Here is a 72,089-nt window from a genome sequence, read left to right on the forward strand (position 1 = left end):
GCACAGATACTGCATGTTTAAAATTCATAGCACTGAATTTACGCATCAGAGATGCATCTTTCAACTGATGAGTTGAATGGGAATCCCCTCAACCCACCCCCGCAGAGCTTTGAGGAAACATGAAAACAGATAAATCTTAAGTTTCATACAGCAGCATTTTCAGAGCACATTTTAGCGCAATTAGTCTCAGCCCCAAGTTCCCTACTGCCATTATGGCAACAGACAACAGACAGGTCACAAAACAATTTAGTTATGCCGTCATATTTTATTTTTTAAAATACACCATCATCAGTGCTTCTCACCCAACAATACAATAAAAAACACAACATCGTGACATTTTTAACAGCCTATGAACAAACCAGTAAAAAATAGTGTCAACTCTCCATGGCTTAACGGGGTCCTGCATTCCCCCCCCGTATATGTAAAATAAGGAGAAACAAAGAACAAAAAAACATTCCTCCCACAATCAATTGTGCTTAATTGTAACAGTATTTTCCAAACAACATGAGAATTTTCTCATCCAGGAAAAAAAATAAAGACTTCAGCTTTCATAGTCCCCCCTTTAGCATGTACTCCTTGATTAATAATTTAAAGAATGAAAAGCAGCCTGGTATGAAATAATGCAGGCAGATTTACTGGGAGGCAGTAAATCGTCAGGGTTTGACAGAGCCCTAGCCTTGCCACTCCCACCACCCCCCTTTTATTAGACTGTAAAGCCAATTGCTCTCCCTCTTGACAGCTGGCGTGCAGTGGATGTAGACAAGGCCATCCACATTCTGGTTGTGAGCTCTTAAAACCAGTGGTTCTGAACCTGTCCATGGCTGGATGACCCCCATCTCAGCCTATATTATTCCTCTCCAGGCTTGGACCACTGGTGGGGTCAACCATGGCAGGAGAGTGACAGGGGTGATGCTAGGTAAGAGGACACTGGCGTGCTAGGGTCGTGGGGTGGGGGCAGGGGTATTGGTTCCCTTCTTTGACAGGATTGGTACTACTGTGGTACACAACATCAAATCAAGTATACTGGCATCTGCAGATTGAGACAAGTGCCTGGACTAGAGTCTCGCCCTTTCAGTTTAAAGATCCCACACAAATTACACATTTAATTTAAATTCAGCATTCATAAAGCCACAAGAAAAAGATGCATATTTACACTTACAAAATGTATAAATGGAAAAATGTTTTCCTATTGACGTTGAGTATTTCTCAACAGGACTGCAGGACAACTGAGGGGGCGTGCTCCTGTCTTCATAGACAGCCCACTAAACAGTCTCACAATACAGTGTGTTGACGGTTAGCCAGTAGAATATGTATAATTATACGGAAGACAACACAGACTCTGACATCAGAGTGACAGCAAAACCACCTGCAAGAGCATTAGGTTGGTTTTGGTTCAGCAATTAAACCCAAACACCTCTGAGGCAATACTAGTTAGCCTCAGAGATGGGAACAGTATGGCCTCCGGTATGAAATCTTTAACTGTCATTTGCTGTGTTAGCAAGTTATTTATATCTGCCAACTATATTAGCTATTCTTCAAGTCATCCACCAAATTTCAAGTCAACAATGATAGTCGGATAGCTAGCTGGCTAGCAAGCTAATTCGATCTGATAGTGAAGACATATCATGTTATCGTTTTGAATCTTCATTTTATTTTGGTATAAATCCTGTACCGACACATCATAGTGTTAACGCCAGCTAACGTGATGAAATGTTAGCACATCTGAGCAAGTGTGCCACGCCAAACACAGCGTTATTATAATTACACTACTCTCACATTTTGAATTGACAGAAGCAAGGTCTTCAATGACCAATTCCAAATCAAAGCAGAGTAAGAATATTTTGCTTCAAAATCAACTGAATATCAAGGGCTTTATGTGAAAGTATGCATTTACTTTGGTTCTTTAGGACTAAAAAAAATTAGGATTACAAATGCAGTCTTTAATTACAAAAACTTGGAATCCTCACCAACAGATTGCATTTAATTAGGTTGGCACATGAAACACTAGTGGGCTGACACAAAAAACAAACAAAAAAAAACAAAAACAAAAAACACCCAAGCCTACCTTTTTTTATCTCTACTTTGGGGAAAATATTGTAGAAAATAAGAAAACTGGTTATTCAGGTTATTGCCTGACCACAGCTTTATTGTTTCTGTGGGATTTTATTAATCGTAGTGTTAAATGAAAAAAAAAAACAAAACCAAAAAAAAAACCACAGCTCTGATAATGAATAAGGAAAATTAAAAGCAGCTTTGATAAACGGCCCCTACCATGCTTCCTGACAGACAGCTAAAAATAAGTTACAGTAGAAAATTAAAATATGTATTTAACCTCTTATGTATCACCCCTTTTCTTAATACAAGTAAAAAAAAAAATTAAAAAAACATACCCAAAATAAAATGGCTATTACTCTTGAACCATTTTGACTATAGGCACAATATTGGTCTCTTCTGAAAGCTAACCCCTGGGGGTTGAATTACTCTAAATATTACAAAAACAAAGTTACAGATGCTCAAACATGGTGTAAGTGGAAGCTTTTTTTTCCCCTCACTGAAAAGATTTTTTGTATTTGAGTGGATACATATGATCATGGCTGTGTCTAGTGGGCTCAGAAACACAATGGAGCCACAGCAAAAAACCCTTTCAAACTTGATGACAATATCACCAAAAATGAGGATACTGCATTTCCAAAAATGACAGTTGGTTTGAATGGTTAACCCATAATCTTGTTTTTTTTGGAACAGTTAGTGGTTCTTACATTTTTTCCCCCCCCATTTTCCAAAAACAATGTATTGTATTATTAATAATAAAATTCTCAGATATTCTGCAGTTTTCTTTTGCAAATAAGATACATTTTTTGACGGTAATTGATCATTTTCAACATCCTGCATCCCCACGACTCCACATGCATCAATTATTTATTATGCCCGCTCCTTACTTATAAGCGTACAAAATAATAATTTTCAGAATGTATTTAGATGCTGACCGATGTAAAATGGAGTCATGTCACTGGAAATGCCCTCTAGTGGAATGGAGGCAAATGCGTTTTCACTGTCCTCTTCAATCAGACGAAAGATTTCTTTTGAGGCCTATGCACCTTCTCCACACTGCTTTAGACACACTCCCTAACCCAAACCCTCTTCCCCCGAGGGCAGCGCTTGCAATAGTGAAGTGTGAGTACTGACATTCCCAATGGCGTACCCCGAGGCCCCCCCCACCCCCCCCCCCCCCCACCTACACACACACACACACACACATCTCACTCCACACTAATCCCCTCCATGGCCATAAAAACTTGCCAAACAAGTCGTTCAGACTCAATTATGAAAACGGGCTCTGTGGTAACGTTTCTGCTCTGTGCTCATTAGACAAAACAAGATGGGTGTCCTGCCTATGGTCTTAAAGAAAAAGCCTGTCTGTATATATATATATTTCCCCCCCAAAGGAGGAAAAGAAATTCAGACAGGATAGATATTCAATTGGTAATAGCAAACATGAATTCCACTTATTGTACCAGTAAACAATTAACAGGCCTTTAACAGTGCCACCATTTACTGAATAGGGTCAGTATTTTGCGTAACAGTTTCAGTGTAACCGGCATCAAACACCTTCAGACAAGAGACAAGACATTGCATATCTTTTTTACGGTTCTTCTTGTCCAGTGACCTACAAATGACCTTAAACAATTATTGGTCACCAGCCAGAAAGGAGCAGTTTGCATTATACAAAAAACATAGGAACATATAATAAAAAAAGAACACGTTAAGGACTTGTGGTCATCGATGGCTGAGTGACAAGTAGCGACATCAATTTTGGCAACTATTTTTAAGCAGCTGATTGGCCAGCTAGTTGTACATACAGGTTTTTTTTTTTTTGAAGGAGATCACGAACAGAATCTGGTAAGAGTGACAGCATCTTGACCCATGCAGAGTTTAAGGGGCGAAGTGAGGGTGAGGGCTCTTCAGACGCATTCCTCTGCTGACATCAGGAGCGGGTTGATGTACTCAAAGCCTTCGAATTCTGACTGGTCAATCTTCTGGACGGCGTCCCTGAGGGGCAGGGTGACAAGGTGGTAAGAAGAAGTAGGAGACAGTATGTGTGCGTGTATCTGTCCATGTGTCTCTGTGTATGCCCTTGTCCGTGTTGCATGTCTACGTATATCTACGTTTGCCTCTGTGTATGTCTGTGTTCGCGTGTGCGTCCTATCATCAATTAAACGCCGGTGCAATCCAGAATTTCTATATCTCCCTGTGTTCAGCTCATCTATCCTCTCAGGGCTGTGTCACGGTGTGTGACATTTTGGTGCTGAAACCAGAATGTGGACACAGGGAGATGTAATTCTGTGCTGTAATTCTGGATTGCATTGGTATTTTATTGATAATATGGAACAGGGCAGGGAAAAAGAGTCAACCAAAAATAAACAAAAAGTATTTTCCTTTCACCCTCAGGGGATCGGGGTAAAAATAATAAACTAAAATAATAAAGGCAAAGAAAACTCTCTCTCGTAAAGATGGCATGTTCACTTCCCCTGTGAGTAGCTGCCATTGTATAACTATTTACCAGACCTGAATTTCCTCAGCATGTACCCAGCTGTATAAATGGTTAATGTATCAATGGATGTCAATAGGTGAAAAACAGAAGGGGGGCGAAGGGGGATTTAGGGGGCAGGGAGCACTCACTCATCATCGGGTGTGAGCTGGATGGGCTCGTTGGTGAATTGGGCATCAAAGTTGTCCAGACCAAATTCCCCGGAGATGTTGGGCTTGAAGGGGGGAACCACCTGCTTCTGCTCCATCTGTACATGAAATCAATAAGGGGGGGGGGGGGGGGGGGGGGTTCATTCGGAGCACTTTTAAAAACACAAAAGGCGGTGAATGGTGCGTGGTGAGCCATCGTACTAGCAGAATGGCATTTTTGTCATGGTGTGATTTTTTGTCATTTGAAGCACTTGAGTGAGTTTGGCAATTCGAGGACTTACTGTCCACTGAAATGGGAAGACAGGCAGGGATGGGTTGTGTATCAGTGAAGATCAAGCCGCGTTAGAATAGTCTGGATTCATGCCTGTGGTGCCCGCCAAGTCAGACCAGGTCTGATTTCGGGGCTCTCAATCAATGTGTGCATGATCTATTCAAAAGTTAAGCAACCATTTTTGCGGATCATATGCTGTCTAATTAGACTTTGATAAAATCCCACAAGAAGGAACGAGAGCAAATTACCCCACGGGGTTCAATAAATGGTATATTATTAAATAGAGCTTAATGTATTTTTATTATTTTTATATATTTCATTTCATTATGTGGTTGGCATTTATATAGCGCCTTTATCCAAAGCGCTGTACAATTGATGCTTCTCATTCACCCATTCATACACTCACTCACACACCGACGGCGATTGGCTGCCATGCAAGGCGCCAACCAGCTCGTCAGGAGCATTTGGGGGTTAGGTGTCTTGCTCAGAGACATTTCGACACAGCCCGGGCGGGGGATCGAACCGGCAACCCTCCGACTGCCATACGACTGCTCTTACTGCCTGAGCCATGTCACCCCCATGTGGCGTTTCTTTGCCATTTGAGTTACCTATAATATAAACAACATTAAATGTTTAATAAAATATTTATTTAAAGGCAGAGTAGTGGAATGATAAGCCAGAAAACAATATTAGGTTATTAAAATGTTTTTATAAAATTGCACCTTTAAACAACATTTAATTAATTTGAATTTATCATACTTTTTTTCTGTTAAACCAACAACAATTGAAGAATATTAAAACAAAAAGTGTTACATACTAACTGTAAAATATCAACTAATGATTACATCACCAATCACCAAACAAAATAACCCAGTTTTCTCCACTACAGTGGTAAGGTAAGAACTTTGTGGGGTCATAGCGACCTGACCTTTGACCACAAAATTTGAATCAGTTCATCCTTGAGTCCAAGTGGACATGTATGCCAAATTTGAAAGAATTCCCTCAAGGCATTCCTTAGATCGAGGCATACAAATGCATACATCTTTTTTTATAATGTTAATTCCAGAATTGTATTAATATCCAGTATTTTGGTTAAGAGATTATTATAATTTTTTTAATTGGCTTTTTGTTTACTGCACTGTGGTCCCAGTGATACTGTATTCAGTTCTGGAAACCCGTCTGTAATGAGAAGAATGACAATAAATGCAGATGACATGACTGTAGTAAAAATGCCATATGCAAGCTATATGCATTAACTGCATTAGTCATCTCCTCCCAAGCTAACTAGAAATGTTGTAGTAGCGCTCAATACCGATCAACAACAATCCATGTTATTGTTTGGAGGGTATGCCGTTTAGGTAGCCTAAAAGTAAAGTTAATGTGTGGGTCATGCATGCATGGAGGGGATGATAAAACTCCACCACACCTCAGGAGTGCCATTTGCAAATATGTTCTATGCCACAGGAGACAAAATAATTACAATGGAGAAAGTCACCTGCAATGCAAGCAAGTGGCAATGGCCCTCCAACCGCCAAAAAGTTTATACCTTTTTCCCCTATATATGAGATTGGTCAGTTCAGTCTAGTATAAGTCTTGCCACTGTTGTGAATTAATAAACATTTTTCTTTTGTTTGAGCAACGGTTGATACAGAATCATTTTATAACTGTGACCAGCATCATCGCATTTTTATGATCTTCCCTGGTTTTATTTTGTTGAATAAAACGTCAATAGCGTTGCAAGATACTATAGCCAGTGGTTGTGCTGGCCAATGGAATATTGCATTTTTGGATATTTCAAAACTGTTTTTACAGACGTGGACTAAAGATTTTTTAGACATACTATTTGTGCCATAATAAGCCCACAATAATAACACAATAAATGGATAGCATGCCCTCGCAAAGGCAGAAAATGATCGGCGATACAAATACAACTTTAAAAGGCCAACAATGACAAACATGAATAACCGGTAACCGTACATGACGGCACCTGATCACATTATGACTATAGTAACAATGCCACAGCGGGCATGAAAAATTTAGCTTTTTAATTCAAGCTTAGCCTACCAGTGACATCTTGTTGTAGAGGAGGTCTTTTGCAATGCACATTATACAGCTGTAATACAATAACTTTTTTTGATGTTTTAAAGTTTTAATACGAAGATAACAAACACAGAACACAATTGAAATGCATAATCTTTCAAAGCTACCGAGAGCGTTACATCTCTTTCTTTTATAGAAATTACGTGCTTTCTCTGAACCTCGCAATGCTATCACCGGCTACGTAAATATTAGGAGCGAGAAATAAAACATTAAGAAACAGGAGTAATTATTTGGCTGTGGTTCATTGTTTTGGTCATTTAAACCTTTAAACATTTCTTTTCCTGCATTTTGGCTTTCTCGGTGTGAAAAATGCAGAATTCTGACCACTGTATACCATAGTGTATTTAAGCCAGAAGGAAAAAATAAAGAATTGTAATTGAATTTAAAAAAATTCTCATATTTATGAGATTTGCTTGAGCTCTGCTTTTAGAAAAAGTGACAGCTTTATTCTGCACCTCCCACACAAGGGAGAAACTTCTTGGGAGAAACATATTTTGATGAGTATATCCCTGTCTCCATTGCAGTGGCAGACCACAGAAAATGTCAGTACGCAGATGTGCACAAGGTGCACAGATTTTAAAGGGAATAAGGGTAATTTGATCGACTATGCCTGAATTCAGCTGTAACAGACCCACAATATATTCACTTTGATGTGCACTGGTTAGGTTAGAATGCTGCAAGTCAGTCAGTTGCAGCTTGAATCTTTGGCCTCTACATCTAAAAGGGTTAATCCAGTGATATAATGTCAAGTGCAGGATGAGCACTAAGGATAGAAGAAAAGCTCACTTCAGATCTGTGCTGCACTTGATCTGAAGCCAGATTCAAATGAAAGTTGTGACATTGCTTCATAGCGATTGGATTAGGCAACTGAGCATGCATGTGAGAGAGATATGAAGGAGAGAGAAAGAGCATGGAAGAGACAAAGGAGAGAGAAAGCAGAGAAAAAAGGATATAGCTGGCCTACCAGGTCCCAGTCCACACTTCGGAAGAAGTGGTGACCCATGATGTCAGCGAAGCCTGTCTGCGGATGACAACCCAGCCGCTCCTTTGGATCCTAAAGAGAGAGGAGATGGGAGGTCACCTAAAAACGTTACCATCATCACAATCATCAACAATGTTACAGGCACCATGAGAATCCAGCACCTTGTTGAGGAAGCCCTTCAGGACACTGGCAGCTTTCACAGACAGGGACCTCGGGATTCGGATTTGCTTTTCCAAAATGACTGTGGGAAATGAGATAAATTTGAGTCACGTGACCGGGACCTATGTAACCACAACCAGAACTTGTGATTCGCTCGCTGCCGCACGCACCTTGGAAGAGGTAGTCTTCTGTGTTCTGGTCGGGGTTGTCGGAACTGCCCACGATGTCGAACGGCGAGCGGCCCGCCATCATCTCGAACATGAGCACGCCCAGCGCCCACCAGTCTACGCTGAAGCCTGAAACAAAACACACGCATTGGCACTGTTGCTGAAATGACTCTAGTGGATGCGCTTATGGTCTCTTTTGTCAAGTTGTTCTAGATTCCTGCTGAATTCAAGCTACAGACTAGAGCGCGTGAAGTAACACACAAATGTACCTACCAAGCTGGCCCCAACTGTGACTGATACGAGCTTGAACACAACTGTACACATCTGCACCACCACACACACACACAAAGCCTGCTTCTCTACATTACCTCACATCACACAAGGTAGGAAACAGATGGGAAACCACCTTACAGGCTGACTGGTAATGGGGGTGATTCAGCCTTCAGTCTCTTCTCAGAACCCACATCAATATGCATTCACTTAGGCACACCAGACAGACAGAGCCAGAGGGTTTGTGTGTGTCCAGTTCAGTTACCGTAATCCTCCCCTCTCAGGATCTCGGGGGCAATGTAATTGGGCGTCCCGCAGAAAGTGCTGGTCGTGTCTCCGGGCCGTAGGCCCTCCTGTAAAGCAAAGACCCCGCTGGTCATAAACTACACTACCCACAAGCCTCTTTAGCCAGTTCCATCCCTTGTGATTCACAGTTCAGCATTCAGCATGAAGCTGAAGTCTAAAAGCAGCGGAGCACAAGCACACCTTGCACATGCCATAGTCGGTAAGCTTTATGTGCCCCTCAGACTCCAGCAAGACATTGTCTAACTTCAGGTCTCTGTAGATGATTCCTCGCTCGTGAAGATAGTTGAGGGCCAGGCTGATTTCTGCTGAATAGAACCTGAAACAGAGGTGGGGACACATTGGACTACAGGCAATACAACACCCATACATCTCTGACTCATGCTGTGGGTGCGGTTAACAATCTTGCTGACTTACTAAACAGGGAGTTAATCAGAGTTACTTGGTTACTCACAGCACCTGCCTCACCTGGCATGCTCCTCTGGAAGTTTCCGCTGCCTCTGCATGTGGAACATCAGGTCTCCACCGTTCACATACTCAATCACAAAGAAGAGTCTGATAGAAGAGAGGAAAGCATATTCACACTTACTGACCTACGCTAACAAGGACTGGAACTAGGCTGTCCCAAATGCTGTGTGTGTGTGTGCGCGAGCGTGCGTGCGAGTGTGAGTGTGTGTGTGTGCAGCGAGTGCTGTACTATACGATGGCGCGCGAGTGCCTGTGAGGTGTACGTATGCGGATGGTGGGAGTGTTTCTGGATCGAGCCCTGTGAGAGACTCTGTGAGTTTTGATGGTGAAGGAAAGAAACCCTGTTGGTCTACTGTGAATGCGTCACAGCCTGGCTCGGCCCTCACCTGCTCTCTGTCTGGAAGCAGGAGTGCAGTCCCACCAGGAAGGGATGGTTGGACGCCTGCTCGAACACATGCTTCTCTGTCTGGACCCAGTCTATGTCCTGCACAGAGACACAGAATCAGAGAGAAGGAGGTCACTCAAGAAAAATAAACTTGGGGGGGGAGGGATTGAGAGGGAGGAGAAGAGTGAAAGAGAGCGATGAAGAAGAGAATTGGAAAGTGCAGGAGGGTTTGAGCGATGTCAGTGAGCTATGTGGTGTGTGTTTTAGTGAGGTCAGTGAGCAGTGTGGTGTGTGTTTTAGTGAGGTCAGTGAGCTGTATGGTGTGTGCTTTAGTGAGGTCAGTGAGCTGTATGGTGTGTGTTTTAGTGAGGTCAGTGAGTTGGGTGTTTTAGTGAGGTCAGTGAGTTGGGTGTTTTGGTGAGGTCAGTGAGCTGTGTGGCGTGTAATGGGGCGACATTGGCTCAGGGGGTAAGAGCTGTCATCTAGCAGTCGTAGGGTTGCCGGTGTCCCTGAGTGGCCCTGAGCAAGACACCCCTAAATGCTCCTGATGAGCTGGTCTGTGCCTTGCTGTGTGAGTGTGTGTATGTAGAGCGCTTTGGATAAAGGCACTATACAAATGCCAACCATTGACCATATTTGAGTGAGGTCAGGAATAGCCGTGTAGAACTTGGAGCCGGAGTGGCACGGAGGTGTTTTTGGGGGGTGTGCTCACCTCATCATCGTTGACCAGCTCCTTCTTCACCACCTTCATGGCGTAAATGCGCTCCGTCCGCTTCAGCCGCACTAGCAGGACTTTGGCGTAGCTGCCACGCCCAATCACCCGCAGCAGGTCGAAGTCAGGCAGACCCAGGCTACACGCAGCCTTCCCGCTCTCCCTGCTGTTCATGGCCTGCGTGCAGAGGAGGGGCACTCAGACGTCATCATTCTGACACTTTCTTACATTTATCTGATGCTCTGGTCAATGCTTCAGACACGGAGATTGAGAAGGGTTGGTTTTTTTGAAATGTGAAATGTGAGACCTTATGTTCACTCAGATATCATGCGATTACAAAATGACGGACAGAGCCGCAAATTAAACATGTTAATCGTTCATACATGTAATCGTTCAAGGTTTTCTAAATATGCGTGGGTATGGACCAAGAACTACTCCAATGAATAACTTTGGTTGTCGAGTCCCAAAATGCCATGGTCGTACATGTACAACTGAATCACGCTATAGCTCCTGCAGACTGGGCTGGTTTTGGAGTCATCAATGTGAGAGTTGTCATCTTGCATATAGTTTTCTATGATCAGCAAACTAGCTAATTCTAGTTGAGTGCCAGCGTGACTCAGTTTCGTGAGCTGTCCATCGAAATAGAAAAGGGTAAATAATTAAAATAGACTGGGTGTTCGAGGCCCGGATACACCATTGCCAGCTATGGCAGCATGTCCGTATTGGCCAGGCAACAATTGGGTCATAGTTGCCGGGGAATGATAATGGGGTAAGCCAGCTAGTTCTGTTGGCTCCAGGCTAGTTCTCATTGTTCTCAAGTGGCCAGTCCTGGTCAGACCAAGCATCTGCGGAAGCACAAACTGAGAATAAGGCAAAAACGTTATCCTCCGACAACATGGGTTGTACTCACTAGTGGTGTGTCTACAATGAAAATAGGGAGAATAGGCACCATGGGAATTGGTGTAAAAATCTTTTTCTTTTTTTTATTAAAAAGAAGACATTCGTGCTGATCCCAGATAATTTTCATGGAAAGATGTTGCTAACTGCATACTGATGATGATCAAAGAATTTCATTCTGAAAAGTCATGTTCCTTTTAAAAGCCCATCAGCGTTCTCTTCCTGGTTTTAGTACTGTATCTAAAGTGCCCCCAGAGCCCAATTCCCCCTCCCCCTCCAGTGGTCAGCTCTGAGTTAACATTTAGCAATGTCATCTGATAATCAGGCAAAAGCATACGTCATGTCATGTGGGAAATCGTTTCGCAAACAAAGTTGAAAGCGACAGCATGATATGAAAAGCTCAAAAACACGTTTAAAACTGTTAGTAATGCAGGACGTTTGCTGTTGTGGAAAGGGTGAACTTATTTGACCTGAGTCTGCTCCTAAAGAACCGCAAGCTCCTCGTCTTCCCCTTACTCTGTACTTCATTCAGATGCCGGCAGTCGGCTGCTTAATAGGCCAGTTGTGGTCAGCGTGTCGCAGAAGAAGGGTCACTCCAACAAAGGAAATCAATGTGATGGTTGCAGAAAGCCGTTTCTCTTCCCAGCTCTCGCTTTCTGTGCGAGACGGAGAGCAAGAGGGAGAAAGGGCCGACCAAACAAGTGGTTCTCAAACTCTGGCTGTGGAAGGTGTTGAGGTGGGTTGCGAGTTGACACATGGTAGAAAAATGTATTGTATATATTGTATATAAAACACTCATTTACTTAATAAATATTAAGTATGTTAAATTAAGTAATATTTATTTATTTTGGACCAAAAGTATTGAAATTGTGGGTAATCATTTTTGTAAGCGTTCTGATACTAAGAGAACATTTAATTTTTTCTGTTTAATTTTGTAAAGTCAGTTTTACTGACTCCTGAATGGTTGGTCATTCAGGTTAATCAAAGCACATTCTAGCAGTCTCTCATATAAGTTCACATATAAAAAAAAAATTCAAATCAAAATTTTGAATAAGTGATTGCTTTCTGACGGAACACCCCACATGGGAAAACAAGACAGGGAATTTCTTGTGCCTCTCCAAAGTCTCTTTCACAGTACAGCTAAATATAGCTGTTGCGCATCACTTTAGAGCTTAATAGAGTTATTACAGTTTGAGTCCAGCCCAAAACAGGAAGCGACAACCAAACTCTTGCTCCTGTGCAAATGAGCTTGGCTGAGCAAGGATAGGCAGTAACGAGAGAATAGTAAATGGTAAATGGTAAATGGCTGGCATTTATATAGCGCCTTTATCCAAAGCGCTGTACAATTGATGCTTCTCATTCACCCATTCATACACACACTCACACACCAACGGCGATTGGCTGCCATGCAAGGTGCCGACCAGCTCGTCAGGAGCATTTAGGGGTTAGGTGTCTTGCTCAGGGACACTTCGACACAGCCAGGGCGGGGGATCGAACCGCCGACCCTCCGACTGCCAGACAACTGCTCTTACTGCCTGAGCCATGTCGCCCCAAGTGTGATCCAAGAGTGATGCCATTTTAAACTTACTCATAGCGCTGTAAATATAGGAGCAAGTCCTGTTACTTGTTCATACATGCAAGTGTTCTCAGTCTTATACATATGCATGTGTATGGAATATCCATGTGAACATGAGCAGTTATGAACTTTGGTCATCGAGCCCCGAAATGCAAAATGTGACAAATGCACGGTGTGCCGAACCACTTTTTTATATGTGAAAGAAAGACCTCAATCCTAATCCTAGAAATAGTCAGTTTACAAATGCTGGTTGAGCATCAGGTCAGTACTCCTACTCTGGTGACACATTACGAGTACAAGCTCAGGCGACCTAACAAGACAGCAGCAATTGGGAAATGAAAATCAAATCACCTCTTTCTCCTCTCCAACGTGGTTCAGACTCTCACTCGATGATTTGTCCCCTGCAGAATGAGAAGGGAAATGCGTATAAATGACCATTCTCACACAGAGAACCACACAGAGCAGCTCCAGCCAGTTGGACCAAGCTTTCGAGTTTGTTTGACCAATTGATATGAAGTTGCCCCCTAATGATACCAATATTTTCTCATAAAAAAACTATTTTCCCGTTGATCTCCATTCATGTTTGACAGAAAATGTTAAATATTTCCACTCATATACTGACCTTCAATATCTGCCACATATTTATTTTCCCAAGGTCCAACTTTCCCCCTAGCACACAGACGGCGATATACAGTAGATGTTTTTATTTCCCAAATGCTCTGATGTAAAATCATTGCGCCCTTGTTTGACAACTACCCAAGCGTCTTTCATTAGTTCATTCTTTGAGGCACATTATTTACCTAGCATTTCTTGGTTGTACACGTAACTAGGCATGTGACCAAGTACACAAATGAGCATGAGTAGGGAGCAAAACTGCCCTGCATGGTAGAATTTTTCCCCATTGGTTTCAATTAGCGTGGCTGTCTATATACTGTATTACATAATCGGCACTTGTTTTCATCCTTGTTTTCAATGGTTCTCATGTTTCTGTTTGTTTTTAAGTCGGTAGTTTTCTGGGAGCTTTAGTTTGAAGCAGTAAAAATGCATGTGTATATTTTGTATTTACTGTGTATTGTTCTTAACTGTAATTTTGCACTTGTATTTTCTAATGTGTGTACATTCTGTTCACTGTATTTATTGCCCTTTATGCTGCGCTGTAGTCCCGTCCTAGATATTGTGGAATGACAATAACATATATAACATGAACTTGAAGCAGTACACACAGAACAACATTCCTGCTGCTTGAGACCAAACTCCCACTCCCATGGTCTTCAGGGCACACACGGCACTGCGTACCTGGGTCAAGGTGATCTGACTGAGTGCCTGCTGGAGCCATTGGACCCATCATTGGCTCCTACAGACAGAGAGAGAAGGGGGCATGAGCAAGAGAGCACGAGAGAGAAAGCGAGAGAAAGCTCATAAATAACAAGAGATGTGTATTTCCTAACGAAAATGTGGAGTGTGATTGTGGAAAGTTGGTGGACTATTGCTACTACCGCTAATACTATGGTGTTTAAATATTTGCATTAAAAGTGACTGAGTGTATTTGAACTCTGCTAGAGGGCAGAGGCTATTGTGCAATCACAGCAATTCAGTGGACAATTGCTACGACAGCTAATACTATGGTACTACTCAATAAATACTATATAAATACTATGTACTCAATAAAGTGGTCACTGAGTATATATGAACTCTGCTAGAAGGCAGAGGCTATTGTGACATCACCGGCTTCCTTGAGCACACAGCTCAATTGCATAGATTATGTGGAACTGCAGAACGTCAGTTACAGTGAGGCTAGAGTGTGAAGAATTTGCTGAAACAAATTGTCAGAATTCAAAAAGTATAAGTATAGAAACACTGAACATTTTGATGCACAATACATGTATGCACTCCCAAAACTGAGTGAGTAATGGCAGTTTAAAAAAAGCATGCCCAAAAATGTTTAATTCCAGCAGTCACCACTCTATAAACTGAATGCCATTCATTCCTATGGGACTTTTTTCAAAGGGAAACCTTCAATATCTCAGAAATTAATGGGAATATCGAAAAGCTGTTGTGATCAAACTGGACGTTTTCCATTTGGTTTGGTGTCGATAGCTGGAAAAATGTGGGAGGAGTATTCGGACAAAGAAATGGCAAAATAAATAAAACTTTCGGATAACAGCAGTGTGTTGCTTCGCAATCACACCAATTAAAGAAGAACACATTCACATATTAGTTAAAACACTTTTCGTGTCCTAGTAGATTTCAGTCCCACTCTTTCAAACCTTTCAACCAATCAAAATGGCTATACTATTGTTTTGAGCTCCTATTAAAACCCAACTATATTTTCTCAACCAAAGCCATTAACCCCTTGGTTTTTTTGGTCAGGAAGCACCATGTGAAATGTGGTAGCTATATCAAGTTCAGTTGGAAAAATGTACGTTTTTCGTAAAGGAAATGTGTGATTTAGAAAATGGCTGGTTTTTTTCTGTTGCTATACTTCACACGGTATAAAAACATCTAAACGAATTAAAAGCAGTTTAATTGGAGCTATCAAGCTCCAAAATTGACGTATCGAGCCAAAATCACCCTCTTCACCTTCCCGCTTAAATGCTGTTTCAGCAATATTTGCTAAAGCCCAAAGACAGCACAACGTGTCCTGCCCTACACTGGTACAGTCCACACAATCACCATCAATACCAGGGCGTGTGAAAAGTGCAAGTACGGCATTCTCACCTGGATTACGTGCCGGCCGCACTCCATTGACACCAGCTTGTGGCACTTCTTGTGCACCAGCAGCTTGCAGTTAATGCACTTGTAGCCCTGCCGTCCGAGGCCCCATATCCGGTCTGTGCAGATGGCGCAGTGCGCCCGCTAAGAAAGAAGCCAGGAGAGACAGCTCCACTGTCAGGCAAACCAAGATAACCCTGCGCTTTGGGCATGAGTGTCCCTAAATAAGCCCAACACACAGCTCTACTGCCATAGGCATCTACCCTGCACAGCCCTGCCATCATAAATAAGCACCTATCCTAGACAAACATTAGATCTAAGTTCACTCCCTTAAGCATGGTTTCTCACAAGAACAGGTTGCATAGTTGTACAGCTTTAAACACGAATCTACTCATTTCACAGGGGCACATCTTCGGTGGAGGTTTAGAAGTTCATGGATGCATCTTCTCACAATGCTGACTGGTTAATTCACTGTTGTGGTCAGGTTAATATTTAAGTAAAGTGAGTAGGAGTCACGAAGCATCACCCTGTTGAATCTCTTGGCCTGGAAGGTGTGTCCACTGGCACAGTACAGCTTCCTCCAGCGACGTGCTCCCCGCCGGTATATGGATTCTGAGGATGAAAGAGTTTTGTGGAAGGAGGTTGGGGCACATTCTACACCCTCGGCTCCATCTGGGGCCGGTTGCACCAGCTAGACGTAAAAGAAAATTGGTCTTAACTGAAGTTAACTTAAGTAGATCGTAGCTACGTACAATGTTGCGATCAATACGCCTGTTGCACCATCTTAAAATACTGTTTGGCGCAGCTACGTCCAGCCGAGACAATGTGTGTTCACGTTGATATACACTCACCGAACACGTAATTGGGTATTTATTAGACTTCTACTGCCATAGCCTATCCACTTAATGATGTGTTGTGTGTTCAGAGATGCTCTTCTGCATACCACTGCTGTAAGGTGTGGTTATTTGCGTTACCGTCACCTTCCTGTCAGCTTTGACCAGTCTGGCCATTCTCCACTGACGTCTCTCATGAACAAGGCATTTCTGTCTGCAGAATTGCTGCTCACTGGATTTATTTTTCTTTGCAAACTCTAGAGACTAATGTGCGTGAAAATCTCATAGCCCAAAAATGGAAGATGAAACGGCTGTACTGGATTTTACTCAGCAAGCTTCTACAGCTAACAAAATTTTCCTGCATTCTGATACACCCACCGGTCAGAGATCTGCTCACATTGAGATGAGGGCTTGTCGATTCATTTGAATAGCTCAGCCCAACGGGAATGAAGGCATTCAATTCCAAGCATTAGCTCACTATCCCCATACATACGGAGAGGATTTATGGAAAAGCGAGCTGGTTATGCAATCAATAAAAAAGTAGACGTGCCATACTCAGAGGTTGTTGTTGCTGTTGATTTTAATCATAATCTGAAAGAAGAATTGAAGAATAATGAGAAAGCTTCACTTACGTCTACCCCATAGTAGTCGTAGAATGTACACTACGCCCAGTTGGTGCAACAGATGTATTTTTTAAGTCGGAATTTGTGTACATTCTGCACCGGACGTAAGACCAGGCGTAGCCCCTGGTCTCCTGCCATCGAGCACCTCTCTACAACCTCTCTCCCCCTTCCCACTCATCCCACTCATACACGAGACACACGTGCCTAGAGACTCTACAGCTGCCAGGCCTTTAGGCCATTCCAAGGTCATCATCACGGCAGACAAAACAACCTGTACTCATGCACATACACTCATGTTTGTACAGAAAGACAGATAGAAACCCAATCAATAGAGGGAACACAAAGGAAGACACAAATGCAGCAGTTTCATACAAGAGAAACACCCTTGCACCAATAGATACAAAGATAAGCTCACACGGCAGACACTCAGAGCCTGAAATACACTTGCATATACATATACAGTCTGATGCCTTTCAACAACTGTTTCTCATCTCATCAGGAATTTCCTTTGACCATGCTCGTGTACCAAACCAATGAATTTGTCTGAATGAAAGCAGTTTTGTAAAGAAGAGTGGGCTAAAATTATTCACATTAAGTGTTCAATTGTAGTCATTGCTGCTAAACGTTGTGCACTAGTTACTAGAATTAAGGGGACAATTACTTTTTCACAGGGGTGATATTGGGGTTTGATTACTGTTATTTAAAAAATATTTTTTGTGTTTCTCTTTGTCTAATATTACATTTTGCCTGAAGATCTGAAACCATTCAATGTGACAAATATTCAATAATAGAGAAAATCAGGAAAGGGGCAAAATTACCCAGATAATGGCAGCTCTGAGAGGAATACCAGCAGTTACCACTCTAGAAACTGAACATACGTGGACAAAAAACTGGCGGAATAAATGAAACTTTCAGATAACAGTAGTGTGTTGTTTCACAATCACACTAATTTTAAAAAGCACACATTCACATATTAGTTAAAACCATTTTAGACATACTCACTGTCCTCTCCCTGACACGGCATGCCAGGCTTCTCGGGCACACAGGGGAATACTGAGGAGAGACAGAAGAAAACAGACAGGTTATTCAACAGAATAATAATAATGTATATCAGGCTTTATACGTCACTGTAGTTCTCAAGGGACAGTGGAAAAGCACGCACATGTGAGAGAGACCACCTTAAATCTACTTTACCAGAGAGAGAGAAAGACAGACCACCCAAGTTATAATTTTGTCACCTCGCAGAGAGATGTAGGTTATTCAACAGACCAACTGGACAAATCTATTGGACCATGGGAAAAATAAGTCACCTCAAATTGGCAAGAAAACCTTCCTAACAAAGTTGGCTGAAGGAGTATCCCTTAAAATAAAATAAAAAATAAAAGGGCATTCTATTATAGGATTGAAAATCTCGACACGTTTTGACAAACTTCCTCCCTGATGAAGGTTTAAGGTATATTAAGCCTAAACTTGTACGAGCGCTCAAACTCTACAGCGACCTCTCATCTGAGAGCACACAGCCAATATTCATCCATTTACTGACTAGCTGACAGCACACAGAGTATAGAGAAAGAAATCTTTGTACACGCATAGAAAATTGGCAAAAACATTGCACTTGTACTAAATGTGTTTTTTCATAATAAATAAATAATAACTATTCCACTACTACTTTCTCAGTACAAGATGGCAAGCACGCACATCCGGGGGAGGCTAGAAGGGGATTGCCTGACAGGCACAAAGAATAGAACAGAACAGAAGAGTCAGGCAGGATTGTGATATATATTTCTGTAGTCCTGTTTTGTTTACATTACACTCATATTTCTGTAAAGCACTTTGTGTTACAGACATGTCTCAAGAGTGCTTCATAAATAAATAAAAGTAGACCTTTTAAGTTTAACACTACAAAGGCCAAGGTTTTTTTTTTGCTACCTAGAACCGCCGGTGGGTGTCAGGCTCATCCACCATTATCGCATTGATTTCTGCCTGCACAGCGAGCTAATTTAATAAAGATTATGAGATATAGATTATAAACCTAAATTTACAGAACTATTTTTGGATACAACTGAATCAAATTTCAATGTTTTTACTTCTGAATTACAACAGTATTGTTACATAGGCTATATAAGGGAAAAATGTGTGAAGGCACAGGTGATTACAGGTGCACTGACAAAAGCACCAAAATGTGCGAAGCAGCGAAAAAATGGAAAAAGTAGCTAAAGAAATCCATCCATCCATTATATGAACCCGCTTATCCTGAACAGGGTTGCAGGGGGGCTGGAGCCTATCCCAGCATACATTGGGCGAAAGGCAGGAATACACCCTGGACGGGTTGCCAGTCCATCGCAGGGCACACACATCATTCACTCACACACTCATACCTACGGGCAATTTAGACTCTCCAATCAGCCTAACATGCATGTCTTTGGACTGTGGGAGGAAACCGGAGTACCCGGAGGAAACCCACGCAGACACGGGGAGAACATGCAGACTCCGCACAGAGAGGCCCCGGCCGATGGGGATTCGAACCCAGGACCTCCTTGCTGTGAGACGGCAGTGCTACCCACTGCACCATCCGTGCCGCCCCAGCTAAAGAAATACTTTTTAAAAATATTGCACTTTGTAACTTCTTCAGATATAATGAATGCAGCATGTTTCGCCCCTTCCATGGTCCCACTATTACTTTCTCCTCTTACTCTTACTCTGTGGAGCACAGAAAAAGCTTTTTTTTTTTTTTTTATGTTAGCAAGCGCTGTACACAGGTCTGTTGCATTTCGGGCAGCTTTCTTTATGTATCTCAATCATGTAGTTCAATGTTTCAGTGAAAAAACGAAATAACCAAAAAAATGCTGGAGGTGTTATCTCAGCGTTACGAGAGTTAAACAATTGCAATTAATTGGTACGGTTTGTTTATATGTGCAAAATTTGTTTTTATAGCTCAAGATTAAGCCATTCACATCAAAGCGTTGGTTATTCAGTTCCTAAACAGCATGCTGGAGGATGCTGACACACTCACACCTGGATACCAGTACTTGATCTGCCTGTATTTCCTTACTGAATTGATTTCACAGAATTTCAAAAAAGTTATGTTAAGGCAAAATATTTAGGAAAAGTATTGCATTTACAGCCTTGGAATAATTTACATTTTGAAGACCGATGGCATCGACTCTGGCCTTTCAAGTGTTTAATGTTCAGGCACTGCACACTTACGGGCTGCAGGGGAGCTGGTGCTGAAGAGTATTCCCTGGTAACATTTCAGCACTACACCGTTGGGCAGTAGCGAAACCAACAGGGCCCTACATGGAGCGTAAAGCATTAGCTTACCGTGTATGATGAGCTCAGAGTCTTTGTTCAACTCGTAGAGACGGAGTGCCTCCTCCAACTCCAGCTGGGATGATATGGTGCAGGGATCTCCTACGGGGATAGGGTAATACAAAGGGGTGAGGGCGACAACATGAAAGATTTCAAACTGTCACAACAGAATGCAATTGCGTTTACATTATATTTGTATATCGGACACTTTTACAGAGAAAACTTACAGGAAAAGTACATTGAAATAGATTGTTATGAGAATAGTCACCGAATAGTCACATATCCATACACACACTTTATTAGGCATTTAATACTTACTTTTTAGACTTCTACTGCTGTAGCCTATCCACTTAAGAGTTATGATGCATTGTATGTGCAGTGTGTTCTGCATACGACTGTTGTAATGTGTGGTTATTTGCGTTACTGTCCTTCCGGTCAGCTTTGACCAGTCTGGCCATTCTCCTCTGACGTCTCTCATTAACAAGGCATTTCTGTCTGCAGAACTGCTGCTCACTTTTTTCTTTCCTTTTTTTTTGCACCATTCTATGCAAACTCTAGACTAGTTTGCAGAAAAATCCCAGAAGATCAGCAGTTTCTGAGATACTCAAACCACCCTGTCTGCCACCAACAATCATTCCATGGTCACTTAGATCACATTTTTCCCCCCATTTAGATAGTTGATGTGAACACACATGAAATCATGTAGATACATGACCTGTATCTACATGATTGTATGCATTTCACTGCTGCCACACAATTGGCTGATTAGATAATCGCATGAATAAGTAGATGTAATAAAGTAAAAATGTTCCTAATAAAGTGCTCGGTGAGTGTACATACACACACAAACACTGGACTGCCCAAACACAAGTATGGACATGCACAGTTATAAAAACATGCATACACGTGCGCGCACACACAAACACAGTCCTACCTTCCTCATCAATCCACTTCATGGTGAACTGCTGGTCATTGTCCATGCCGCACATTTCTCGCACTTTAACCTGCAGACCTTCGAAGGAGATGGAAGGCTCGAAGTGGTTTATCATGATGTCCCTGCAAGACACATTGTCCTGATTCTTTACACAGAAAAGGAACTGGATACAATCAAGCTCTAAGGCTTCAGTCATTGAATCCTTCACGACATTTCTATTTAACCATGCAAGTAAGTAAATAGACATAATAGACATGCATTTCTCAAAAACCACATTTCAGACAATCAAGATACAAAATGTCACTACTTACTTTTTAGACTATGGCACGAGAGACTGCATTTTAATACTCTGATCTGTTCCAGCCCTTTCTATGACCATCAGTGCATGCCTGTTTCTTTCCCTCAGCACTCTCCAAAGCCACGGCCAGACCCTTACATGTACACAAAGTCTACACAAGGTGTTGTGGCATCTCCTCTCCCGCAATATTTTGAAGAAACACCAGAACACATTAGACATTATTCAAGACGCCAGGACAGCGTGGCCATGCCATACCAGCATTATTACTTTCTGACTTAGTTTATAAACTAGAGCGAAATAACTGCCTAGTGGTTGTATGCCTCCACCAACCAGTCAAGTTGCAGTTTACATCCCTGTCTGTCCAGCAATAACTAACTTCTAAACTTGATGAATCCACAAGTATAGCTTAATTGTTTAATAAAAGAGTTAATGTGCCATTACCTATAATGTAAACAACATTAAATGTTGAAAACCTTTTCTTTTTAAAAATTACAACCGGAATATATAGTTAAAGGCAGAGTAATGGACGTTTAAACAACAATGTATGAATTTATTTGATTTGTACCATCATTCTTCTCTGTCAAACCAATAACAATTGAAGAACATTCAAACAAAAAGTGTTTGATACTAACTCTAAAATATCAACTAATGATTACATCACCAATCTACAAACAAAATAACAAGGTCGTTTTCTCAGCTATAGTGGTAAGCAAAACATTTTGATGTCACAGCGACCTTGACCGTAAACCACCTAATTCTAATCAGTTTATCCTTGAGTCCAAGCAGTTGTTTGGACTTTAAAATGCTATGCTACGTGCTGACAGTTTGTAGACAAGCTAGGTTAAAAGAGTGATAAAATATATGTGGTCCCAAATAGGACACATAGGCAGGTTGGAAATAAAGCATGCTTCAGAAAAGTGCAAAATAAGTACATTGCCCCTAACTTTAAAATTGCCAATACACTTCACAGTACACTACTCGAAGATTATGAACTCTTTGAGAGGTTTGAATCTTAAAAAATCTGCCCAGTGGTGAACACGTTAGATGTACTGTAGGCATTATACATGGCTGTAACAGTTGTCAGAGAAATTAGCAAATACCTTGGAGAGCAGGCTGATGTTAGCATTAGGGCTGATAAATGTAATTTCCTGAATTTTGAGGTTTTCAGCAAATGCAAACATTTAACTTAAAACATTAATTTTTGTGATGAATAAATAGTGGTTTAAATAATTTACTGATCAAATTAAAGACCGAGGTGAATCAATAGTTCCCTAATTGGTGACAGTGTGGACACCTGGCCACTAAAATGATCAATTTGGCAGAAAAAGAACTGAAAGACAAAGCAAAGATAATGAGCCAAACCTAAATTCTGTTAAGGAAATAGAGGAAAGATTATGAAAGAATTTAAACCAATGTGTTCAGCAACCGTAAAACCAAAAACCAGCATACACGGGTGTCCCCCAGGACCGAGTTTGAGAACCAATGCCTTAACTGACATCAAACACAGGCTCCTCACAAAGAAAAACAGCTAGAGGGGTTATAAAAGTACATGGAACACACTTTCCATTGATGAAATATAAAGGCAAGGGTATTTTTGATATTGAGTGCCTTTTCCACTTTTATCATCAAAGTGACAACCGGAAAAGCCCAATATAAGGTTCTAACTGACATTTTTACAAAGATTAGTGTGTGTCATAAATAGGGCACTAAATATACTTGTGCGAAGTTTTACCAAAAATACTGTTTAAAAGCATCAAAAAATGCAAAGTTTAAAAGGTTTCTGCTTGGAGCTCATGGGATACTGTTATCTTGAAGCTCAATATCTTAGAACACAGATAGAACCTTATAATTCCAAGGTCACAATATGCAAACAGACTCATTTCATTTCAGCAATTTCCTCAGTTGCCACATGGGAGATTGGACAGAAACACCACTGTTATCCCAGCATCTTTTCCCCAGGTACCTTCTCTCCTCTGTCCTCTGTACCCAATGAGAACAGGTCACACGCAGAGAAAAGGATCTTGGGATATTTTAGCATTAGTAATGTTTGTTGCCAAACTCTGTATGTCTGCACCGGTGTAATACAAAGCAATGAACGTCTGATAAATTAATGTAAATGCAATATCACTGCTCCAGACTGCAGAGTAGCAAGCTAGTCTAAAGTGGGTATTCAAGGGCTTAACAACCTCTAATTTTAGGCTTATATTCTCTCTAGTTTCAGTAACATGAGGATGTTGGGTGTGAACACGCAAATCTAACCAGTACCGGTTTGGGGATGCTAAAAATCACTCCCTTGAGGCTAGAAGTATCGGTGGTTTTCTCTTGAACTGATAGTGATTGGATCGATTTGTGCCACTGACTGGCCAGAGATTTAACTAACCTGGTGCCACAAGTTTAAATCAGTCGTAATTAGAGGGTAGGAATGAAAACCAGCTCTAGTACTGTCCCTGAGGGCTAGATTTGAGTATCCCTGGTCTAGCGGGAGGGTTTAGGGGCTGGTCGGTAACTCGGTGTATGACATGCCCGTTTATAGGCTAGTCAAACGGTTGTTGCTCAAGGACACAATGGCGGTACTGCAGAGGGAATATGAAACCACAGCAGCATAGACCCAGTTCCTCCATTAAACCGTCCCCCACTCAACCACCTGCACTCATACGCCATCTGGGGTCACTGCTTCAGTGGATCCTACAGCTGGGAGGGGGGGGGCAATGCGCTCAATGCACACAGACCGCAAAACCCGTTTTTAATCACACCGCGTCCGTTTGGTGAGTCGGTTAGCAAGGGCGCACAGCAGCACAGGGATCTAACAGCGCAGCTGTTTGTGAATCGAAGAACACAAGCGAATTATTTCACACAGAATCTCAGGACCCTGGTTATGGAAGCCACGGCTATAGACGCACACAGGCGTTAGCAGCGTGGTAAACCCAGGTGATGGGGGTGCGTGGAGGCTGGAGGGCGGGCCGGGATGAGGAACGAGTCTCCCACTCCCCTGCTTGCTCTTTACGAGGGCCTGCTTTTACAGGGGGCCAGTGCATTCCAATAAATCCCTCCATCTATCAATCAGGGTTTATTCGCTAAAGTGCATTTTAACAACGGTGCCATCGCAAAGCAGCTGACGGGGTACCTTTTCCAGATGGGGTAAACAAGCCTCGGGTAAACCAGAGTCAATGGGGACAAAAATTACTCCAACTAAAAACTATTCCGTGGGAATATCAAGCTGAAAGACGCTGTCGGGGATAACTGAGCAGTGGGCATGGATGGTAGGAAAGAGCTTGAACATGAATATATCTTTCACTCTGATGGCTGACAAAAACGAAAGCGGAAACCATCCGAACTGCAGAGGAGGGAGGAGGCTCCGAGCAGGACCCAGGAGGTCATAAAAAACACAAGAGCCAATATTCCCCGGGCAGAGCTCCACAAACTCTTTATATCGCCTTCATTAAGGAAAACCCTCACTTCCACACAACAGACTTCATTAAAGAATGGCTATAAAAGTGAGAGGGGTGGGGGAAAACAACAGTAAAATAATCACAGGGGTAAAAGCATTCATCTACCCAATGACACCAACAGGGGGGCTTATAGCAGGAAATGCTGATGGGGCTTCTGCTGCCTTCATGCACATTTCCAAAGCATTTCCTCAGAAAGAATGGCTAATGTGGATCTTAAAGAAAGGTTAATCCATATTCTTTTTCCATGTTTCCCTTTATCCTTGTATTAGCAACTGCAACAGTATGAACACATTTCATATTATCTTTTTATTTATTTTTTACCTTTTTAATATATTTTCATATGTGATCTAAGAAAATGCATTTATTTATCTTTTTCCCCACAACAAAACAACTGCCCACTGCGGGCAAGTTGGGAAAAGAAAAGGATGGAGCATCCTCCATTTTGTGTGAAACGCACTGAAACGTAGTCACATAAGATATCCAGATGGCTGTGCCCAGGGTCTCTGGGTGGTATGGCTCTGACCAGAGGCTCTACCCTGAACCAAGCCTGGACCTTCAAGGACGTTTTCTATAGTTTTCAGTCATTTGTAAATGACTGATCATATTAGTAAAGAGAAAATTAAGTAAACAAGCAGTTGGGTCTGCTGCTTGATGAGCTCGTAAAAGCCAGGGAGGCCTCAGGCCCACAGTGCTTAATTCCCCCTCTGGAGCACTGCCGTCCCATCTGCCCAGCTTAGGGTAGCCATGCCAGGGAAGTCGCTACGACAGCAGCAGCTGCAGTGCTCCACAAAAGCCACCAGGGGCTCCATTGCACTGTTTGTAAAGTCTGCCCATCTACCGTGCTGTGCTTGAAGTGTCAAGAAGAGGTAGACGCACACAGGCACTCACACACACTGCTGATCTAAGTACAGGCTACATGGAACATGCAAACATATGTTCACGCACGCTCGCACAAAGACACAAGCAACTCAAACAAAATCACACACAGCGCTACTGCCAGTATAAATGCAAGTATACATCCAGTTCACACAAACCCACATTCACACACATCAATACATATGCACCCTCTTACACTGACAATGCAGTGTCACTCAGCTGCACATCGTCTCCATGTTCCCTCTTTAGAGCTCCAGGCACCGACTCCCAGATAAAGGCCTGGCTGAGGACAGGAGACCGCCTCCCTTAAGCTTCATCACAGCTAAAACATCACCCTTTTGTGTCCACTCCTATAAAGAGCTGCTATTAAGACCAGACAGCATTGCTGATGGGCAGAGAGAAACCTTTCCATCGACAGCCAAACAGTGTGGGACCATGACCTTGTGAATGCAAGAAAACAGACCTTCAAACACCCATCCAGGGAGAGCTGAGAAAGCAGGGGTGCAACAAAGTGCCCTTGAACAGGTTGGAAAAGATAATGGCCATTTTCCACCAGAAGAACCTTTATCGAAACTCAGGATTTTGGTTTTCCAACTCCAGGAACCCGGGCCAATTTCGCTCCCTGGGGCATGGTTCCTATCCCCCTTCTTAGTCCCTGCTCGCGGGGTAGCACTATTTGATGGTCGGCTGTTAGGGTGGAGCTTGCAGAACTAAACATCGCTGATTGGTCAAAAGCAGTAATACAAGAATTGTCAAGCAGACCAAGTGCCACTTTTAAACACTGGCAACAGAAAAATGTTGCAGTAGCAAATGACTGAAAAATGGAGATGGAAAAATAAAATCAAGGACCAAAGACAAGCTTTAATCTGCATTTGGCTGGAGGATGGCAATCAGAGGGAATTTGATTTGGCGACCCATAGCAAAAAGGTCTGCCAAAAGATTTTTCTGCTTTTAGCGTAGGGCGTAGACCACTGGGAAAATATGAATATAAGCCGAAGTGGGAATACAAAAAGAATTGACATCTTTAATCTAAGGTTGCTTTTCTTCCTGTCACTTCCTCCTACTAATCATCCCGGATCTCTAGATGCGCCTGGAAAGCAAACCGTTTAGTCCCCGTTGTGGACAGTTCCTGTCCTCTTTAGTTCTAACAGGGCCATAACAGGGGGGTCTTTGTGTTGGAAAGAGCGCTTCACAGAAGCTGCTTGAGCTACACACTGGGCAGGCTCTTCTCTCTCTCCAGTGTAAAGGGCGAAAGCAGCAGCTGCCTCTTCTCAGAAACCTTCGGAGGCTCATCACTGCCGACAGCCCCTCTGCGGGTTTTGGGCTGTCCCCGCTCTTCCATGTCTGCCAGCACTCTGACGTCACCTCCATCACCTCAATCTCGCTGTATCCGCAGCTGGCACACTCAGGGCCAGACATGGGTGAAATACATACACGTTTTGGATTCAAATACTTTTATGAGCTTGACTGATCTTGTCTAGTGCACCTGAGCCAACCAAGAGGACCAGAAGGCAGGGTTTGCATATTTCGAGAGTATTTCATAGGTTTCAATACACCAGACAAGCTCAGTAAAGCGTAGAAAAGTATTTGAATCCACAACAATAACATATTAGACCCATATCTGCTTAGGACAAGAGCATCTTCTAAGCAAATAAGAGCATAACCGTGAGAATGTAAGCGTTTGAGAGTGAAGCTGGCACATGCCTGGCACAAGCCAGATTTGAAGAAAGATTGCAAAAAAAAATCAAGCATTGCGGCTTTTTCTTTCTACATTTATTAGTCTGTTTTTTTTTTATGTAGGTGGCTAAAAATGGCAAAATTGATTTTTTTTAAGGATTAAATCTGGGCAGCAACAGCAGGGCACTTGCAATTTTAACCTGCAGCTTCCTGGAACCCCTGCTACCACACCGCAGTCAGATGATGTCTCCTAACTTCACTGACAAAGTTTTCTGAGTGCTGGGGCTGAGTCTTCTGTTCCGAATGGGTCTGGACCCGTTTTTGCACTTACCAACCAGCAGGTACCCGGGCTTAACCAATAGTCCACCACTGAGGAAAATACTTGTGATAATGTGGATGCACGTCGCCATAAGCGTCGAATACACACTGAAAGTATGGCCCTGGGGAAATATGCCAAATCTCTGGGGGGAGAACAGAGAAATGGAGGGGAAGTAAACTTCACGTAAATGCTGATAATCACTCCCCACTGATTTATATCCTCTGTGGAAAGCCATAAGGTGTGGCCCGTGGCATCATTTAAATCCAACTTCTTTCTTCTGACCACTCAAAAAGTGGAAAATTTGATGACAATGAAAAATGATTTTTCAGTGTTGTATCTGAAAACTGTACTCAACAAAAGTTACATAAATCACATAATGTCTAAAAGCCAATAGTAGGCTCGGCTATATAACAAATGGGAAATTATACCACAAAACAGTTGACTTTTTTCATGAAATTAATTTGTAGCTATCGAACACCCATATCAGGCAAGTGGAAATAAACAACCAATTAACCAATTCATCTGATTGAACACAGGCTTGATTGGAGCTTGCCCTACTGAATCGAAATCTCACACATATTTCACCCTCCTATTAAATCAACATGGCATTGAACCTCCCCAAGAGATTAGTCTCCAGTGAAGCACCCACATTGAAAAATAGTTCAAACATACATAGCCTCATGATTCAAACAGCAGAAAAGACATTGATAACAAATTAGGGATCTGTGGCACAAATGAAGTCGGTGATTAACAGTGCATTTCAGGCATTGATTAAATTTTTTTCAGCTACTGTGTCAGCAAGAGTTAGATGATTCCATTCAGAAAACCACATACAAGTGAGTAAGAGAGTGAGTGAGGGTGTATGTCAGGACCATCAGAGAGCACTGGCATAACTGGTTGGTCCAGTTCTGGCAAAACACAAACGCAATCTTTACACACAGATGACAGTCAATAGCAAGACTTCATGTACGGACTACTTGCATTTCAGAATACAATTACTTGTCAAATAATTAAAATCCTTCTTTACACATGTCCCCACACAATTTCATGATGTTACACCCTAGCAAGTAAGCAGTGAGATGGCTAAGAGAGAGAAACTACTATGAATAAGATTTTCTGATCATTAGTTCCAAAAGACCTTTAGCCTTGTTCAATAATAATAATCAGCAAGCTAGCGGTCATTATGAGACATAGGACTAGTTAGTGAAACCAAAGACTCCCTGGTTCGGATCTGTCAGCTCAGAATACAAATCCCCAATGGATTGCATTGAATATTACTTTCTTTATTGAATATTATTCCTTAATTCTTAAGGAGATTAATAAGACCCTGACGACCATAACACAGACGGTAGTGACGCCTGGCAATGGTGTATTCTGGACCAGTTAACTCACAGACCACTATCATCCCTGTAATTGAGAGTATGACGCCACTGGCGATTGTCAGTAACGTTAGCATGAAGTCGCATAGCTGGCCGACCTGTCGTGTCTAAATTCAAGCCATGGTATGTTTCATACGTGATTTTGCACACATAGCATTCGGGAGGTGAAAATGTCTGAAATGTGATGTCACTAACCAGCAGCAAACAAGGAGAATGACGTGAGAGCCCAGGTCAACATAGTCTAGGTCAGGATAAGGAGCCAATGGATCATTCGTTTCATTGATAACGATACTGCGCTGTACAGAATTATCTCTAACGTTAAGAGAACACCATACCAGGATATCAGTGAAATACAGTGTACACCCAAGTTCTTGGAAAACGTTGGCAAGATATTGATGCAATTTAACCACAGCAGTACGTCTCCATGCACAAAACAAGTTCTGGTTAGCAATGCCGTACAGAAGAATGCTCATAGTAAATTGACTTAGTAGACTACCGAGTCGTAACCTAACTTTGTCAACGTTAAAATCCTAACACGGTATATACTATCGCTATATATACCTAGCAAGCTTGTATGATCCAACATGTTATTTGAACAGATAACACCCTGGCTAGTAATGCATCAATTCATATGAGACTTGTATCTCAGACGTAGTAGCTAGCAACTGTTCCCCACTCGCAATCAGGGCTAGTTAGTGCTAGTTAAGTCTGTAATGGCTAGCTCTATGTAACACAGCAGTTTTTCATTAGCTAACGTTACCTAGCGATTTACTACGCCAAGCCTACTAGTAGCTGGCTCATTAACGTGACAGTACGGTGGTGACTAGGTGAGGCATAGCAGCACTGACGTTACCAAACTAGCTAGCTAAATAACAAGGGGTCAATTGCGTTACCAGGTTCAATAGCCCGCTTGACTACCTTGTTAGCTAATTAGCTAAGTTTACTGGTTAACTGGCTCGTTAAAATCACACAATTCTGGCTAGGTAACGTTAGCCAATGAGGGGAGGTAAGTGGTTGTTTCACCTAGCAGGTAGCTAGCCGGCAGGTCAACTAACGTTAGTGTCCACCCACAGACGTAGCCACCGTTAAGTGCGGTTTCCACTTACCCCTTATAGTAAGCTTTCACTCGGACCTGATGAGGATTATCGCCGGGGTGGGACATAGTGCTGTCCCGTAACGTAGGCATCTTTATGCTCCACTAGTAGCTAACAATAGCTAGCTAACGCTAACTAAATTGAGGAAGTTCTTCCCACAGAAAGCACCTCACTACTCGCGCCGTTCAAAGAGCTGTGAAAGCAGTTTAGTTTAGCTAAAGAACAGATTACAAAAAGTTAGCAAAGCGCCCCTAACTGATGTTAGTGTGCTATCTATCTAATTAGCTAGCTATTTTCTGCCAGCCCAGGTTGCTTCCTAAATTTCGGGTTGGCAGCTAGCAAGCTAAAAGACACTCCCAACTCAAGAGGCCTCTCAAGTAATGTTAGCCAATCCAACACTGGAATGCGACAGAGAAGGGCTGTACCTTAAACTAATAATGGATGGCTACCCAACTACCTAACTGTTAATTACGGTAAAACAATTAAAGATAAAAAAATAAAAACAACAACACAACGAATACACATGGTCTGTCGGATCACTCTGCAAATAGTAACTAGCTATTTAACTAGTAAGTTCACTACATCAAACTAAATATACGGAACGTATTGTAGATCCGACAAATGTAAGAAACATTGTTACGTGTATAAGAAAACAAACGGCAAACGTGATTGATATCTAGCTAAAATAATATTTGGGGAACTGTATTCTTTAGTCAATGAAAAATTGAAGCAAAACATTCCGCTGCAGTGTCGTTCTGGCTTCTGGGTATTGTCGTTTTTAAATACTATAAATACAATGGTACACATACTAGCTAATATTTGTTCTGATTTTGACATTTCATAATAAGTTAGTTTTAGGTCGTTGTGCCAATTACAAATGATACCTTACTGCACAATTACTTTTCTGTTCAACACTTTTTGCTGGTTTAAACGGTTAATTAATGTGAAACCAAGGAGGTCACAGTCCTATAAACCTCTCAACCTAAAAGGTTGAAATATAGGAGAACCAAGTGTTGTTTTCGTCCCACTCAAAAAGTAGAAACATTTTGGTTGAACTATATAACTTTTTTACATTTGTAAATGTAAACCTCCAAATAGACAAGCTAATTGGTATTTGTCCTATTTGTAGCTGTACATAGACCGATAGATTAATGTTTATAACAGCACAAAACAGAACAGTTTTTGACACATTTTAAAAGATTAAATTAGTCTACTGGCCCATATGAATCCCTTATTGATGGTTTATAATTTACTTCTGCAAAATTGCAAGTGCAACTAAGCAGCAAAATTAACCATTACAAAACAATATGATACAACAATTTAAGATAACCACTGTACCACAATATAGTCTGTACTTCTTCAGTACATATAGTTGTAATTTTATTAATTATAATATTGTCATAGGTACAAATTAAGTAATACAGCACTTTACTTTCTTGTAAGCAAACTGGTAATTTTGACGAAACAAATGACAGAATGTTACATTCACTTGTAAATATCAGTGTCTCTCATACTTGTAGAGAGACCCCTGTATATCCTGTTTTTGTTCTGCCTTAGTGCTCAATTGAATAGTTTTGACTGAACTGGTAATGGAATCCCAATTAGGATTTAAGACCATCAATTAAAAAAGCCATTAGTTCTTTGTTACAATGGTGGGTACCAGGAATAATTTGTTCTCACAGAAGGAAACAAAGGTTCAGTAATTAGTGACATTTCAACCTTTTAGTAAACAATTAATAAGGTCAGCTAGTGAGCTTCACCGATTCCGATCATTTTTTCAATGCGACAATAACCAAATCTCTGGGCTGCTAAATAATGTATGTACCTCCTGAAATTTAACAAAAATGTTGAAAAATAATAACACAAACAGAACAGAGCATTTCTGAGCAAAACATTTACATACTGATTAAATTGTGGATACATATCATAAAAATCTTTCAGTTAAAGCTTTAGTACAAATAATTTGACCAAGTTTGAGAACTACTGGTATAAACCATTATCCACCCTGATGTACACCCTCTTTTTCCTTTTCCCGAGTGAGTACATTACAGTTAAACTTGCTATTAAAATCTCATTTATAATTTATGTAGGACAGAAGGTTTTGTCACATATCCTTTCACCTGCAAAAAAAAGATCACAAATCAAAGTTGATTCTGTTAATGACATAGATTGCCAAAGACTTTAGCAAAATAAAACAGGCAAATATTATTTAATCAATTGCTTCATTAATGTTTCAGTATGATATCTCTATACATTGGTTCATTTTAAGACTGTTGTGTGCTGCAGACTGTGATCTGATAAATAATAATGCAAATACATTAACCAAATATGATAAGCATGCAAGAGGCATGTACATAATTTGTCATAATGATACCTGTTTTTGCTTTTGACTCATTTGAATGTCTTGTTGTTGTTTATTCCTAACCTCTTCCAAAGTTAAGCATCCTCCTGAAATAGCAAAACAATTCAAAACTAATAATCAGGCCAAGAGTAACTCAGAAGACCCACAGTAACACCACACTCATTATTTGCATATAAACTACAGATTTAAATTACATTTTGTTACTGACATTTGGCATACTGTATGAAAATAGAAGACAATTTAAATCAAGGGACACTTTGCCTTTCATTTTAATAAGAGCAAAGTTAAAGAAAGCTTGCATTACTGCACCCTGCTGTGGGGATTTTCAGTATTACAAGTCTGAATTTTAATTTCGCCTGTCCTCCGTTTATGACGAAAGTAGTTAGTAGTTGGCCTAAAGTTGGAAAATACAACACATTGGGGCAGATCCAGAAGAAGCCTGATAGCTGACAGGATAGCAATGGAAAAATTATATATATATATATATATATATATATATATATATATATATATATATATATATATATATATATATATATATATATATATATATACAGTACCAGTCTGGGCATACCTTGCCTTTTTCTCCTTTTTCCTATTAATGTTTTATTTCCTCTGTTTGTAATCAAACAATTCATACATGGTCAAAGTGCAGATTCTCATATTGGTTTCACCATGTAGTATCTACAGTACTTTTTATACATAGCCCCGCATTCCAATGTTTGAGACAAATGAACATAATGTCAAATAAAATAGTCATGTTTTGTATTTGGTTGCATATTGTTTGCATGCCATGACTCCTTGAAATCTGTATATGTCACAGTATATATACAGTGGTGTGAAAAAGTGTTTGCCCCCTTCCTGATTTCTTATTTTTTGCATGTTTGTCACACTTAAATGTTTCAGATCATCAAACAAATTTAAATATTAGTCAAGGACAACACAAGTAAACACAAAATGCAGTTTTTAAATGAAGGTTTTTATTATTAAGGGAGAAAAAAAATCCAAACCTACATGGCCCTGTGTGAAAAAGTGATTGCCCCCCCTGTTAAAACATAACTTAACTGTGGTTTATCAAACCTGAGTTCAATTTCTCTAGCCACACCCAGGCCTGATTACTGCCACACCTGTTCTCAATCAAGAAATCACTTAAATAGGACCTGCCTGACAAATTGAAGTAGACCAAATGATCCTCAAAAGCTAGACATCATGCGGAGATCCAAAGAAATTCAGGAACAAATGAGAAAGAAAGTAATTGAGATCTATCAGTCTGGAAAAGGTTATAAAGCCATTTCTAAAGCTTTGGGACTCCAGCAAACCACAGTAAGAGCCATTATCCACAAATGGCGAAAACATGGAACAGTGGTGAACCTTCCCAGGAGTGGCCGGCCGACCAAAATTACCCCAAGAGCGCAGCGACGACTCATCCAAGAGGTCACAAAAGACCCCACAACAACATCCAAAGTTAACTTGCCTCAGTTAAGGTCAGTGTTCATGACTCCACCATAAGACGGAGACTGGGCAAAAATGGCCTGCATGGCAGAGTTCCAAGACGAAAACCACTGCTGAGCAAAAAGAACATTAAGGCTCATCTCAATTTTGCCAGAAAACATCTTGATGTTCCCCATGACCTTTGGGAAAATACTCTGTGGTCTGACGAGACAAAAGTTGAACTTTTTGGAAGGTGTGTGTCCCATTACATCTGGTGTAAAAGTAACACCGCATTTCAGAAAAAGAACATCATACCAACGGTAAAATATGGTGGTGGTAGTGTGATGGTCTGGGGCTGTTTTGCTGCTTCAGGACCTGGAAGACTTGCCGTGATAAATGGAACCATGAATTCTGCTATCTACCAAAAAATCCTGAAGGAGAATGTCCGGCCATCTGTTCGTGATCTCAAGCTGAAACGAACTTGGGTTCTGCAGCAGGACAATGATCCAAAACACACCAGCAAGTCCACCTCTGAATGGCTGAAGAAAAACAAAATGAAGACTTTGGAGTGGCCTAGTCAAAGTCCTGACCTGAATCCTGAGATGCTGTGGCATGACCTTAAAAAGGCGGTTCATGCTCTCAAATCCTCCAATGTGGCTGAATTACAACAATTCTGCAAAGATGAGTGGGCCAAAAATACTCCACAGTGCTGTAAGAGACTCATTGCAAGTTATCGCAAATGCTTGATTGCAGTTGTTGCTGCTAAGGGTGGCCCAACCAGTTATTAGGTTTAGGGGGCAATCACTTTTTGACACAGGGCCATGTAGGCTTGGATTTTTTTCTCCCTTAATAATAAAAACCTTCATTTAAAAACTGCATTTTGTGTTGTCTGACTAATATTTACATTTGTTTGATGTGAAACATTTAAGTGTGACAAACATGCAAAAAATGTATATATATATAGATATACGATAATAAACCTTGGAATGAATTGCACATGTTCTTACCTACTCTGCTGGGGGCGATAGACACGTAGCCCATCGCGCGTCTCAGTTTGAAATCCTCCAGAGCTGACAGCTCAGCCTTGGCCTCTGAAAAAGCGAATATGAACAGGCCTAATGTTTCAGTATAAGAAACCTGCTATGTGATGTTGTTGATTGTTATGGCGATGATGATAATGATAACTTCCACTACATTGCAGCCAAACAAACACCCGTAGCTATAGCGTATTAATAATCGTGTGAAGTCCTAAAACGTGGACACAATTTCACTGAGTGGTGACCCATTACTGCATACACATAATAGGCAAACATGAAAACGTTACAATTCTACTTCGCCTAGCGTTATAGCTGTAATAACTTACTTCGCTGTATCTCATTCCTTTTCTTTGCGTTTGGAGCAATAACCGTAAATGCCTCCTTACTGCGTTACAAGAAAAATAACGTTAGGATCCTCAACACATTGTAGCCCATATTAATATGCACAACTAAGTGACTTAGTTAAGTCTCGTTGTTGTGCCCTAAACTAAGTTAGTTAACTTAGCTACTGTCTCATAGATAATGAAATATGTTGCTGGTGTTAACAAGACATCTCTTGTTCAGTCGAAAGTCAGAAACCTTTAAAACATGACCTACAAATTACTTTTCAGGAGTTTATTTCGGATTTTAGACCAACTCACCCTAAATTACCTGTAGCAACAGGCTCTAACATAACTTAGTTGACGTTAGGCGATCTTTGCCATCAAAATGAGCGGGATAGGCTAATGTTACATTATTCCTACCTTGGACATTCATGTCCTGTTCTGTGTCGTGTTCGGTGCACATGCTGCTCTTTCTGATCTGAAGTTTTATGTTTTTGAGAAGCCACAGTCGTTTCGGTTTTCCTTTTTGCCCTATGGTCGACAAGTGTCTTCTTGGCTTGATGTTCGTTGCTATGGTGACACCTTTGACTACTCGATGACCTCTTTTCACGGGAGTCCGTATTTGTTTTCTGTTTAGTTTCTGAAGTTCTCACTTTTGTTTCAGTAGATCTAGTTTTCATTTGGACGTTTTTAGATTTAATAACATTTGCTTTTGACATCCTAACAACAGTATGCCTATGCACAATAGGTTTCTAATTTAAACTTTATCTAGCTAAGCATCAACGGTTAGACTGGTAGCCTAATGACCACCATCTAACTCAATTAGTCTAACAAGGCTATATTTTGGTTATGGCTATATATTTTTAAGATAGGCCTATGTCTGCTATTTTTCACGTCCCCATTTAAACTACTTTCCCGATTATTCCGCGTTACCAGCTGCTGATTCAGGACGTAGGCTAATGGCTAGTCTGGTTAAATTACACCTTGATGACGGTGTGAAGTTTCGCAAAGCATGGTGGGCGTTTATTCAACGTGCAATGCACACCTCCCGTCTTCATTATGGTGAGAATAGTTCAGACAGCAACTATAGAGGTCTTCCAGGCTGCAAACCTAGTTTAAACGCTGGATCAGGTAAACACAGCTTAAATATCGTGAAAAGAAGAATCAGGTCATTCGGCAGCAATCAGAAGGGGGGTAAAAAGATAGAGGCAAATTACATGGTCCGCATCAAATGAAAATGTCTGTTTGTGCAGAAGTAACAATTTGTTAGAGCTACCTTCTGCTATCAAACCTGGTATCATTTGGTAACATCAGTCAGCCCATAATCAAAACTTTATGGCACAGATTGAGAGCTAATCCCCCTCTCTTTCCTTCCTTACTGCTTAGCCCCCCAGGCCCACCAATCCAGAAGAGATGGATGGTGGGAGCTCCAGACAGACAGAAGGGTGGGGTTCAGGTGAGACAGACAGGGAGAAGGCCAGCATTCCCTCCTCTGGCAGCACCCAGGCACCTCCTACCTCCCCCTGCAGGTGTGCGCCTACTTATCCAGTAGGCGTGGTCTTTGGATTGTTCTGCTTATCAAACCAACATGCCACAGATGGACAATTACACTTTTTGTGCCAGAATGCTCACTATACATCAGCTAAGGTGGAAAAGTGTGGTGAGCATAGAATCAGAGGAAGATTTTGGTGGCAGGATAAAAGAACCAGGTTGGGAATTTAGCCAGGACACCAGGGCTTTGCAAGGAGTGTCAGGGGATCTTTAATGACCACAGTGAGTCAGGACTTCGGTTTAAGGTCTGTAAAACAGCAGTGTCCCCATCACTGCACTGGGGCATTGAGGGTAATTTGACCAGAGGGAGGATGGCCCCTTACTTGCCCACCAACACCACTTCCAGCAGCAACTTAGTTACATTACATTATTGGCATTTGGCAGATGCTCTTATCCAGAGCGACGTACAGTTGATTAGACTAAGCAGGAGACAATCCTCCCCTGGAGCAATGCAGGGTTAAGGGCCTTGCTCAAGGGCCCAACGGCTGTGTGGATCTGATTGTGGCTACACCGGGATTAGAACCACCGACCTTGCGCGTCCCAGTTATTTAACTTAACCACTATGCTACAGGCCCCCCCCCCCAGTTTTCTGGGATGTTTCTCTTCCAAGTACTGACCAAGCCCACACCCTCCTAGCTTCAGTCTTTTGGCAGGAGCAGGGTGCACTGAAATGTCACTAATTACTGAACCTTTGTTTCCTTCTGTGTGAACAAAATATTCCTGGTATGGCTGCGAGCAGTGGAGTAGGAGTATGGCTATGGAGTAGGTGGTGCTGTTTGTTAACTTGTGTAATGGTGTAATGTTATTGCTTGTTGGTGTTTTGAGCCCTCAGCATTTTTTTTACACCCAGGCAGCTGCTGCTTGTGAGGCACATCCTGCCCTTCAAGAACCTACCTTGCATTCAAACTTCCTTTCCTTTCTAACTGCTATGCTGGAAAACCGTCAAGTAGCCTCATGTAGCTTACATACATTTGCAAAAATAAAAGTTGTTTTTTAAAAGAAAATTTAACCCATGCGGGTAGGGTCTGCGGTGATTGTATCATACCAGGGGACCAGAAGCTCACAAGCTCCAGCTATTACCAGAGGTATTGCAGTTTATTAAGTCTCTTGTGCCAAAAAGCTAAATTCCCTGTTGAAGTCCATTCAAGTCAATTCAGTACTTTAAAATTCTAAATATTTTTCACACTTACCTAATTCATCTCCAGGGATTTTTTTCTGAACTACAGAGAATATTCTTTTCATTCCTTTCCTATTCATACCTTCATGTTTAGGAACCCAGTGTGAATGCTCAGGTACCAAAAAAGCAAATGCCTGTGTGCATGCTCTGGTGGCAGAAATGTCCCATAGTCAAACATCGCGGCCTCCATGAACAAACTTCAAGCGCCGTTGAGCAGTTGCCATTGGAATCCAGGGAACAGTTAAGCGGAAGCTGTCTCCAGGTGTACATCTTGATGGATCATACTCTTTCAGGGCAGGATGTGCCTCAGAGGCAGTAGCTGCCTGGAAGTCAATGCTAAGGGCTCAAAACACAAAAGAGCAATGTTTACTGCTGTTGTGCCACACTTCACTGTGTTGTGTGCTTTCCAGCCTGTGGAAACTCTGGCTCTGTGCTTGGTTGTTGGGAGGGAGGCTCTTGTCCCTCTGTAGTGATATACTCTTCCTGTAGGCGATCCAACAGGTGGTGCCACGTACACAAGGCATGGCCACACAGTGCTTGCAGCAGGTGTGTGTGTTTCTGTTGGTAATGGGTGAGAAACAGCTGACCTCTGCATGGCTTACTTCAGTTCTGCTTCAGCTTTCCTTGATTCCACTATCTGCTTCTCTCTCTGCTGTGCTTGAAACACAGGCCTTAACACAGATCATGTTCTGTCTGAAGTGTGAGCACGTATATTCAGTGTGTTAATAGAGAGAGGTATGCTCAAACTGTGGGCAGAGACAGGCATGCACAGTGTGTGAGTTGGAACAGCTAGCCTATATGCAGTGTGTGAGTAGACAGCTGTACATAGTGTGTGAGTAGAAACAGTTGTACAAAGTCTGTGATGAGACAGGTTTATGCAGTGTGTGAGTAGACAGGCGTACTCAGTGTGTGAGTAGAAACAGCTGTACATAGCCTAGTGCGTGAGTAGAAACAGTTGTACACAGTGTGTGATGAGACAGGTTTATGCAGTGTGTGAGTAGACAGAGGTACTCAGTGTGTGAGTAGAAACTGGTTTATGCAGTGGCTAATATGGAGAGGAAGTGGGGGACAGCAGGTGAGGTGAACAAGGCTGCATGTGCAAACATCACATCAAAGTCTATTGCAAGTGTCACATCCTGTCAGAACACATGCGTTTCTGTGTATGCTTGTGTGTGCATCTGTGCTCTTTGATGAGTGCGCGTTTTAGACTGCAGGGTCAGGAAACAGATGACAGATTTCTTTCTCCCACTCCTCTTCCTCTTCCTCACCCAAGTGGAGCATATCTCAGTCCTGCAGTCCCTCTCTGAGTTCGGTAGCTACACTCCCACTCCTCTAGACTCCTACACTCTGACCAAAAGACGCACTGCAGAGGTGCTTTCATGACACACACCCCTCTCCCCCCTGTGTCTATTGGGCCGGAGGCGTGACAGTCTCAAACCCACACTACATTAGCAGCATCCTGCTCTCAGACCAAACCAAAGACAAGCAGGTTTTTGGCTCCTATCAAGACATGAAGGATCTCGCGGTGAGTGTCTCTCCCAAAGCCTTTGGTAAAAGCTTATGGCACCTAAAGATTGCTTTGTCTGTCCTGTGGTTTAAGTGGTGCCGAAGTCCGTGCGATGTCTTGGCATAAGGAGACCCTTGTTTGTTTGCTGCCAGGTCTCAAATCAGCAGGTGCCACCCAAGCAGAAACACCACTCAGGAAGTGAGCAGTCAGAAAATGCAATGCAGCTGTTTGCATTTGTGAATGTCTTTCCAATGCAACAGGAAAAGAGACTCTTGGTGTACTTATTTTGTTTTTGTTTTGTTATGTTGAAGTGGTTTTGTTTTGCATGTTGGCACTTGTTTCTCATTCTCAGTTTTTCTGTTTCACATTTAAGGTTCTTCATTGTTTAATTCCCATGATATATTTGTCTTGATCTTGTGACCTGCAGAGATGTAGACATATAGTTCTATTGTTATCCTCCAGGGGTCTGTTCAGACACTTGATAGACACAGTCTAATTATGCAGGTGTGAAAAAATGCTGTAAAATAAGAATGTTTTCAAAAATAGAAATGTTAATAGTTTATTTTTATCAATGAACAAAATGCATGAACAGAAGTGAATGAACAGAAGAATCAATATTTGGTGTGACCACCCTTTACCTTCAAAACAGCATCAATTCTTCTAGGAATACTTGCACACAGTTTTTGAAGGAACTAAGCAGGTAGATTGTTCCAAACTTCTTGGAGAACTAGCCACAGTTCTTCTGTGGATTCAGGCAGCCTCAAATGCTTCTGTCTCTTCATGTAATCCCAGACAGACTCGATGATGTTGAGATTGGGCTCTGTAGGGGCCATACCATCACTTCCAGGACTCCTTGTTCTTCTTTACGCTGACCCCTTTTATAAACACAAGCACCAAGAACCGAGGAGCAGAGAATGTCAACTATTCCTCCAAACCAACTTCACCTTTCTCTTCCTCATGATGTCCTCTCTGTCTCCAACACCTGTTTGTCTCTCTCTCGCCCAGGTGGCACTGCCCCCCACCCCAGTGACAGCTCAGCCGGACAGCCACACACAGGTTTCCTGCTCCACAATCGGTCAGAGCTCGATATCCCAGCAGGCCTGGCAAGTGGGGAATGGCTCTTCCAGCACCAACCAGGCCCAGATTTATCTGCATGCACAGATGGTATGGAACAGACCCACCCCTCCTTTTTTAATCCATCCATGCAAATAAAGGAATACAGACCTTCCCCCTTCCAGTAACTGCTCCAATAGTGCTATAATATATTGGATATAACTGACAGTTATAATGTAATAAGTGTTACCACAGTCAGTTGTGTGAACTATTGATTAAGCCATAATCGCCACCATGATTAGCCTTGTGCATGCCATAGATTATAATGGCACTTATATATAGTATTGTTGTATTGTATTGTATTAGATATTGTATTGTATTGGTGTACTTTGGGTATTCTAGCCAATGGTATGCTAGTTCGTTAGTTGATGTATTCTTCAAGGGTTCCAATTGTATCTATATGGTCACGCTAGGACTCAGGAACCGTACTGTCCTCTAGATTCCTCATCATACTTGTCCCTGTGTTCGATTTGCACTTTGTTGTACATTTCTCTGATAAGAGGGTCTGCTAAATGCCTGTAATGTAATGTAATGCCCCAACTTTTGGAGCAATAGACAAAAGGGTTTAAGCCAAGGGTAGGTTATGTTGTTTTACCATGAAAGTGCCCTGCTGTGGGTAAGTTGTAGATTAACCTCAGGCATATACTCACTGAGCACGTTTCTTATTTTACAGTCTTTGCAGTTTTATTCTTCACATCGTCTCCCAAGCTCTGTCAATCTCTGTCATTCTCATTTTGGTTGTTCTCTTGCTCCACTCTATTGTTTTCATTACTTGTCTATCGGCCTCTAATTCTCTTGTTCTCTTCACATCTCTCTCCTTGTCCCTCCTTTTTTCTGGCAGTTGATTCTCACTCCTGACCTGCCAGTTTTCTCCTCCATCTTACCCGTCCCCCCTCCAGACAGGTGAGCCAGTGCCAGTTGGGTGTGGCTTCAGGGAATTTATGTGTGTGTAGGGGAAGTGTGGTTAGATGAGTGACAGCAAGAGCATTTTCAGCAGGCAGTGAAGTATCAAGATTAGATACTTGAAGTACGGACATCCAGAACAGGATTTTATTAATCCAAGGGTGTGAAACAGTGATGTCCAGTCCTATCCTGGTCAGTTCCTTTTAGTGTGCCGGACGTTAGTAGCATGTCTTGTGTTCTTTAAACCTTTTCACTTTGCCCCCCCAGAGGGCAATTTCCACCTATTTTGTACTATGTATGTTTTTATAAAGCTTTATGTAGCGGCCTGTAGCGTAGTGGTTAAGGTAAATGACTGGGAGATGCAAGGTTGGTGGTTCTAATCCTGGTGTAGCCACAATAAGATCCGCACAGCCGTTGGGCCCTTGAGCAAGGCTCTTAACCCTGCATTGCTCCAGGAGAGGATTGTCTTGTGCTTAGTCTAATCAACTGTATGTCGCTCTGGATAAGAGCGTCTGCCAAATGCCAATAATGTAATGCAATGTAAAGCATGCCCAAAGTGTCCAAAAAGCTCTGCGAAAAGGATTACTCACCCAAACACTTTCTAACCAATCTGCATCACATTTAAAATAGAACTTTATTTCAAAATTAGGTTAGTCCCATTAGCCAGTACAATTACGGGTTTACCTATAGCAAAACCAAATCCTGTAATTACACACATCTGTATATTCTTTCTGCTATGTGAATGCAGTGATATTCCTAAATTGTCTTTCACCTGAATATTACACATTACACCTTGTTGGAAAGGGTAGGAAACCCCATACAAGAAGCATGCCATGTTTTACATTATTCCGCGCTGAAATGACCTAGCAATGCATTGACTGCTGTTCTCGCTAGCGGAGAGTCTTTTTAATAATTTGGCGTCGCCGTTTTGCAGTTTTATTATGTCACAGTCTTTGTATGATATAATTATGAACATAACAATAATTTGAGATGTCAACAACTCAATGACACGGAGTCAAAGTGGACAGGATTAATTCTAATCCTTTTCTAAGGACCAATTGCTTTAACTTGCCATCCACCCCTTCAGGAGAAAAATGAGGCCCAGCAGACCAGCCATCCTACTCCACAGAGTGTTCACACCAAGGCCCCTGCACACCCCAGGATATTCCCGTGCACTCCAAAGTCCACCCAGCAATCAGACCCATCCAAGAAAGGTCGGACTGGCAGCAAACCTTACATCAATACACTTACACTTCATCCCAGATAGCCTCAATCAAGTTTTTAACTGAAACGTGGTGTATTACTTATTGTTACTTTATCTAAAGAAATGCTGAAAAAAGTTGATCTTTTCTACTGAAACGCAAATGCAGAAAACAAAAACAGAAAATAACCATGAATATAAAAAAATATATATACATACATATGCAGTACTGTGCAGTAGTCTTAGGCACCCTATACTTTATTATATATATGTTTCTTTTTTTGTATGTGTTAGTATAAAAGAACACATTTCAGATTTCCAAATATTTATTTTCCTAAATATTTCATTTTACAGAGACATTTACATTTTTGTATTTAGTTTTAACATATTACTGCAAATGACTACTTTTTACATAAAAACGTGATCAATGCTGTCTGAGATCAGAAGCAAGGAGCCAACCAAAGAACTGTGGTAAGTTCTCCAACATGCTTGGAACAACCTCCCTGCTGATTGTCTTATAGAACTGCAGGACAGCGTTGGCTATCTCAGAGAAGTGATGCAGTTTTAACGCCGAAGGGTGGTCACAAAAAATATTAATTTGATTCAATTTTTAACTATTCAGCCAAATTACTAAAATGTAATGTAAAATGTATAGTACGTTTATTTAGGACCTTTCATTGAATTATTTTTGAAAGAATCTTATCTATACAGAATGTTAGACAGGTGCCTAAGACTTTTGCAGAGTACTGTAGGTAAAATGTCTTCAATAATTTTGCGGGGGAAACTAAGGATAGCTGTTCAGACTAGGCTAAAATATTTGTAAGGGATTTATCCTCAGTCCTTCTACAAGATGGACAATTTTATAGAAATATGTCCCCCCTAGTATACCAATTGTCTCATTGTATTAAACTTATTAAAAATGATCAGCAATTTCCTGTCCATGCATAGCTTGTCTGTCTATTCAGTGATCTGCCTTTTCATTTTACATTACATTACATTACAAGCCATTTAGCAGACACTCTTATCCAGAGCGACGTACAACGATGGGGCGACATGGCTCAGGCAGTAAGAGCAGTCGTCTGGCAGTCGGAGGGTTGCTGGTTCGATCCCCCGCCGGGCTGTGTCAATGTGTCCCTGAGCAAGACACCTAACCCAAATGCTCCTGATGAGCTGGTCGGGGCCTTGCATGGCAGCCAATCGCCGTCGGTGTGTCGGTGTGTGTATGAATGGGTGAATGAGAAGCATCAATTGTACAGCGCTTTGGATAAAGGCGCTATATAAATGCCAACAATTTACCATTTACGAAGTGTGAAGATGACCTGAGAGGACAGTACGTTTCCGAGTCCGAGTCCATACAGATACAATTGGAACCCTTGAAGAATACATCAACTTCCAAACTAGCATACCACAGTTGGCAGTTAGAATACCCTGAGTACAACAATACAATAGCTAATACAAAACACAACAATATCTATATAACTATATAAGTGCCATTATAGTCTATGGCATATATAAGGCTAATCATGGTGGCGAGTTAGGGAGGGAAAGGTGTAGCCTGAAGAGATGAGTCTTCAGTCTACGCTTGAAAGAGGTCAGAGACTCTGCCTTTCTGACTTCTACAGGGAGGTCATTCCACCACCGTGGGGCCAGGACAGACAGCAGTCATGAGCGAGAAGTACAGTTGTGGCGAGGGGGGGGCACCAGACGGCAGGAAGTGGAGGAACAGAGGGGTCTTGCTGGTGTATAATGACTAAAGTGCCAAATGACAAAAATGTGTATAGGTCTTGATAAGTGATTGAACATATACAGGGGCTGATCCCTTAACTGCCTGGTACGCGAGCACCAAAGTTTTAAATTTGATGCGAGCCATAACAGGCAGCCAGTGGAGGTTGCTGAGCAGGGGGGTGACATGTGAATGTCTGGGAACATTGAATATCAGATGGGCTGCAGCATTCTGCATCAGTTGTAGGGGTGAGAGTAGGTGGTGAGAAAGGGTCGGATTCTCCGGATGTTGTACAGGAAGAACCTGCATGCCCGGGTCACCGTAGCAATGTTCCCGGAGAAGGACAGCCTGTTGTCCATCACCACTCCAAGGTTTCTTGCACTAGGGGGTGAGGTCACTGTGATATCCCCTAGTGAGATGGAAAAATCGGAGAAGGGAGAGGTTAGAGCAGGGATGAAGATTACCTCCATCTTACTTGGGTTGAGCTTTAGATGGTGGTTGCCCATCCAGCTCTGGATTTCTCTCAGGCAGGCGGAGATACGGGTAGAGACCTGTGTGTCCAATGGGGGGAAGGAGAGAAAGAGTTGGGTGTCATCGGCATAACAATGATATGAGAGGCCATGAGTTGTTTAAATGGAGAAGAGGAGGGGTCCGAGGACTGAGCCCTGGGGGACTCCTGTAACAAGGGGGCAAGGGGTTGACACTCTTCCAGCCCTGGTCGCCTGGGAGGACCGGTCAGAGAGATAAGATTTAATCCAGTCTAAGGCTGTGCCACAGATCCCTGTAGATGCCAGGGAGGATAGGAGGATGGAGTGGTTGACCATATCGAAGGCTGCAGAGAGGTCAAGAAGTATCACAACAGAGGTGAGGGAGGCTGCTCGTGCAGCCTGACGGGACTCATTGACGGAGAGGAGTGCGGTCTCCGTCAAGTGGCCAGGTCTGAAGTTGGACTGGTGGGGGTCCAGCAGGTTATTCTGTGAGAGGAAGGAACAGAGTTGTTTGGAGGCAGCTCGTTCATTGTATTTGGATAGAAAAGGAGGGAGAGATACCGGACGGTAGTTTTGAATGCAGGACGGGTCCAGAGTGGGTTTCTTTAGGAGTGGGGTGATGTAGGCCCTCTTGAATGATGAGGGAAAGCAACCAGAGGATAGAGAGGAGTTAACAAGGGAGGTGACAAATTGGAGGATGTCAGGCGTGATTGCCTGAAGGTGGTTTGAGGGGATGGGGTCCAGGGCACAAGTAGTAGGGCGGTGGGAGAGCAGGAGGTAAGACACATCAGCATCTGTAAGGGGACAGAAAGAGGAGAAACAGGGGGCAGGCACAGAAAGGGAGGCAGGCACAGAGGTGGTCGCGAAGGTGCTGCGGATATCTGCAACCTTCTCGTCAAAAAATACTGTGTATTTGTGTGTCTATGTGTTTGTGTTTGTGTGTGTGTGTGTGTGTGTGTGTGTGCGTGTGTGTGTGGACACGTGTGTCTGCAAGTGGGTCAATATGTACACTTAATTACTCAGATAATTTCTGTATATTGCTATTTCAGGACTGTGCTCTCCAATCCAGTCACACACCCTGATGATGCACAAGCTGCAATGCAAGCTCAGCCACAAGATGGCGCACTGCAGCAAGCTCCTCAAACCAAAGCCCGATGGGGGCCAGAGGCTGGTTCAGTCTGTTTCTCCCCAGGCTGCTTCACAGGAAACTCTACCCACCTCCCCCCTCTTCTCATCCAGTCAGACCCCATGGATCCCTGTGACATCTGTGTCTGAGGTCCAATCACAGCACTTCACTGCCACACCAACTCTTCTTTCATCCTCCTCTTCCTCCGCCAAGCAAAGTGCGCTGGCCTCTCAACACGAGGCCAGTGCCGCTTCCCCTTCACATGACCCTGCCCACAAGCCCCCCAGTCTTTCCCCTGCTCCCTCCTTAGCAGCTTGCATGGGCTCCCAATCTGACCCTAGGGCCACCACATCCTCAGCCCTTGAACTAAGGCCCCTATCTTCAGTGTCAGGGCAGGGGCAGACAGATTGGATGCAGTCCTCTATGGAGACCCCAGCAGGCAAGACGCTGGTCCAGGTGCCTTGCCAGGACCTTCCACCTCCGCAAATATTTGGCAAGGACCTGCAGGCCCATTTGACAGCTCCTTCTGAGCTCCCAAAGGTGAGTCATCCAGCCCTAGCTACTTTCCTTCCCTCAGTGATGGCTGAAAGGCAGCTGCTGCCTCCAAGACTGCAAACAGCGGGTCGGCCAGTGGGTCCATCAAATCTATCTGTCACTTTGTTAATGTACCTCTGCTCTGCTTCTGAGAGCAATAATTCATGTCTAAAAATGGGCAGTAATGTGATCATTCATTTTTAAGATACAGGTTAATTTAAAAACATCGATTTACATTTTTCATATAATTATATAATTTTATCATAATAATCATCATCATTACGTTTAAATTTTGAATTAATTTCATGCTTATTCAAACAATTGAACTGAAAAACAACACAAGCCAAACAACACAAACAAATTAGAATTCATGAATGAATACTTATACACACAAATGACCTTAAAAATAAAACCTGATATACAAAAGCAATTCAGGCTGTTGGCCTTGCTGAAGGCTCCAACAGTGGTGATTCAGCTGGGAATCAGATCAGAATCTGCAATTCCTTCCCCAACCCTCGACTGCTTATGACCCTCCTACCTTTCTCAACTCCTGGTCCTCATTTTCTCCCCTCTTTGATTCTGTCACCTTGAAACTCCTCACGTCCCACCGCCCAACCACCTGTCCTCTTGACCCCATCCCCTCCCCTTCTGCAATCCATCTCCAGTCCCGGTCAGCTCATGTCACCTCACTTTTCATCGCCCTCCACTGGCTGCCTATCGCTGCAAGCATCCGCTTCAAAGCACATTCCAAGCTGCTAAGAGGACTGCTCCACTTTACATCCGGACTCTATTTGCTCCCTATACCCCAGCTGGACCACTCCGGTCTGCCAGCTCTGGTTGCCTTGTGGTCCCCTCATTATGAGCACCTGGTGGTCAACTGCACGGTCACACCTGTTCTCTGTTCTGGTTCCTCAGTGGTGGACTCTAGTTTTGGTATTTACGCGTTTCATGCTTTTCACTTGTTGAGGAACTTGTGCACTTGTAAGTTTTGGATTAAAAGTTCCTGCAAAATGACTAAAATGTAAGGCATTTCTTTAATATTTCTGGAACAGATAATACAAAATCACTTATAAACATCTCTGATGTTTTCAGGACTTATCCACAAAATATCAAATGGTGTCATTGCATGAAATGGACACTGGAGAGCAGGTGCAGCCAATCTGTTTGGCGTGCCCAGGCAATGAGAAGATGACGGACCTCATGTACTCTCCAGCTGCAGACAGTACCCAGATACTACCCACTGAGCTGACGCCTGCTCATCAGGAGGACAACTGTAGAAACACCCACACCAACTTAACCAATACAGGTACCTTAAGTCGTTGACCTGACTTAACAAGTCAGCTGTGTATTGTTAATAAATTTAGGCTTCATTATCACAGATCCTGCAAACAGGATTCTAGATAAAAACTTAAGCATGTACGAAAATTGCATTAAAGGCACACTCAGTAATTTCCACAGGACATTTGGTTGCTTTTCCACAAAAATTACGTAGATGGCAACTAAGTACCTTGGTGGATCATGTTTCTTGTATTATTTAATGTCTTGCACTGGTATCCCTTCTCCCGGAACAGAGGGAGCAACGAAAACCAACAGAATTAAAGCCAAAACAAAATAAAACAAAATAAAACAACCCTTATTAATTACCCTGGAGTTAACGAGGATCAGGTGGAAGCAATGATCCTCAGCCCTCAGGCGGTAACAAGGGGTATTACCTCCCACCATGACATTAAAGGCATTTCAGTATGTTATTTATGTTTAGTTGAGTCCAGGTATCAGTCAGTTTTATGACTGAAGAATAATTTATTGTTAGTTGGATCTAGATCACTGTAACTAAGAAAGCTGCCTGGAATTTGTTGAAGGACACAGATATTACATCCAGTCTTGAACATACAATGTAATAATGCAAGTATGATTCCAACAACTCATTTCTTTCATAAGGAATATTCAGCAGGTTAAACTCAGAGGGTATGAAATAAAAAATAGCTGTTCAGAAAAAAGCTTAATCAAACGTAATTAAATCCAGCAGTAGACAGTATGTGAAATATTTGGGAAATATTTGGTGATTATTGTTTTAACACATTTGTGTCAAACACATTCCAGCAAAGGTCTGCAGGACCTGAGTTGGAAGCCTTTGATCTTGTCCTTTGTTCTGGGCCCATAGCTGGCAGCAGGCAATCAAGCACAGAGAGAATAACTGACAACGTCCAACCAGCACACTCCTCTGCGAAGCCCCTTCACACAAGCTCTTCCCAAGATCCCCTCCCAACTGCCGGGGTACCAAGCAACAGCCTGCCCAATCCCACCAGTCACCTGGGGCATCCTGAGAGCCAGCTCCCCCATGCTGTCGTCCAACCCCAGGTTCTCATGCATCTCATCGAGGGCTTCGTAATCCAGGAGGGGCTGAAGCCATTTCCAGTATGTTCACCACATAAAATCTGCAGGTTTCCTTCTGAAAACCATGAATCACTGGGATAAACCATGTGACCTCAATATGTCCCTTGAAGGGTATAATGTGAATTTTCAAATCATGAATACAAATAATAAATGGACAAGCATTTCGGTCTTAGGATACAATGGGGAGTAAATGAATGAGAGCAGCTTCGGGCAGCAGAGCAGCTGGGTTAAATGGTAGAACCTAAAGGCTGGTTATGGGATTGGAAGTTATTGTAGGTTTTTGTAAGGAGTTCTTATGACATGATGTCCCACTTCACCCCCCAACCCCCCAAAAAGGTGAACCGCTCCTCACTGATGGTGGGGCAGCTGGCCAAACATCCTGAGGCCTTCCTTGAGATGACGGGGAGTGAGGTCAGCAACCCCCTCATGTACGCCTGGAACTCCACAGATACCGACATGGATGACCTGGCCACGGACGGTTAGTTCCCCTCAGATGCCATCACCTGCCATGTTCATCACTTCCCATATTGTTCCATATGCTTTACAGTGCAGTCTGTGTGTATTTGGACAGTGGTAGGATTTCTGTTCTTTTGGCTCTGTACTGCAGCACATTGGATTTGAAATTAAACAATTAATACGTGGTGAAACTTTCATTTCAGGGTATTTTCATCTATATTGGGTGATCCATGTCGGAATTGGTAGCAATTGGACAGTTGACTTCTCAGATGTTTCTGATTAGTCAGTATTCAATTGCTAGGCTTTTGATTTCCTTTAGTCTGTTATTGGTGTTTGTGAACATAAGGACCAGACTTGTTTCTTGGTTTCTTACTACTTGTCTATCACTTGTCCAAATTCACCCACATTACCCTTTTATCTCTGGTCCTCTCCCTGTCTCTCTCTTTATCTCTCTGCCTCCCTCACCACAGATGGTATGGATGAGGTGCAGGCAGACATGTTGCACTGTGAGTTCTGTGGGAAAAGGGGCTATGCCTACACCTTCCTCAGGTCCAACCGCTTCTGTTCTACCACGTGTGTCCGAAGGTGAGCTCTGCCCCTGCTGGAGAACTGAAGCCATGCCCAAGCCTGGGTCGTTCATAGAGTTTGAACCCAAAACTGCAACATCTTAGGATGTTTGGGAGATTTTTAAAACAATATTGTAAGGCTTAAAAAAGAAATTTTTAATTCAAAGGAAATCTGAAGTTGCCCACAATGGAACTAGCACATGCACAGCCATATTCTTTGGCATCTCTTGATGATGTCAGAGAAATGGTTCCACTGCGCATGTGTTTAATGTTCACAATGCTGTCAGATAGGCTCTGGCATCAGAAAAGCCTGCAAATACACTTTGTGTTCATGTTTCTCTTTTAGGTTTGTAATAGCATGCTTCATGATTTTCCATGGATCTTAGCTGTATAACATTTTTCATTTTAAGAAACACTCAAATGTCCTTAACATGCTAATTCTGCTTTAAGGATTTGAGAAAGCATGCTGATGAAGACAGGCCATCCTAGTTGACTCCACTATACAGAATATACACTTACTGAGCACTTTATTGTACACCTACTTATTAATGCGATTATCTAATCAACCAATCATGTGGCAGCAGTGCAATGCATAAAATCATGCAGATACTTGTCAGGAACTTCAGTTAATGTTCACATAAGTGATCTCAGTGATTTCGAACGTGGCATGAATGTTGGTACCAGGTTTGAGCATTATTTAAGTTGGAACATTTAATTGATGCTTTTCTGATGAATAGAATGTTCAGAGAGAAAGCTCTGGTGTAAAATCCAGATATGACCAGCTTGAAATTATTTAAAAACATAGCTTGAGCTAGTCAAAACATATTGAGTACGGAACTGGTCTGAACTGGTCAACCAGCTACCTGTTTCAAAACCTAGCTTGAGCTGTTTTTTCAGTAGGGAGTGATGGGATTGAGAAAAAGATCGAGAAATAGACTGAAAACGGGTGTGTGAGGGAGGCTGCAGACTCTACCCTGCTCTATCTGTAACCCTGCATGCTCCACCATTCTCAGGTTTAACGTCAGTGACACCAAGCGCATCAGCACGCCGAAAGCCACTCGAACTGGCCACTGGAATCGTGGCAAGGACCGCAGACGGGGACGGAGGCCCAGCAGGCTGGTGGGCGGCTCCAGGGAGTGTTTCCTCCGACAGGTACATCTGTCAAAATGCCCGGCCCATAACAATTATGTTATTAACCTGTGCGAGAGGTTATGGCATTGGAGAGGTTATGAATGCATCCTACCTTGCCGAGTTATTTTGGGGAGTGTCAATCATTGCATTACAATAATGGACCAGGATTCCTATAAAGACCTGGGTCAGGTATGTAATTGTTTTGGTTTTAAATACTTTTCTATGCTTTACTGAGCTTGTCTGGTTCATTGGAGCCTATGAAATATTCTCAAAAAGTGCAAACACCACCTTCTGGTCCTCTCTGCTGGCTCAGTTTGACCAGAAAACTGCCGAGCACAGAAAAAGTATTTAAATCCAAAACAATTACATATTTGATCCCGGTCTTATCCTACACTGTGTTCCAGACAGCCCAGAGCACTGGCTGGTGGCCGTTGCAAGCTGAAGAGGAGGACGACCCTCCCATTCCGATGACAACCAGACGACGGCGGCAGGCGGAGCTGGAGCGGGAGAGAGAAACAGCGGACAGCGGTGGGAGCCCGCCCACCTCTCCGTCCATCCCTGCTCTGTGGACCGTGGACCAAGTCTGCGCCTTCGTGTACACACTGCCAGGTGCGCCCTTGCATGCTTGGCATGCTCACAGCAATGGAAAACTGACTCATCTACATTGCGCGTCGTTTCTGTTCAAACTCTTTGTTCTTCTCTGGGGGCGACATTAGCTCAGGTGGTAAGAGCAGTCGTCTGGCAGCCGGAGACACCTAACCCCCTAAATGCTCCTGACTAGCTGGTCGGTGCCTTGCATGGCAGCCAATCACCGTTGGCGTGTGAGTGTGTGTATGAATGGATGAGAAGCATCAATTGTACAGCGCTTTGGATAAAGGTGCTATATAAATGCCAGTCATTTACCATTCTCCTGAAAAACGGCACAGTCTGTTGTTCATTTCTAAATTAAGTAAGTTTGATGGAGCAATTAATTTCACTGAATACGGGTCTGGATTTCAAATCACTGTCATTTGTCAACCATTAATTCTGTGTTAAAGACAGGGGGTTGAAGGGTTTGTGCTAACAGAAGCAAATAAGTAAGTGATATTTATTCTTTTGAGCTTTGTGAACAAATTGGAATACAGACATGCATTCAGAATGATTGACTGAGTGTAATTAGTTGTTCAGTGGAGCCTTGAGTAATTTAACCAGTAAAGGAGCTTATTTGAGACAGCTGCTCATTTATTTAAATTTAGTTCAAGTGCCAATAAACATTATCTTTAGTAATGTTCACATTACATCTGAACTCTTAACTTGCCACTCTTAACTCTAAATAGGCAATTAAAAAAGCAATAAATGAACACAGATTAACAGACTACTTTTAATTAGAGAGAATGATTTTAAGTCAAACTGAAGTAAACTTCATTCAAACTTCCCCAGCAAGGAGTAGGGGATTCCTCAGTGGTGTGGAAAATTCTTGGCCATCTAATTAGTTTAATCGGCTTAATTACCTCCCGTTTGATGAGTGTGCAACGTGCAATGCAGAGGAATGATCATTGATCGCCACTGCTGATGTAGCTGTATAACTGGGAATAGCCTCCAAAGAGCAATGTCTTTGTTGTTTTCTTTTTTTAATTTAAGCAGACAATCCACACTTTTAGAACTTTATTCAAAGCAGAGAGGGTTACAGATTGAGGTAGGATTACAGTACAGAATTCATATACTGGGGGACTCAGTTACTGTTTGGCTTAAGTTGTCTGCTTGGAGTAATAGTAATAGTGTTGAGTCCCTGGCTCATTAGATAGCACTCTAATATTTGTCCTTAAATAAGGTTGTAGAATACAGAGAGCTTAAAGTCTAGAAAAGTTCCTCCTCTATTACATTTAAAAAGTCCTTTATTGGCAATAACTTATGGAACATTCTAATTTTAAAATAATCTGTTCCAAAAACTTTTACATTTCATTTTAAACTCTTATTTGCATTTTGTAATGTATAATAATAAATTACTGAAGTTAATTTTATTGTACATAGAAACCATTTGAAAGCCAAAATTCTAGTCAAAAGAACAAATGCAAATGTAGGCTGTAACTGTAATATGCTATTTTGTAATTCTATATTCTTTATTATACAGCAGTTTGTTCAGACCTTTCATTGTGATTGGCTGAGAGGCATTTGAAGGAGTGACATTATGACACGATAAGTCACTCCTAACTTGGCAAAACCAAACCTCTATGTTTACATTCATTGCTTAATTCATTGTATCAGAGATATTCAACGTAGTAACTGTTCAAAAGAGCTAATTGCTGTCGTAAAAATGTTATAATTACATATATATATATATATATATATATATATAAATGTGTTGGTAAAAATAATACTGTACATGAGAAGGAGTGACTTGCCGTGAGATGTTGTCTCTGATCTACAGCACTCTGCCTTGAGTGACAATATCTCACTCCTTCTCATGTACAGTATTTTTGCATAAATAATAATTTATGAATGAGAATTTTTAGAAAAAAATGACTGACCATCACTACCACCACTCTGGTCTCCTTGCAGGTTGCCAGGACATTGCTGAGGAGTTCCGCTCACAGGAGATTGACGGCCAGGCCCTGCTGCTGCTAACTGAGAATCACCTAATGAGCATCATGAACATTCGGCTGGGGCCTGCACTCAAGATCTGCGCCTGCATCAACTCCCTCAAGTAGCCCTAGCCCAGTGTTCCTCACTCCTTGATCCTGGTGAGCTGCAGGGTGTTACGGCTTTTGTTGTTTCTCAGTACTTAACTGATCAATTAAAGTGGTTCATTACACAGATTACTGACCTCATCTGGTTTTTTGGGTGTGAATTGCTTCCTGATATTAAGGTTGAAACAAAAACCAGCACACACTGCGGATTTCAGAACCAGGACTGAAGAAGACTGCCCTAGCCGAGGAAGACTGCCCTAGCCGAAGAGAGAGACAAACCTCCTCATCCTTTGCATCCTCACCCCCCTGTCACACCAGAGACTCCTACAGTTGAAATCCCTCAAAATGCTCCTCCTCTCACACTGAGGTAATGTGTGAGACTTGGCTGGAATACTCTGCTTATGCATCAGCTGAGCACTACAGAGAGAGGGCATGTCCGCAAAGGAAGGGAGGGAGAGGGAGGATGACAGTGGGAGACAGAGAGAAAGAGAGGGTGTGTGTGTGCGTGCGTGCATGCATGTCCACATTTGTGTGAGTGACAGAGTGAGAGAGAAAGAAAAGAGATGGAAAATGTGTCCACTGGGAACGTAAGGCTCCTCAGAGAGTGCAGGTCTGTAGACAAAGAGCTTGCCCTGCTGAAACAAAATCCTTCATTTTGTCTCAAACTTTGTGTTTCAACAATCAAGACATTAACGCCTGGTGCAAACACATCACAGCATTACTTACACCTGAAACAGCGGCCACAATGCAGTAAGGTATGACCCCTGTGTTTCTCAAATGTACAACTCGCGTGCAATTAACTGTTTTATACACATTTGAATGAACAATTGCGATGAACAACTTTTGGATCCACTTTTGGGTCTCAGTTTACCACTTTAATTATACCATTAATCCAAACTGCATTGGTGTCCATCTTTCAGAAATAGCCACTGACTCTCACTAAGTGTTTACCTGTAAATATTTGTGTACATTCTCAAGAGAAAACAAGCATTGAGTTTCTGCAGTGTTGAGTGTGCTTTCATTCCGAAAAATGTAATAATATTTTGATATTTAGCTGAATCTTTTATCCAAAGCAACTTAGTTTGATTCAGACCAATCATGCATATTTAAAAAACATTGCTATTCCCCATCTCTTGCCCTTCTGACGTCAAGTGTCAAGTAATACAATATTCTCTCTCCCCATGAGGCTACCACCACTTATTCTAGCAGGTGACTCATTATGGGATTTTAGTGGATGCATTTCGACTGCCTTAGCTATATTTTGTCTTTGATATGTATTGCTCTCCAACAATTGAAATAAAGTATTTTTATTATAACCTCTTATTTACGGAGTAATTTATTCCTGTACTCAGAAATAAGGTCAGTTATTTTCTGTCTCTCAGCTTGCCGAAAACGAAAGCACGAGTGCACATCAATCTCATCATATAAATTAAAGGGGTCATTTATCGCATAGAATGTGCTGCTAGTTTATACCGCGTAAATGTTTCCCAATCTTTCAAATCAATGAACTATGTCAACGGCTATTTTAGGAATGACTTTACACCTAGTAGGGAGTAGGTGTAAATTTTAAGTTACATTTTACATTTACATTTTAGTCATTTGGCAGACGCTTTTAATCCAAAGCGACTTACAAGTGCATAGGTTCTACCATAAGTCAGAGCATCACATCCAGAAACTAGCAAAATACACAGGAAATGCTGTTCTAAACATAGTTGTCATCATTTTTATTTTTTTTTATTTTTTTTTGGGGGGGGGGGGGGTTAGACAAGGATAGGGATATCAGAAAGGAGGGGCAGGGGAAATCAGGAGGGAGGACTAAGGTAGAGTTTGAAAAGGTGGGTTTTGAGTCTGCGTCGAAATAGGGGGAGGGATTCTGCTGTTCTGACAGTGGTAGGCAAGTCATTCCACCACTGAGGAACCAGAACGGAAAACAGGCGTGAACGTGCAGCTCGACCGCCAGGTGCACGTAGAGAGGGAACCGTAAGGCGACCAGAGCTGGCAGACCGGAGTGGTCTAGCTGGGGAGTAGGGAGTGATCAGGGATTGTATGTAAGGTGGGGCAGTCCCCTTAGCAGCCTGAAATGCCAACACTAGGGCCTTGAAACGGATGCGTGCGGCAATGGGAAGCCAGTGGAGGCCAATGAGAAGCGGGGTGACATGAGCCGACCTGGGCTGATTGGTGATCAGGCGGGCTGCAGCATTCTGGACCAGCTGGAGGGGCTTGATGGCACACGCTGGGAGACCGGCTAGGAGGGAGTTGCAGTAATCCAGGCGGGAAATGACGAGCGCCTGGACTAGGAGCTGGGTGGCTTTCTCAGTCAGGAGATGACGGATACGGCGTATATTATACAGAAAGAACCTGCAGGTTCTGGCAGTGGAGGATACTTGTGGAGCCAGGGTGAGGCAGTTATCAAGAGTCACCCCAAGATTCTTTGCCGTACGGGAGGAGGAAACTACAAAGTCCTCAACAGTCAATGAGAGGTCGATTGACGGAGAGGACTTAGCAGGGATGTAGAGAAGCTCAGTTTTGGCAAGGTTGAGCTTCAGGTGATGGGAAGTCATCCACGCAGAGATATCAGCCAAGCAGGCAGAGATCTGTGTGGTGATTTGGGTGTCGGGGGGGAAGGAAATGAAGAGTTGGGTGTCATCAGCGTAGGAGTGATAAGAAAAGCCGTGGGAAGAGAGAGACATGGTGTATAGCGAGAAGAGGAGAGGCCCAAGAACCGAGCCCTGCGGGACTCCAGTTCGTAGGGGTTGAGGGTCGGAGACTGCGCCCCTCCAAGTCACCTGGTAGGAGCGACCAGAGAGGTAGGAGGAAAACCAAGCGAGTGCAGAACCTGTGACACCCATCCCAGACAGCGATGAGAGCAGAATCTCATGGTTGACTGTATCGAAGGCGGCTGACAGGTCGAGGAAGATGAGGACAGAGGAGAGGGATTTTGCTTTAGCAGAGTGGAGTGCCTCAGTGACCGCGAGCAGGGCGGTTTCAGTGGAGTGGCCACTCCTGAAGCCAGACTGGTTGGGGTCATGGAGATTGTTGTGGAGAAGATAAGTGGACAGTTGGGAGCAGACCGCCCGTTCCAGGGTTTTAGCGAGAAAGGGAAGAAGAGAGACAGGCCGGTAGTTGTTCAGGGCAGAGGGGTCAAGAGTAGGTTTTTTGAGGAGGGGAGTGACTCTGGCCCTCTTCAGGGAAGAGGGCATGGTGCCGGAAGAGAGGGAGGTGTTGATTAGAGAGGAGAGAAAAGGGAGAATGTCCTCAGATATAGATTGTAGGAGGGGAGAGGGGATGGGGTCAAGAGGACAGGTGGTTGGGCGGTGGGAAGTAAGGAGTTTCAGTGTGTCAGCGTCAGAGAGGGGAGAAAAGGAGGTTAGGGAGTTGGGGAGGGTAGGAGGGTCAGCAGGGGTGGAGGGTTGGGAGAAGGAATTGCGAATAGCATCGACCTTCTTTTCAAAGAAGGAGACAAAGTCATCAGGTGTGAGTGATGAGGGGGGTGGGGGGGAGGGGGGGCCAGAAGAGAGGAGAAAGTTGAAAACAGTTTGCGGGGATTAGAGGCGGCCGTTGTATCTTAACCCTACGTCAGAACTAGATCAGTTGGCGCATCCGGTTTACATTAAGTTATGGTGTAACTTATCATTTATATTTATGTAATTTATAATTTATATTCAAACTAGCCTATGTTTGAACTTACTACTGGTACAACAGGCTCCATTAGGCTATAGGCTGCCGCATGTAACTTATGTACTGTTAAAAGGTGGTTTTTGGCTTCACCAGCTGGCCTACTTGGATTCACAGATTTACGGCAAACTTAAATCTATCCAAAACAGGTGGAAAGACAACCTGTAATTCGTAGCAAATAAACTGAACCCCAGTACAGAGGCTGGAGCTGGATCAAAGAGACAAGTGAAAATACAGAAATGAACTAAAAAAAGGAGTCAGACTCCCATAAACTCTTCTCTTTGTGAAAATAAAAGAGTAATCTAACAAAGGGAGAGTCAGACTCCCACAAACACTTATCTCAGAGAACCAGCGATACCGGCTTGAGCATAACGAGAATTACACAGAGTGCTGTTAGAGGAGGGTTTATCAAGCAGGCTGATTGCAGAGAAATGATATGTAAGAAAATAGGCTTAAAAGGTTGTCAACCAACCACACCACCCCCCCAAGGGTTGGCACCCGATGAACCTTCAGCCCCCCGCCTGTGGAAATCCCGAACAAGCCCCGGGTCCAGAATGTTCCGGGACGGGACGCAACAGCTCTTCTCAGGTCCATACCCCTCCCAATCGACCAGGTACTATGCACCCTTGCCCACCTGCTGACTGGCCAGAATGCGGCACACAGTGTACACCAGCTGGACGTCTAGGGGTGGCGGGACCTCAACAGGCGCCAAGGCACTAATGAGCGAGCACTGGCTTCAGTCTGGAAACACTCTCATGGAGCGTAGGAGCTGCAAGCAGACGGTGACCGTGTTGATCTTCCGGGTAATCCTGAAGGGTCTAACATGATGGGGAATGAGTTTACGGGACTCACAGTGGCAGGTCTATGGTGGACAGCCACACCTATTGCCCCACCTGGTATGAAGGCACAAGGCGCTGGACGACGGTGCCGAACGGCGAGCACTTTCTGGCGGACAGAAGAGTGCAGGAGAGCCGGTCAAACCTTCCTCCATGTAGCCTTAAGATACCAGACGAAGTACGCAGCGTACAGCACCCCCGCGTCTCTATCGTGGTCCGGGAACAGCAGTGGCTGTTACCCAAACTGGGCCTTGAACAGAGAGGCCCAAGAATGCATTGCACAGGATGTTCCGCGTACTCCGTCCAGGCGAAGGGCCAATCCCAAAAGGAGGGGTTGGAGGAGGCCAGGCACCAAAGCGTGTTCTTCAGGGTCTGATTGGTGCGCTCAGTTTTCCCAATAGGTTTCCAGGTGGAACGCAGGCTCAACGACGCCCCCAGAAGGGAGCAAAAGGCACGCCAAAAAAGTATAAATACTTTTCCCAGGTTTCCAAGGTCAAATGTTCCATTTAAATTGCTTGCACAATTAATAAATACAGTCCCAATTATTGTTTTGATGTACATTTGAGTAAATTTTTTTTTTTGAAATTTCAGGACAGTAGCGACCCCGACACGAGGAAGGTTGATGAATAAAGTATTTACTATTCATTTATTAGTTTTTTTTTGTTGTTGTTTTTTTTTTTAAGTCCCAGATAGCTGAAGTAGAAGTTGACATTACCCCGGCTCTGCAAAGCTACATTTGGCCCGCATCTGGAAATCCTTTTGCATCAAACAGGCCAATACCAGGGCGTCCAGCTCCCATATGTCAAAATAAGCCACGGGCAGGATCCCGGTTGATTCCAGCCTAAAAGTGCTGATATCGGCTCAGATCCTGCCTGTGGCTTATTGTGGCCTGTGGCTCACGGCTCCGCATGAGATGATCCGATATGGCCTGGATGCAGTACAGATCCGTTTAGATTTCGGTTTTAACTCGAGCTTAGCACTTTCCCCATTCTATTTCAGTGTCCAGCAAAAGCAGTATGATGAATTTAGATACAGGTAAAAATTTTATACTGACCTCTTTCAACCTTCACCATATCTAACATTAAATCTACACCAGATCTTTCATTCAGAGCACTGATAAGACCATTCTATTCACTGTTTTACATGGGTGCACTGACCAATGCAAACATATAATAGGTGCAGAGTAACAGTGAAAACCAGCAGACTGCTGTGGGCTGTGGGAAACATCATGTCTGCGCTCTCATTTAAAAAGGTTATTCTGCCCTCTAGTGGCAATGAGATGTATTTAGTGGTACTGTACTTATATTCTGAAGTGGGGGAGGCCTAAACATTTGGCCCATGTCATTTTTATGTAATGGGTTTTTCAATATTTCCTGTCTTGCTAAAGAAGTTTTGTTGAGCTAAATTTTTTACATTTATGAAGAGTTCTTTGAATCTTTAAACATATTCAGGGTTTTTTCATGCTCAGTGTGCAGTGTGATACCCCCAGCGTGGTACGTATAGCCTTCAATAAGATAGATTACTTCTGGAAAGACAATTATAGATACTGCATTGCCAGTAATGAAAGATGTTGCGAACATTCAATCACACACTTGTGCACTTACACCTGAAATGGTCATTTATATTTCTCTCTAAGCTTGAACAGTGATCACGTAACTCTTCTTGTGCTCCACATGATGTCTCTAAAGCACATGTTGTCAAGTTCTGGGGATCAATAGACTAGCTAATATACATTTGTAAAAATAATTATATATTTTGTACAGGTGACACATCTGTTGAGAGAAATTACAGCTGCATGGATACATTTATTACTTTATTATTATACATTTACATACAATTATTTTAACCCATTCACATATTCCATTATACCTTAATATTCACCTCAATACATGAAAAAAGAATTAAGGCGTATAAGGACAATTCCACAGTCATGTCAACATGAGCATGAACAAAACAAACTTACTTCCCAATTAAATTTATTATGTCCCAAACAGTCGATTGCGACCATTTTAAAATCTGGGAAAATGTAGATTAATAACAGGAAAATGGTTAAAAATAGATTTATTAGTCCCATTACCATTGAGATCAATGCAATTTGGCAGCCATCTTGAAAACATTCGAATGAGATGGTTTTCTTACATTTACATTTACATTTTAGTCATTTGGCAGACGCTTTTAATCCAAAGCGATTTACAAGTGCATAGGTTCTACCATAAGTCAAAGCATCACATCCAGAAACTAGCAAAATACACATGAAATGCTGTTCTAAACATAGTTGTCATCATAAGTGCTTTTCTTTTTTTTCTTTTTTTTTGGGGAGGGGGGTTAGACAAGGATAGGGATATCAGAAAGGAGGGGCAGGGGAAATCAGGAGGGAGGACTAAGGTAGAGTTTGAAAAGGTGGGTTTTGAGTCTGCGTCGAAATAGGGGGAGGGATTCTGCTGTTCTGACAGTGGTAGGCAAGTCATTCCACCACTGAGGAACCAGAACGGAAAACAGGCGTGAACGTGCAGCTCGACCGCCAGGTGCACGTAGAGAGGGAACCGTAAGGCGACCAGAGCTGGCAGACCGGAGTGGTCTAGCTGGGGAGTAGGGAGTGATCAGGGATTGTATGTAAGGTGGGGCAGTCCCCTTAGCAGCCTGAAATGCCAACACTAGGGCCTTGAAACGGATGCGTGCGGCAATAGGAAGCCAGTGGAGGCCAATGAGAAGCGGGGTGACATGAGCCGACCTGGGCTGACTGGTGATCAGGCGGGCTGCAGCATTCTGGACCAGCTGGAGGGGCTTGATGGCACACGCTGGGAGACTGGCTAGGAGGGAGTTGCAGTAATCCAGGCGGGAAATGACGAGCGCCTGGACTAGGAGCTGGGTGGCTTTCTCAGTCAGGAGATGACGGATACGGCTTATATTATACAGAAAGAACCTGCAGGTTCTGGCAGTGGAGGATACTTGTGGAGCCAGGGTGAGGCAGTTATCAAGAGTCACCCCAAGATTCTTTGCCGTACGGGAGGAGGACATGGTGTATAGCGAGAAGAGGAGAGGCCCAAGAACCGAGCCCTGCGGGACTCCAGTTCGTAGGGGGTGAGGGTCGGAGACTGAGCCCCTCCAAGTCACCTGGTAGGAGCGACCAGAGAGGTAGGAGGAAAACCAAGCGAGTGCAGACCCTGTGACACCCATCCCAGACAGCGATGAGAGCAGAATCTCATGGTTGACTGTATCGAAGGCGGCCGACAGGTCGAGGAAGATGAGGACAGAGGAGAGGGATTTTGCTTTAGCAGAGTGGAGTGCCTCAGTGACCGCGAGCCGGGCGGTTTCAGTGGAGTGGCCACTCTTGAAGCCAGACTGGTTGGGGTCATGGAGATTGTTCTGGAGAAGATAAGTGGACAGTTGGGAGCAGACCGCCCGTTCCAGAGTTTTAGCGAGAAAGGGAAGAAGAGAGACAGGCCGGTAGTTGTTCAGGGCAGAGGGGTCAAGAGTAGGTGTTTTCAGCAGGGGAGTGACTCTGGCCCTCTTCAGGGAAGAGGGCATGGTGCCGGAAGAGAGGGAGGTGTTGATTAGAGAGGAGAGAAAAGGGAGAATGTCATCAGATATAGATTGTAGGAGGGGAGAGGGGATGGGGTCAAGAGGACAGGTGGTTGGGCGGTGGGAAGTAAGGAGTTTCAGTGTGTCGGCGTCAGAGAGGGGAGAAAAGGAGGTTAGGGAGTTGGGGAGGGTAGGAGGGTCAGCAGGGGTGGAGGGTTGGGAGAAGGAATTGCGAATAGCATCAACCTTCTTTTCAAAGAAGGAGACAAAGTCATCAGGTGTGAGTGATGAGGGGGTGAGTGATGAGGGGGGTGGGGGGGGAGGGGGGGCCAGAAGAGAGGAGAAAGTTGAAAACAGTTTGCGGGGATTAGAGGCGGCCGCGTTAATTTTCGAGTGAAAGAAGGAAGATTTAGCTAGAGAGACAGAGGAATGGAAAGATGATAAGAGGGCATGGAAGGAAGCCATATCACTGGGGAGACAGGACCTTTTCCATTTTCTCTCCGCCGCCCGCAGTTCGGTTCGGACAGCTCGTAGAGCATCAGAAAGCCAAGGACTGGGGGGGGGAGGTCCGAGCTAGTTTGGTGGTGAGGGGACACAGAGTCTAAGGAAGATGAGAGGGAGGACATTGTAGCCGCATCATCGGGAGACAGTCGAGAGAAAACTGACATTCAGAACCATTTTAGATGACAACAAATGTGTTATGATGGAATTTGATTGGGAAAGTAGATTGTCAAACGAAGTGCATTTCAGATGTGTCACATCCATAACACAATGGCATCACATCCATAACACTGGAATCTCCTCATAGAAATCAAGACAAAGAAATAAATATTTTCAAAATTGTTCTTTTTATGTTCAGCCAAGCCTCCTGCATTAAATGGTGATCAAACTTTCTGCATTTCAATTCACAGTGTAATTTACAGTTTTAAAAAGTGTATAGTCCCCCCAAAACACCTGTCTTTTTGCATCATATCCATAACGCAAGTTTTTGTCACATTCTTACTAGCTTAACAATATTTTTTAAATCATGTTTTTGGTCCTTCCCCTCAGCCAAGTGGGTTTCTGAGGGATTTTTTTTTATTTGGTGTCCAAAATTGCTTGTTATGTAGGCCTATCTGATGGTTGGTTAACCTTCAATATCCTCTTCATATTGTTATTAAATGCAATGAACCTTCGTAGGCTGGCTACTCCCCATCCTAGGTTGGCAACACACTCTCCTAGGCTGGCGACTGACTTGGACTACTGATTTATGGTGATGCTGACGATAAACAAGGGGTTAAACATTTAGAGTGGGCTCCAGAATTACTGGCAAATTAAGAAAAAGGCTGTATTTTGTAATTCACACAAATCATAAACATTTTGGAAAATTATATACTTTTATTTCAACACATTAATTATCATGTTTCAATGTTTTTTAAATTAATTAATCTATTTTATTCTGAAAACGAAAGGTGTCAAAATTATTGCCACCCATATCAATTAATGTAAATTAAATCAAACAAAGTGAAATTGGCTATAAAATGTTACTTAATATAGTTAATCTAAGTCTAAAGGAACTAATATTGTTATTACATTTTGCTTAGCTGATGCTTTTATCCAGAGCGATGTTGGGTTAAGGGCCTTGCTTAACCCATTAATGCCCAGATTTTTACCAGATATTTCTTACATATAATCATTTGCACATCCTTGTATATGAACATGTTCATATGTTTTTTTAGCAATTTGTAATTGTATTTTTCAAGTAATGATGATTTGAATGTACGGCCACGTTAGTGGCCGATGGGCACATACCTTGTAAGAACCCCTATGCAATGTTAGTGTATTCTGTTGAAGATTGAGTGTAAAAATTAGAATCTCAGGCATATTGGGTCTTCTTTTAGCAATTAAAATTGTATTATTAAGTAACATATATGATATGGAACTATTCTCAAGAAAACATTGAAAATAATATGGATAAACTGAATTTCAGTCATAAAACGTATAATTTTATGGAACACAACTCTTATCAGGGAGGCAATCCTGTTATAAATTAAAGACCAATATTTGAAATTATTTTGGCTTTTAGCCCTTTAGCAGTAGGCGAACGTCCATCCGCCTACATTTGTAGTTATATTGATTCAGGCCTAGAAGAAAAAAATCATGGCGTGATGAAAACCGATCACCTTGTAAATTAATGTGCAACATCAAAGCAATCAACACAACTCGATGAGTTTTGGAAGATTGCCAACACTCCGATCTGATGGGTAGGTAACTTATAGGTAGGCTAACTGGGTAAAGTTGTTATTAAATTAGCCCAACGATGTTCCTCATTTTGAAGCACAGCTGCACAGGTAGTTGGAATCACTTTGTTAGCTCACTAACAAAGATAGCCTATGTAAAGCTCTTAGCCTACATGTACAATTAGCTTGTTAATACCTTTGCTACCTGCGTTTAAACAATCCCAAATGTTTGCCATTTGCTTAAATGGGCGATGGCTCTGGCTATATAGGCCGAAATGGCTCACTATTATTCACTAAATAGTAAACTAGATTGGCCGTCAGCCATCTTGTTCTTGTGTTCGATCAAAAATCAAATTTGACTCTTTTTACATAAAATTACATTTCAAGAGCACTAGAAATATCGCACCCCATAAAATCTTGTAAACAACCATGGTCACTAGAACGGTGGATACGAACCACAATGCTTTGCGACTAGCATTCCCCTAACTTTATTAGGCCTACACACAAACCTTTTTTTTATTCGCATTTTAAACTGTGAGAGACGATGGCGCGGTCCAGGAGTAATTCAAATTGAACAGCTCTTCTGGGTTTTTCCACGTTGATGACAAATAGGTTTCCATTGAGCATTATAATAAAGTAGTACAACTACCCTAATATAACCTAATACTATGTATTCGTTATTTAATAATCCCAAAACCCTGTTTGTCTAGTAAATGGTGTCGTGTCTAGGAAACGACACTGTTTGTTAGCTAGCTAGCTATGTCTTATAGCTAGTTGACAGTAGGGTTGCCACACGTTCTGGTTTTCCCGGGATTGTTCTCTTTTTCAGCGAAAAACTATTCTTTCCCAGGACACGAATTTTCCCGGTTTTTTGTACTTCTAACTGTTAGAGTTCCAAATAAAATTGGATTCTTCTACTGCTATTCAGTTTTTTCTTCTTTATGTTTAGACATCTAGTCTGTAAACAGGTAAAAATGAGTAAAACACATCGACGATTGGCCATATGCCTATACTTCTTCTTAATTAGTAGCAGAGATACGAAAGTGTACCTCATCACCTAGCAACTGCTGCATGGGCTGTCAGTCTGGCGTGTGCATTCACTTCAACGACCCCAGTTGCTACCTCAGCTAGCGACTAGCCTAGAGGTAATCGCCTAATACGTATGATTAATTTTTTATTCATTTTGTCGGTTTTGTAAAATAGAGGGAGATACGGACGAGGAGGACGAGAGAACAAAAACGATATACAGCGTACAACTCAGACTGGGCAAAAAGAGAGCACTTTTCTGAATAGATAAGGCCAACCCAAGGAGACCCGTTCTCTGCCACATGTATTTTGTGTCCAGCCAAGATCTCAGTTAAATATGATTATTATATGCACATCTCCCTGATTCCCCCTCTGGTTGCCACAAGGTGCATCTACGTCAGGACAAATAGGGGGTGCTACAACTGTTAACATAGTATTTTTGCAAATATGGTTTAACGCCCCGCGTCGCGTGTCAAATGTCCCGGTTTTTCACAAATCAAATGTGGCAACCCTAGTTGACAGTAATGTTATTTGTAACGAACGAGTAGGTCACATCCAGTCTATAAACTAGAAGCATTCAACAGCATTCTTCTGAAGCCATGTCCTGTTCCAATTCATGGGTACCAAAGACGTCACTTCCGGAATGCCCGCCGCCATATTTGTGTCCAACTGACACTTTTCGGTGGCGGCACGGATGGTGCAGTGGGTAGCACTGCCGCCTCACAGCAAGGAGGTCCTGGGTTCGAATCCCCGTCGGCCGGGGCCTCTCTGTGCGGAGTTTGCATGTTCTCCCCGTGTCTGCGTGGGTTTCCTCCCACAGTCCAAAGACATGCACGTTAGGCTGATTGGAGAGTCTAAATTGCCCGTAGGTATGAGTGTGTGAGTGAATGGTGAGATAGTGAGATGGTGAGAATGCCCTGAGATAGACTGGCGACCTGTCCAGGGTGTATTCCTGCCTTTCGCCCATTGTATGCTGGGATAGGCTCCAGCCCCCCGCGACCCTGATCAGGATAAGCGGGTTCAGATAATGAATGGATGGATGGATGGATGGATGGATGGATGGATGACACTTTTCGACCGTCATGGCAGCGAATAGAGCGCCTCTAAGCGAAACAGAAAGAAAGCGATATTTGGAAAAAACGGTGATTATTGGTTGTGATCCTTATTTATTACCTTTAACTTTATTTTGTCCCTTAAAATCTGCGAAGCGTCTGCCCCAACTTACTTTCCCCGACATACTTTCCCCGACATCTACATTTATCTGATACATAATCCATCCCCATACACCGGAGACAGCCTTAAGGCTTTCAAGAGTACGGATGCCTATCAATACTCAGTTGCAGGATGGGTCAACGACACCAATATATGGCATCTGGAAACAAAAATATATTTGTGATCACAGGACATGTAAGTATTTGTATTTTATTTATTTATCCAGAAAGGTCCCATTGAGATACGAGATCTCACATTCACACAGTTACACACATTCACACATATGGTCATTTTAGAGTCACCAATTAACCTAAGTACAACAACAATCATCAACCGTGTTATTTTGATGGTGGTTAAGTCTAGAGTGATAGTGATTGCTTTGGCTTTGTGCGTTTCATTTACATGTGGCTATTAACGTTAGGCTTTACACAGTTCTCGGTCGCTCTGATCAGAAATGCAGGACAACCAGCCTCGGGTCTGAAACTAGGCATAGCCTAGTCTACTACGTAATTGCGCCTCCTTGAGTTTGTTTAAAATAATGACATCGCTCCCATTATTTAACCAAGTAACATTGTCAACAAAATGTGGAACAATATTTTTTATCTTGTGACTAACTGGCTGACCACTAACATCCCTAAATTATAATAAAGTGCTGCATTTTTCACTTAACAGGTCAATCATTCCCAGGCTCTGAACACAAAAGCAACATGTCCATGGATAGTGGTGCAGGAGATCGGGACAGTGGTGATGGCACATTGCACATGTACTATATATATCAACTTTATCGTGGATCTTCCTTCGTCTTCTCTGGTCGTTTTGGTTGTGGCGCGCAGCTGAGACCGGACACAAAGATGGCGGCGGTAAAACACAGTGACGTCACATGGTACCCATGAATTTTTGGATATAAATGTGTAGGGGTTGTCTTTTAGATGTTTTACTCGCTTCTATACGAATAACGTAACATAATGTAACGTCATTGCATACTGTACGTTATCTAGCCTTTGTGAAACTGCATCGCTTATTGTTGAATTGGTTTATAAATATTACGTAGGCCTATCGTGTCAACCAGGTGTCAGAAGTGTTAGAACAAAGAAAGCTTACTTAATATTTATTTAGGCTATTAATTTTATGTATTTATTTCCCCAGTAATCCCATATTTAATCGGAAACGTGCGGGAGGCCTGTGGACTTGGCGTCCAATTGCTTGCCACTGAGAATGAGTGGGTCAGATGGAAAGGAAACGTAAGTAGCTAAAATACGTATCATCACAACATTCTGAATTGTGACTGTTACAACCAGAAAATTAGTAAAACCATCATTATCACCATTTTTCCCCAGGGTGTATGTCAAGCTGAGGTTCTGGATGACCCGCTTTGGACAGATGGAAAACTAACTGAGGTTTCGACTGCAGTGAGTATAATTACGATCTTTAGAACAGCTAGAATTAGCTACTTTTATAAGGTTGAAATTGTGTTTTATGAGTTTGTGTTCAGCACATACAAATCCGTATTAAATACTGGACGTAACACATACGCTCAAATTAATGGACAGCCTGCACTTTAACCTCATAATCACTGTTTCATTTCAAATCCAATGTGCTGGACTACAGAGGCAAAATAACAGAAATCCGTAGGGACTGCAACTGTAGCTGGCTAATATATTGAACACCTTGTTTGTTTTTTTTTGTCCAGTTGATGGTCATTCCACCAAAGGAGTTTCAGACAGACTCCACATTAATGTGGATGGCCACAATGAGAGTTGCCATTTTCAACTTTTCAACAGCTCTGGCCCTTATCTGGGGAGCAGCGGCCATCGTAAGTCTTCATTCATTTTTAAGTCAAGTCCCTATAGGCTGCACTGCTCTGCATTACTTTGCATTGTATGAAATTATTCATTTCGATTCATTTTCCATTTGTCTTTTTATCTAGGTCACAAAATGGACGTGCCTGGGTAAAAATTTTTCCAGATAGTCTTTCAAAGAGCAATTTTTCCACATCTTAGATGCCATTAATGCCATAATTTAATGTGTGACATGGTTTGCTTCATTTAAAAAAAATAATTTTAGTAAAGGAAAATGTGTGGCTGAAAGAAGAAAATGAAAAGTTGAGGATGTCCTGTGAGGCGTTGCACAAGGCACTGGACATACGTGAAAGGGTACATTTTATAATTCCCCTTTTCAAGTACATGTTGGGTATTAGGACCACCTTTAGTAATTATGTAAAAAATACACACTGATCAAAAACATCTTTAGCATTGCAAGAGAAGCACCTCAGAACATACAGTAATGAACAAGCATTTGCATGGACTTCTAGGCAGGAATTGGCAGCTGCTTGTCTTTGCCCCATCACAGGAATCTCAGAGGGACATCCATTACTTAACACAGCACATGAATGAGGAAATTAGCAATCTCAGTGCTACAGTGCAGAAGGAAATAGGCAGCCAAAGGGAACGGATTAAATCCATTTACCGCACATATGACTCCATCATAGAGCTGCAGCAACAGGAAATGGATGCTCTACGGCGGCAAGTATCAACCAAAATACGGTCCAGTCAGGGCTGGCTTCTCACGCTCCAACCTTTACACATGAGAAGCATGCTTTCAGCTTTCAGATCATTGTTTCTTTCAGGATGAAGTGTCTTTGCCAAAAAATAAGCTTCATTAAAGGTCCAATAGGTAATTTCGGACGGTCGGACGGTCAAGAGAGGAATAGCAGAAACAAACACCTTCAAACCACAACACTGTTTATCCCTCCCCCTTCTCTGTGAATGTAGAAATTCCAGGCAGAGCAGGCAGAGGGTCAACATGTCAGTGAGCCTTTTTCAAATATAGGAAGGGATTTACAATGGTCTTGTAACAGTGTTTTGAACCACAAATCTTACCTATTGTACCTTTAATAAACCATTTTAAAAAATCTAAAGCCATAGTAAACCTTGCCGCCTAATCCTTCTGCTGGAGATGTTTTAAATTGTTCGCTGCTGTGTGCAGAAACCGAGGTTTAATTTAGCTGGAGGAGTTATGGTGAGAGTGAAGGGATAATATGAAGCCTCTATGCTCTCTGTGCTATAGGAAGCTGATTGAGGAGTGTTCTAAAAGTTAGGCCTTTCAGAACCCAACCTCATCATTTCAAGACGCTGGATAAATTAGGAACTGAAGGTAAGTAGTTGAAATGTCCTGGATTATAATAATTATAATGATGGCAATGGCCTGTGCAGTGGAAGACCAAAGACCATGTTTTAACTGTGTTGTAGGAAGATGGACCAGCCTGAGATCAAATGGACTACACTTGACAATTTCATTCCCCTTCAAACTGAAAGTCTGAATCAGTAAATGGACTAAACTTGACTAATTAATTCCCCTCCTTCAAACTGCCTTTGCACTGTATTTTGCCTCAAAAAGCCTTTGCATCTGGATGACCAAAAAAGAGAAAGAGGCAAGACTTCAACACTCAGTACCCCCCCCCCCCCCCCATTACAGCGCTTTTAGTTCGTGATTTTTTTTTTGTTTTGTTTGTACGCATTGTTTGATTTGATTAAAGGCTTTGCAAAACCCCAAACATGTACTCTTTTTTATTGTGTTATTTTATGTTTTTAACAAGAAAAAAAGAAGGTCAGAAAGTAGAAGCTGAGCTCCAAGCTGAGTCCTGGACATTGATAGTTCACATCTTGTGTCATTAACCAGGGTTTTGCTGTGACAGAACATAGTTGACGTCATTGACTTCATTCATATGAGTGGGCATAAGCTGTCCATGGTTATATAGCTTCATATAGCTCCTGTAGGCTACTATCCAAAGGTTCAACCTGGTGGAGCAGTTTGCTCATTTACACACTTTCCATAAAAAAGAAACGGAGCTAGATAGGTTCATTTTCCATTTACATTAACATTGGTACACAATTATCCATTTGTTCCCAACTAACTCCACACTTAAAATACAGAATCTGTGGCTATGTCATTGCTCTGGTGACCGCTCACCAGGAAGTTCCCACTCATGAATGATCAGACAGAGTACAGACATTTCACTTTCTGGCACTCCTTCAAAAGACCTGCACCTTCTATTAATTACCTCTTCAGTTTTTAGCAAACCCCAAATGACTTTGCACATTTGCACATCTCTTGAGTTAGTAGGAAGGCAATGCAAGTTTCCAAATGCAGCAGCTCGGTAATTCATCTTTATTATTGCCTGAGTAATCCCGGTAGGGAATTATATGTGCCTGTGGGGGTAGAGTTTAAAAGCAATTTGAATTGATTTGGAAAAGCTGCCTCAGGCAAACACATGATCTGTGGGGCAATTATTCAAATGCTTGCATAACACAGGATGGGGGTGCGGGGGAGGGGGCAATGATAAACTTTATGTGCCTGTGACCACAGAATTTCTATAGTAACCAGATGACCAGCTCCTGCATTCCTTTCTGAATGCCTTCCCCACCACCAAATAGGCTACCTTGACTTACTGTATTCACCAATGGGAGTACACTTGTAGGGAAACAATAAATATCTTCAGCGTATCAATAAATTTAGCTAGAGCATTATACCACCAAAGTAATAACATGAAAAAGTATAATAGGATACTAATATGATCCAGAATTTTACAGCAACAGGGTTAGCCGTTAATTTTTAAGCAGCTGAAATTAACAGCGATGTATCGCCACATGGCAGTTTCAGCACTGGACAGCAAATATACGATCCATCCATAGCTTAGTCTACAGCAGACTACTTTCGGTAGTGGCAAACCTCTCAGCCAGGCTTGATTTGGATGTCCTGTCTTTATATTTTTAAACGAAGTGTAGCTACTGTAGCCTACTGTAAAACTTTTCGCTGTAAATTTACAGTAATTTACTGGCAGCAGCTTTGCCAGCAAAGTACTGTATTTTTCAGTCTCTTACTGTATTTTGGAATTACAGTATATTACTGGAAATAAATGTGCAGTTCATTACTGTATTCTAATACATTTACAGCACAATACTGGTCACAGTTTTGTCAGTAAATTACTGTATATTTACAGTATGTGAACTGTATTTGAATCTGCAGTATGTATCCTGTATATAATGATAATTAAAGAATGTTACTGTAATACTAGTACTACCACTATTAATAATAATAATAATAATAAGGAGAATGATAAGAAGACGAAGAAGAAGAAGAAGAAGAAGAAGAAGAAGAAGAAGAAGAAGAAAAAGGGACAATATTCATGTTAAAATATTTATCATATTATCACCAGTGCAACACAAGCAAAACTAGACCTTTACTCCCTGACTGTTTTCTTTGTTTTGTTCTTTTGAAAGATTGTCAATTTTTTATTTAAATGACAGTGCATACAATATTTGGTAACTCACTGTGATGATTTTGTTTTTGTGAGAAAGAAACAGCAAACTAACTGCTTTTAGGCTTTTAGGTATGACTGTATTACAGTAAAGTGAACACA

General features: G+C 42.4%; 2 protein-coding genes and 1 long non-coding RNA gene across 6 annotated transcripts; 1 reads left to right on the plus strand and 2 right to left on the minus strand.

Annotated features, from left to right (window-relative positions):
- Nucleotides 1–3,247: 3,247 nt before the first annotated feature.
- On the minus strand, nucleotides 3,248–30,874 carry LOC133127294 (protein kinase C iota type). Of its 2 annotated transcripts, XM_061240066.1 has the most exons (18): nucleotides 30,504–30,874; nucleotides 21,400–21,521; nucleotides 20,478–20,567; nucleotides 18,159–18,209; nucleotides 16,227–16,312; nucleotides 15,707–15,844; nucleotides 14,285–14,342; nucleotides 13,340–13,389; nucleotides 10,516–10,692; nucleotides 9,805–9,902; nucleotides 9,419–9,505; nucleotides 9,134–9,269; nucleotides 8,913–9,000; nucleotides 8,381–8,506; nucleotides 8,213–8,292; nucleotides 8,034–8,123; nucleotides 4,681–4,796; nucleotides 3,248–4,050 (listed from the first exon to the last, which is right to left on the minus strand). In XM_061240066.1, exons 1-18 carry the CDS (start codon nucleotides 30,581–30,583, stop codon nucleotides 3,963–3,965), a joined length of 1,761 nt encoding a protein of 586 aa, XP_061096050.1. In that variant the 5' UTR covers nucleotides 30,584–30,874; the 3' UTR covers nucleotides 3,248–3,962. The 2 variants fall into 2 exon arrangements, with proteins under 2 accessions (XP_061096050.1, XP_061096051.1); XM_061240067.1 differs by lacking the exons at nucleotides 13,340–13,389; nucleotides 14,285–14,342; nucleotides 15,707–15,844; ... (3 more) ...; nucleotides 21,400–21,521; nucleotides 30,504–30,874 and adding an exon at nucleotides 11,883–12,302.
- Nucleotides 30,875–31,900: 1,026 nt separating this feature from the next.
- On the minus strand, nucleotides 31,901–36,513 carry LOC133125733 (uncharacterized). The gene is made up of 5 exons (XR_009708443.1): nucleotides 36,065–36,513; nucleotides 35,648–35,706; nucleotides 35,292–35,375; nucleotides 32,866–32,939; nucleotides 31,901–32,611 (listed from the first exon to the last, which is right to left on the minus strand). It is a non-coding gene; the product is annotated as an uncharacterized LOC133125733 (long non-coding RNA).
- Nucleotides 36,514–37,039: 526 nt separating this feature from the next.
- LOC133125820 (polyhomeotic-like protein 3) lies at nucleotides 37,040–55,459 on the plus strand. 3 transcript variants are annotated; one of them, XM_061237478.1, is made up of 12 exons: nucleotides 37,040–37,100; nucleotides 40,885–41,043; nucleotides 42,983–43,109; nucleotides 46,357–46,973; nucleotides 48,060–48,273; nucleotides 49,129–49,382; nucleotides 49,698–49,839; nucleotides 50,288–50,402; nucleotides 51,397–51,535; nucleotides 51,919–52,123; nucleotides 54,053–54,234; nucleotides 54,360–55,459. In XM_061237478.1, the coding sequence occupies exons 1-11, from the start codon at nucleotides 37,062–37,064 to the stop codon at nucleotides 54,199–54,201; spliced, it is 2,160 nt and encodes a 719-aa protein (XP_061093462.1). In that variant the 5' UTR covers nucleotides 37,040–37,061; the 3' UTR covers nucleotides 54,202–54,234; nucleotides 54,360–55,459. The 3 variants fall into 3 exon arrangements, with proteins under 3 accessions (XP_061093462.1, XP_061093463.1, XP_061093464.1); XM_061237479.1 differs by lacking the exon at nucleotides 37,040–37,100 and adding an exon at nucleotides 39,608–39,897; XM_061237480.1 differs by lacking the exon at nucleotides 37,040–37,100 and adding an exon at nucleotides 41,834–41,895 and having other exon boundaries at nucleotides 40,930–41,043.
- Nucleotides 55,460–72,089: the final 16,630 nt, after the last annotated feature.

This window comes from Conger conger, chromosome 4, assembly GCF_963514075.1.
Source record: "Conger conger chromosome 4, fConCon1.1, whole genome shotgun sequence".
Lineage (NCBI taxonomy): Eukaryota > Metazoa > Chordata > Actinopteri > Anguilliformes > Congridae > Conger > Conger conger.

Bases quoted from the DNA above. Each gene is read 5' to 3' on its own strand.
- LOC133125820 (XM_061237478.1), top strand. From the start codon at position 37,062: ATGGTGGGAGCTCCAGACAGACAGAAGGGTGGGGTTCAG. The intron at 49,383-49,697 runs GTATGTTCACCA...CCCCCCAAAAAG, and splicing joins AGGGGCTGAAGCCATTTCCA to GTGAACCGCTCCTCACTGAT. The intron at 52,124-54,052 runs GTGCGCCCTTGC...GTCTCCTTGCAG, and splicing joins CTTCGTGTACACACTGCCAG to GTTGCCAGGACATTGCTGAG.
- LOC133127294 (XM_061240066.1), bottom strand. From the start codon at position 30,583: ATGCCTACGTTACGGGACAGCACTATGTCCCACCCCGGCGATAATCCT. The intron at 15,845-16,226 runs GTGATGCTTCGT...CTTCTTTCTTAG, and splicing joins AGGCCAAGAGATTCAACAGG to CGGGCGCACTGCGCCATCTG. The intron at 13,390-14,284 runs GTACGCAGTGCC...CTCATTCTGCAG, and splicing joins GTCAGATCACCTTGACCCAG to GGGACAAATCATCGAGTGAG.